This window comes from Canis lupus, chromosome X (genome assembly GCF_048164855.1).
Source record: "Canis lupus baileyi chromosome X, mCanLup2.hap1, whole genome shotgun sequence".
Lineage (NCBI taxonomy): Eukaryota > Metazoa > Chordata > Mammalia > Carnivora > Canidae > Canis > Canis lupus.
Genome location: NC_132876.1, coordinates 64,876,446 through 64,948,534, shown reverse-complemented (window position 1 = coordinate 64,948,534; position 72,089 = coordinate 64,876,446). Strand labels below are relative to the sequence as shown.

Here is a 72,089-nt window from a genome sequence, read left to right as displayed (position 1 = left end):
CCATCAAAACAGGGTATTCACTATCAATCTGCCTTATCACTATGTTTTTTGCCATAATAGCTTTGATTTTTTTCATATTTTTTAGCTTCACATTTTACTTTAAATTTTCTAACCAAAGAGGTAAAGGATCTATATCCTAAAAACTACAGAACACTTCTGAAAGAAATTGATGAAGACTCAAAAAGATGGAAAAAGATTCCATGATCATGGATTGGAAGAATTAATATTGTGAAAATGTCTATGCTACCCAGGGCAATTTACACATTCAATGCAATCCCTATCAAAATACCATGGACTTGCCTCAGAGAGTTGGAACAAATCATCTTAAGATTTGTGTGGAATCAGAAAAGACCCCGAATAGCCAGGGGAATATTGGAAAACAAAACCAAGCCAGGGGCATCACAATGTTGGATTTTACGTTGCACTACAAAGCTGTGATCATCAAGACAATGTGTTACTGGCACAAAAACAGACACACAGTTCAATGGAACAGAATACAGAACCCAGAAATGGGCCTCAACTCTATGGTCAACTAATATTCGACAAAGCAGGAAAGACTATCCACTGGAAAAAGGACAGTCTCTTCAATAAATGGTGCTGGGATAATTGGACATCCACCTGCAGAAGAATGAAACTAGACCATTCTCTTACACCAGACACAAAGATAAACTCAAAATGGATGAAAGATCTAAATGTGAGACAAGCATCCACCAAAATCCTAGAGGAGAACACAGGCAAAACCCTTTTTGAACTCGGCCACAGCAACTTCTTGCAAGATTCATCTATGAAGGCAAGGGAAACAAAAGCAAAAATGAACTATTGGGACTTCATCAAGATAAGAAGCTTCTGCAAGGCAAAAAAACAGTCAACAAAACTCAAAGACAAATTACAGAATGGGAGAAGATATTTGCAAATGACCTATCAGATAAAGGGCTAGTATCCAAAATCTATAAAAAACTCATTAAACTCAACGGCAAAGAAACAAACAATCCAATCATGAAATGGGCAAAAGACATGAACAGAAATTTCACAGTGGAAGACATAGACATGGCCAACAAACACATGAGAAAATGCTCCGCATCACTGGCCATCAGGGAAATACAAATCAAAACCACAATGAGATACCACCTCACACCAGTGAGAATGGGGAAAATTAACAAGGCAGGAAACAACAAATGTTGGAGAGGATGTGGAGAAAGGGGAACCCTCTTGCACTGTTGGTGGGAATGTGAACTGGTGCAGCCACTCTCGAAAAGTGTGTGGAGGCTCCTCAAAGAGTTAAAAATAGATCTGCCCTATGACCCAGCAATTGCACTGCTGGGGATTTACCCCAAAGATACAGATGCAGGGGGAGGAGCAAGATGGCGGAAGAGTAGGGTCTCCAAATCACCTGTCTCCACCAAATTACCTAGAAAACCTTCCAATCATCCTGAAAATCTATGAATTCGGCCTGAGAATTAAAGAGAGACCAGCTGGAATGCAACAGTGAGAAGAGTTCGCGCTTCTATCAAGGTAGGAAGATGGGGAAAAAGAAGTAAAGAAACAAAGGCCTCCAAGGGGGAGGGGCCCCGCGAGGAGCCGGGCTGAGGCCGGGGCGAGCCGGGCTGAGGCTGAGGAGAGCCCCGTCCTGGAGGAGCAGGAGCTGCACTGACCTTCCCGGGCGGAAAGGGGCTCGCGGGGAGTTGGAGCAGGACCCAGGAGGGCAAGGATGCCCTCGGGTTCCCTGAGACAGTAACAGCAACTGCGCGCCCAGGAGAGTGCGCCGAGCTCCCAAAGGGCTGCAGCGCGCACGGCGGGACCCAGAGCAGCTCGGAGGGGCTCCGGGGCGGCTCCGCGAAGGGGGCTGCGCGGCCCCGGGAGCAGCTCGGGGGGGCTCGGGCAGAGGAAGAGGCTCCGTGCAGAGGGGGCTGCGCGGTTCCAGGAGCAGCTCGGAGGGGCTCGGGCGGCGGCTCCGCGGAGGGGGTTGGGCAGCCCGGGAGCGCGAATCCGCCAGCGCAGGACCGGAGCACAGGGCGCCGGGACACAGCCCAGGATCCCGCCTCCCCCGGGACAGGCAGAGGCCGGGAGGGCCCAGGACAGCAAGGACGCTCCTGCCCCAGCTGAGCAGATCAGCGGCCCCGCCCCGGAGCCTCCAGGCCCTGCAGACGGAGTTCCTGCCGGAGCTGAATCCAGGTTTCCAGAGCTGGCCCCGCCACTGGGGCTGTTCCTCCTGCGGCCTCACGGGGTAAACAACCCCCACTGAGCCCTGCACCAGGCAGGGGCACAGCAGCTCCCCCAACTGCTAACACCTGAAAATCAGCACAACAGGCCCCTCCCCCAGAACACCAGCTAGACTGACAACTTCCAGGAGAAGCCAAGGGACTTAAAGTACACAGAATCAGAAGATACTCCCCCGTGGTTCTTTTTTTTTTTTTTTTTTTTGTTTGTTTTGTTTTATTTTGCTTTTTGATTTGTTTCCTTCCCCACCCCCTTTTTTTCTCCTTTCTTTTTCTTTCTCTTTTTCTTCTCTCTTTTTTTTTCGTTTTTTTTCTTCCCTTTTTTTTCTCTTTCTCTTTTCTTTCCTTCTTTCTTTCCTCTCTTTTTCTCTTATTCCCAATACAACTTGCTTTTGGCCACTCTGCACTGAGCAAAATGACTAGAAGGAAAACCTCACCTCAAAAGAAAGAATCAGAAACAGTCCTCTCTCCCACAGAGTTACAAAATCTGGATTACAATTCAATGTCAGAAAGCCAATTCAGAAGCACTATTATACAGCTACTGGTGGCTCTAGAAAAAAGTATAAAGGACTCAAGAGACTTCATGACTGCAGAATTTAGAGCTAATCAGGCAGAAATTAAAAATCAATTGAATGAGATGCAATCCAAACTAGAAGTCCTAACGACGAGGGTTAACGAGGTGGAAGAACGAGTGAGTGACATAGAAGACAAGTTGATAGCAAAGAGGGAAACTGAGGAAAAAAGAGACAAACAATTAAAAGACCATGAGGATAGATTAAGGGAAATAAACGACAGCCTGAGAAAGAAAAACCTACGTTTAATTGGGGTTCCCGAGGGCGCCGAAAGGGACAGAGGGCCAGAATATGTATTTGAACAAATTCTAGCTGAAAACTTTCCTAATCTGGGAAGGGAAACAGGCATTCAGATCCAGGAAATAGAGAGATCCCCCCCTAAAATCAATAAAAACCGTTCAACACCTCGACATTTAATAGTGAAGCTTGCAAATTCCAAAGATAAAAAGAAGATCCTTAAAGCAGCAAGAGACAAGAAATCCCTGACTTTTATGGGGAGGAGTATTAGGGTAACAGCAGACCTCTCCACAGAGACCTGGCAGGCCAGAAAGGGATGGCAGGATATATTCAGGGTCCTAAATGAGAAGAACATGCAACCAAGAATACTTTATCCAGCAAGGCTCTCATTCAAAATGGAAGGAGAGATAAAGAGCTTCCAAGACAGGCAGCAACTAAAAGAATATGTGACCTCCAAACCAGCTCTGCAAGAAATTTTAAGGGGGACTCTTAAAATTCCCCTTTAAGAAGAAGTTCAGTGGAACAGTCCACAGAAACAAGGACTGAATAGATATCATGATGACACTAAACTCATATCTCTCAATAGTAACTCTGAATGTGAACGGGCTTAATGACCCCATCAAAAGGCGCAGGGTTTCAGACTGGATAAAAAAGCAGGACCCATCTATTTGCTGTCTACAAGAGACTCATTTTAGACAGAAGGACACCTACAGCCTGAAAATAAAAGGTTGGAGAACCATTTACCATTCGAATGGTCCTCAAAAGAAAGCAGGGGTAGCCATCCTTATATCAGATAAACTAAAATTTACCCCAAAGACTGTAGTGAGAGATGAAGAGGGACACTATATCATACTTAAAGGATCTATTCAACAGGAGGACTTAACAATCCTCAATATATATGCCCCGAATGTGGGAGCTGCCAAATATATCAATCAATTAATAACCAAAATTAAGACATACTTAGATAATAATACACTTATACTTGGTGACTTCAATCTAGCGCTTTCTATACTCGATAGGTCTTCTAAACACAACATCTCCAAAGAAACAAGAGCTTTAAATGATACACTGGACCAGATAGATTTCACAGATATCTACAGGACTTTACATCCAAACTCAACTGAATACACATTCTTCTCAAGTGCACATGGAACTTTCTCCAGAATAGACCACATACTGGGTCACAAATCGGGTCTGAACCGATACCAAAAGATTGGGATCGTCCCCTGCATATTCTCAGACCATAATGCCTTGAAATTAGAACTAAATCACAAGAAGTTTGGAAGGACGTGAAACACGTGGAGGTAAAGGACGATCCTGCTAAAAGATGAAAGGGTCAACCAGGAAGTTAAGGAAGAATTAAAAAGATTCATGGAAACTAATGAGAATGAAGATACAACCATTCAAAATCTTTGGGATACAGCAAAAGCAGTCCTGAGGGGGAAATACATCACAATAAAAGCATCCATCCAAAAACTGGAAAGAACTCAAATACAAAAGCTAACCTTACACATAAAGGAGCTAGAGAAAAAACAGCAAATAGATCCTACACCCAGCAGAAGAGAGTTAATAAAGATTTGAGCAGAACTCAATGAAATAGAGACCAGAAGAATTGTGGAAGAGATCAACAAAACCAGGAGTTGGTTCTTTGAAAGACTTAATAAGATAGATAAACCATTAGCCAGCCTTATTAAAAGAATAGAGAGAAGACTCAAATTATTAAAATCATAAATGGGAAGGAGAGATCATCACCAATATGAAGGAAATACAAACGATTTAAAAACATATAATGAGCAGCTATAGGCCAATAAATTAGGCAATCTAGAAGAAATGGATGCATTTCTGAAAAAACACGAACTACCAAAACTGGAACAGGAAGAAATAGAAAACCTGAACAGGCCAATAACCAGGGAGGAAATTGAAGCAGTCATCAAAAGCCTCCCAAGACACAAAAGTCCAAGGCCAGATGGCTTCCCTGGGGAATTCTATCAAACGTTTAAAGAAGAAACCATACCTATTCTACTAAAGTTGTTTGGAAAGATAGAAAGAGATGGAGTACTTCCAAATTCGTTCTATGAGGCCAGCATCACCTTAATTCCAAAACCAGACAAATACCCCACCAAAAAGGAGAATTATAGACCAATATCCCTGATGAACGTGGATGCAAAAATTCTCAACAAGATACTGGCCAATAGGATCCAACAGTACATTAAGAAAATTATTCACCATGACCAAGTAGGATTTATTCCCGGGTAACAAGGCTGGTTCAACACTTTTAAAACAATCAATATGATTCATCATATCAGCAAGAGAAAAACCAAGAATCATATGATCCTCTCAATAGATGCAGAGAAAGCATTTGACAAAATACAGCATCCATTCCTGATCAAAACTCTTCGGAGTGTAGGGATAGAGGGAACATTCCTCAGCATCTTAAAAGACATCTATGAAAAGCCCACAGCAAATATCATTCTCAATGGGGAAGCACTGGGAGCATTTCCCCTAAGATCAGGAACAAGACAGGGATGTCCACTCTCACCACTGCTATTCAACATAGTACTGGAAGTCCTACCCTCAGCAATCAGACAACAAAAAGATATTAAAGGCATTCCAATTGGCAAAGAAGAAGTCAAACTCTCCCTCTTCGCCAATGACATGATACTCTACATAGAAAACCCAAAGCCTCCACCCCAAGATTGCTAGAACTCATACAGCAATTTGGTAGCATGGCAGGATACAAAGTCAATGCCCAGAAATCAGTGGCATTTCTATACACTACCAATGAGACTGAAGAAAGAGAAATTAAGGAGTCAATCCCATTTACAATTGCACCCAAAAGCATAAGACACCTAGGAATAAACCTAACCAAAGAAAACCAAAGTAAAACCAAAGTTTTTAATTTTATACCCTAAAAACTATAGAACACTTCTGAATGAAATTGAGGAAGACACCAAGAGATGGAAAAATATTCCATGCTCATGGATTGGAAGAATTAATATTGTGAAAATGTCAATGTTACCCAGGGCAATTTACACGTTTAATGCAATCCCTATCAAAATACCATGGACTTTCTTCAGAGCGTTAGAACAAATTATTTTAAGATTTGTGTGAATCAGAAAAGACCCCGAAAAGCCAGGGGAATTTTAAAAAAGAAAACCGTAGCTGGGGGCATCACAATGCCAGATTTCAGGTTGTACTACAAAGCTGTGGTCATCAAGACAGTGTGGCACTGGCACAAAAACAGACACATAGATCAATGGAACAGAATAGAGAATCCAGAAGTGGACCCTCCACTTTATGGTCAACTAATATTCGATAAAGCAGGAAAGACTATCCCCTGGAAAAAAGACAGTCTCTTCAATAAATGGTGCTGGGAAAATTGGACATCCACATGCAGAAGAATGAAACTAGACCACTCTCTTGCACCATACACAAAGATAAACTCAAAATGGATGAAAGATGTAAATGTGAGACAAGCATCCATCAAAATCCTAGAGGAGAACACAGGCAACACCCTTTTTGAACTCGGCCATAGTAACTTCTTGCAAGATACATCCACGAAATCTCACAGAGGAAGACATAGACATGGCCAACATGCATATGAGAAAATGCTCTGCATCACTGGCCATCAGGGAAATACAAATCAAAACCACGATGAGATACCACCTCACACCAGTGAGAATGGGGAAAATTAACAAGGCAGGAAACAACAAATGTTGGAGAGGATGGGGAGAAAAGGGAACCCTCTTACACTGTTGGTGGGAATGTGAACTGGTGCAGCCACTCTGGAAAACTGTGTGGAGGTTCCTCAAAGAGTTAAAAATAGACCTGCCTTACGACCCAGCAATTGCACTGTTGGGGATTTACCCCAAAGATACAGATGCAATGAAACGCGGGACACCTGCACCCCGATGTTTATAGCAGCAATGTCCACAATAGCTAAACTGTGGAAGGAGCCTCGGTGTTCATCGAAAGATTAATGGATAAAGAAGATGTGGTTTATGTATACAATGGAGTATTACTCAGCCTTTAGAATTGACAAATTCCCACCATTTGCTTCAACGTGGATGGAACTGGAGGGTATTACACTGAGTGAAATAAGTCAACTGGAGAAGGACAAACATTGTATGTTCTCATTCATTTGGGAAATATAAATAATAGTGAAAGGGAATAGAAGGGAAGGGAGAAGAAATTTTTCAGAAATATCAGAAAGGAGACAGAACATGAAGACTCCTAACTCTGGGAAATGAACTAGGGGTGGTGGAAACAGAGGAGGGTGGGGTGTGGGGGTGAATGGGTTTTGGGCACTGATGGGGGCACTTGACGGGATGAGCACTGGGTGTTATTCTGTGTGTTGGCAAATTGAACACCAATAAAAAATAAATTTATTATTAAGAAAAAGAAATGAGATATTCATGTAGATAGACGGTCTCAGGACGACACTGAAAGCTACACAACTCAAGACCAAGAACAGATGTAGTTTAGTTGAAGGCCCCATTCTGTCTTCATGCTTTCATCTTAACTGTTTCCTCTGTTTAGATTCTGAGCCTAACCCCATGTGTAGCCAAATTGTCAGATAAAGCTGGACCCCCAAATTCCTTTGTTTTGTTGTTCTCCAGTTTCTCTGGGTCGAAATGGAAATAACAATCCGCCATTCCTTACAAGTCCTGACAAGTTCAGCAGTTAAGAGCTTATTTAAGGTATAATCCTGCATGGTAGCTAGGAGAATAATGAGGTGATAAATGACCTTTGAGTCTCCTTCTAATGATGTAACTCAGTCATCTGAAGGCTTTTGTAGTTCCTGTCAATTGAGGGTGACAACAGGAGTCAAGCAGACTCTGTAAGCTAGGGTAAAGCTTGATCACTTTTGGAGATAGGAAGAGGAGAGAAGATCATTATAGATCCTACCAGAGCCTTCTACTGTTCCCTTTCATCATCATGCCTTTTGTTCAGAAGAGAAGCCAGAGACAATTTCATTAAAAATCATGTCATATCTTTCCAAGAAGGGATTTCTTCCAACCCAGCCTGATTTGGAATGATGTTCCCAGTCTAGGGCCCTCACCTGGAGAAGCTTGCTGACTAGTAGACATCCATTCCACGGTGTCAGAGAGCTGCTCTTCCTTTCTTTTGCTTTCACTATGTATCAGTCAAGGTCTGTTATTGGCTTTGGGACTTGAGACCATGTGACTTTATCTTCCTTAAATATGGTATTAATTTTCCCCAGGAAAAAAAAGAAAGTGGCTAATAAAATGCACTTAAGGTAACAAGAAGAACAGTTTTATGTTAGGGTAAAGCATAGGGTTTGGTTTTCCCATAATTCCCAACCTGTTTCTGAGGTCAGCAGAAACTAGTTTGGGGGCAATACAAACACATGAGGTGAACCCTTTAACTCAGGCCCTGGAACCAGAAGAATCCACTAGTTCAACAACATAGTGGCTTTAAGTGATATGTATGTTGAAGGCCTTTTCAACAATGTAGCTATATCTACATAGTGACTAGATTGAGCAAATCAGCTCTGGGTGGCAACTTCAAGAAAGCAAAAGTAATGTTGGGGTGTGGGGGGGGGAGGCACAGAGGTATCAAGGGAAGCTCCAGAATAATGATGGACTTTCTGTTTTGTTGGTTCTTTACTTGCCTACAGCTGGTAAAGAATAACCATTTATGAGAGCAATGGTGATATTAGAAAGGGTTCTACCCAAACATCAGCCTCTTTAGGACCAGATATTTCACTATTAACAATTTATAATTAAACAATGTGAATTCCCAGAGATGCCTCTGAGAAAAATAAGTACCTTCAATCTCTGACACCATAAATACTAAGAAAGGTGGAAAAGGGATCCATGAGGGAGGATTGTCCTTTGGAATGTGAAATACTTGCTTTAAGTGAACCAAAGACTTAGAGTGGATGTGACCTTAGAGATAATTTAATTCACCTTGAAACTGAACTATAATAAACAGCTCCTTCAGGCTAACAATTAAAATGGGTTGAGGGTCTGGACTGGAAATAGAGAGAAGCTCTATGTTGTATAGGAAGGGTTGAACAAGAAAAGCATTTTCATTTTTTAGTGGGTTTGGTATACGACCTTGAAGAGAAGAGACAAGATATCACCAAGAAAAATGAAGAGGCACAGGCAAAACTAGGCCAGTGTATATGGGGCAACAGTATGTTGAGGTCTAATACATTTTTTAAAGATTTTATTTATTTATTCATGAGAGAGAGAGGCAGAGACACAGGCAGAGGGAGAAGCAGGCTCCATGCAGGGCGCCTGATGTGGGACTCCATCCCCAGACTCTAGGATCATGCCCTGGGCTGAAGGCAGGCACTAAACCGCAGAGCCACCCAGGGAACTCAGAGGTCTAATACTTAAAAAGACTCTGTAATGAATTTCAAGGATGCAGAGAATTCTTTTGAATGGCCAGACAGCTACATGATGGTTTTCTTTGGTTTACGTCTCTCAGGCTAATTGACATAGAATGTTTCTATTAAAGAAAACACTCAAGAGACCTCAGACCTAGTTATAACCCCGTTCAACTAAAGGTACAGGTCAGAATGGTGGCAAATTTCTACATTTTTCTCTATTTGGAATATAAAATATAGAATGTATATTTTTGAAATTTGTTATAGAACTATTTTGAATGTTATAAGATACAAGAAGTCCTCTCAGGAAGAGAAATGGGGAAAATTGTGGCAGCAAGCTCTACTCCTGTTAAATTTACTTCCACTACCCTAAGTTCTGTCATGGAGTGTTAGAGTGTTATTTAGGAAGAAATGGAAAAGTAGAAATAGAATTTTGTAAAGAGTATTTGGAAAGTTATTCTCATTTATCATCTGCATTTTTGTTTTAGTTTTAATTTTTTAAAGATTTTATTTATTTATTCATGAGCGACACAGAGAGAGAGAACGGCAGAGACACAGGCAGAGGGAGAAGAAGGCTCCATGCAGGGAGCCTGACATGGGACTCAATCCCGGGTCTCCAGGATCACACTCTGGGCTACAGGCGGCGCTAAACTGCTGCACCACCGGGGCTGCCCTAGTTTTAACTTTTAAAAGATAATCCATGCACATGATAAACATGTACACAGTTATAGGTGCACACAGTTAACCTCACTAGAGGGAAACACTATTAAAAGTTCCTGTGTTGCTTTCCAGAAATAATCTATATATTTATAAGGATACATATGCATATTATTAAAATTTTAGATGTAATAAAAACCTCTGTGAAGGCTTCTGTCAGCTTTGCTTCAGAGCAACATCTGATTTCCACAGCATGGTCTAAACTATATTGCCAACTATCTCCAAAGATTCAGCCACACAACAATCTCTACCTTAATGTACATACCCAGGACCCACAGTAGGGGTAGAGTGAAAATAAATCCTGGGAAAACAATGTGTATCCCCTTCTTCTGTCCTAAGGAAAAGGACATTAGTACCTATCTCACAGGATTGTTGTAATTCTCGAAAAAAATAATATACACAAAGTGCTTAAAACAGTGCCTGGTATAGAGTAAGTGCTATCTAAGTGTTAGCTGCTGTCATCATTTGTATTGTTTGCCATTGTTACTTGGAGAGGATAGCTTGGAGTTTCTTGAAGCTATTTCCTATTTTCTCTGTTTTCCTCTCAGGTGCCTCCAAAGTTGGGAGCCTCTATATTTGTTACTACTCTTCCCCTGGGATACCTCTCCCTCCAGGATCTAAACTCTGGAGCCAACTGATAACCAAAACAATACCTCAAAAGCTGTCCTGGACATAAGTAAAATTTAGCCTCACTACCTGATGTTCCCTTCATGGCATCACAAGATAAACTTTTATATGTTATAATTTACTGCTGTTCTTATAAAGACCCTTGAAATGCATGGACAGACTGGCAGCCCACCACACTTTCTGGAAAATTACTCAGCCCAGAACATATTGTTTCCATATCCTTTGCGTAATTCAGTTCCTCCTCATCCCTACACCTCTCACTGCTTCTGAGGAGTTGCATGTTTCTGGCTAGCCACTACACTGGTTTACCCTGCAGACTAGACCTTTAGGAAGCTGGTGCTGCTGTGACAGGTTAGACTTCACAGTCATAGGTCAAACATCTGAGTCTACCATCTCAATCCCTTAGAAGCTCTTGGAGGAAGGGAAACCAAGCTTATATATGCTTAGCACATCTTTTCTCACTTATCTCCTTATCCGGAAGGGTAAGTGAATGACAACTGAAACACTAACTTTTTCCTACTAATTAGTCTCATCAGTGGCATCTGTCTACTTCCTGGTTTCTTCTAAACATAAATTGAATGTTTGGCTTGTGATGAAAGTCTTTGTATCTTCATGGAGGGACTTTAACATCCATGAAGATAAATCCATGAGTACCACTTTCTTGATTCAATTCCAGTGACCTTCCCCTGCATTTCAGTTGTCCATAATCATGGCCACACCCAGGATTCTATTACCACTCAGAACTGCTCCATCTCTAAAATCTTTTTTTTTATTTTATTTTTATTTTTTATTTTATTTTATTTATGATAGGCACACAGTGAGAGAGAGAGAGGCAGAGGCACAGGCAGAGGGAGAAGCAGGCTCCATGCACCGGAAGCCCGACGTGGGATTCGATCCCGGGTCTCCAGGATCACGCCCTGGGCCAAAGGCAGGCGCTAAACCGCTACACCACCCAGGGATCCCTAAAATCTTAAATTCATATATCCCACTCTCTAGCTACATTTTTCTCATTAAAGATTTTTTACTTTCTCATTCCTACAACTTCAATTCTTTGGTCTCTTGTTTCCTCCCAACTTATTGGTCCCCTGAAGCCTAATTTTCTTCCCTGGCTAGCCTGGGTCCAAAAACCATTATTTCATCCACTATCTTTTATATATTCTTAACCTACCGTATTTTGACCCAAAACCTCATGGTCTTCTGTTTCAGGAAATTCTCAGTACCACACAACAACTTTTCCAAGAATTCCTGGTCAGCTTTATCACTTACTAGTGATCTCTTTTCATCAATTACTGCCCTTATTTCTGAACCTTTACACTTTCGCTCTCTGCTGTTTCTTTCTTCTCTATACAACAATATCTTCAAACCTCTCATTATTTAAGAATATTCCCTGAACACTCCTTGTTTACTGCCCTCTCTCTCCTTTTCTTCTTAGCCAAGTTTCTCAAAAGAACAGTCTACATTCACTGTCTTCACTTTCTTTATCCATTTCTATTCCTCAACATGCTGCAATCTGCTTCTGTTTGTGGAGTAGATCACCTACCCTTGTTTGTACCTCTGTCATAAAACTCATCACTTTATTGTAACCACCACTAAACCTAAGCACCTCAAAAAGCAAGACTTTGCCTAACTTATCTATGTGGTCCCAGAGCCTAGCACAGTGCTTGATTGATAGGAGGTGCTCAATAAACGAATTATGTCACAAACACTTACTGAACACCTACTAGGAACCAAGCACTGTAGCGGTTCTGTTAGAATCCACACCACCACATGAATTATATTCAAACATCCCTATTCTTACAGAAACTTTCCTCCTTTAATGATTATCAAGCCAGTACATTTAATTAAGCCACCCAACCCTTGCTATATGTTGTGCCTTATTCACAGTAATCACTTAACATTTGATGAAGAAATACCTGACAGATCTCAGCAGACCCAAGAGCTGCTATTGTAAATGGCCTCAGAGGGGCCTTTCTGGGATTTTGTTCCTTATAGAGAGCTTTTTTTTAAAGAGCCATTTCTAAACAGTTCTCTAGAAACACACTAATTTGCAACTCTATCTCAATATTGCTGATAGCTTGAGTAAGCTAATAGCCTGTTTACAAACCCTCCCTTTCCTGTATCTTCAACTTCTCTCCCTTCTCTCCAAATTTCTTCCCCTCCACCTATAAACAGGTACTAGAGTCACTCCTAGCCGCAAATAAAGAAATATCTAAATTAGAAATGCTCTCTTAACCCCAAAGTCCCACTTCATCTAATACCCTTCCTTTCTCCTCTAACCTTTTACAGAAGTAGTCAATACTTACTAGCTCAAATTTCCTTTTCTCACTAACTTCCATATCAAGTGAGCAGAAAGGATAGGATATGGGTTTGGCAGAGAAAAGCTTCATGGACAAGTAAGACCATAGGACAACAGAGTAAACTCTGGGATTAAAGTGCAGGAGATGTAAATGTATTGGGGCAGTATGACATTTTTTTATTTTGTCTTTAATCTGTTTTATAATTTTCCTTTTTAAAAAATTTTCCTTTTTTAAGTAGATAGCACATGCATATGATACACAGTTCAAAAGGTACAAAGGCATTAAGAAGGGTACATGATCAGATGAGCACTGTGTCTTATACTATATGTTGGGAAATTGAATGCAAATAAAATTTTTTAAAAATTTTAAAAATACAAAATAAAACTGAGAAACAAAAAAAATATTACAAAGGATACAGAGTGAAAAGTGTTTTTCCCACTCCTGCCTAGGTCCCCAGTTTGTGGGCAATCACTGTCAAAAGTTTCTTGCATATCATTCCAGAAATAATCTATTCATTTACATATATTTACATAGATGGAGTCTCTATACACAATGGTAAAAAAAAAAAAAAAACAATAGGAATTGCCATGAGAAAGGTGAACTGACAAGTACAGGAAGAGATGTTGAAGAATTAGCAAATATCATCTTCCCTCCAAAATACTCTTCCTCCTCAGTCCCCACCTCCATTAATAGCCTTTCCATCTCCCAAGTTGCCAAAGCTCAAAGCTTCTGAGCATCTCCCATTGGTACAATGATCTGAAGTTTACAGATCATTGTGACAGCCCTTATTTCATCTAACTTTGGCACAATCCTATGAAGTAAGCAGAGCCTTAATGGTTATCTGCACATTACAGTTAAGCTGATTAATAACTCCTCTACCCTTGCTACTACTACATTCAATTTTATTTCCAAAATGTAAATTACACACATCCATTTCTCACCACCTCCACTATCTTACCCTTTTTTAGGTTCTCATTACTTGTCATTTGTGAAATTGGAATAATTGCCTACTTTATGGGGTTGAGTACAATCATTAAAATTAAAGAACTGTAACACCACAACAAATTTTTATTCTAAAAAAATATCTGTTCCTTTCTCCTTTCTCCAATATATCTTCCTATCCTTTATCCATTCTTCACATTACATACCTGATTCATCAAAATGATGTAGAATTCTTGATTTTTTTCTGTGTCCATCCTCTATTGATCCCAACATCAGGGCATCAGAATATGACAACTCACCTGGAATCTGAGGAAAAGTACTAGAAAATTCTGAGTGCAGTTATACCAAAGGAAAATCAATAAAAAAGTGACTCTCAAAGGCACTACTTTTACAATATATGGTAGTATCATTGACATTTAGAAGCTAAGAAGGTCAAGATCTTCCCTGCATTTTCTATCTAGAAAAATCATACATATCCTTTATTACTCAGTTCAAATGTCACCTTCTTCTTGAAGCTTCCAAGATATTGCCCACATTACCTCTTTACCCAAATCTGAATGAATCTTTCTTTTCTCTGCATTACCAAAAGTGGAGGAAGGGAAATAAGAAGGGAAGGAGAGAAAGGGAGAGAAGTAGAAGGAGGGAGAGGAGAGAGAGGGAGAGAAAAAGAGGGAGTTGGGGAGAGAAGGAGCCCAACTTCTGTCCTTCCCTGGTCTAGTACAGTACAATGGTTCCCAGTTCCTTTCTAACAAAAAAACATTGTCTCATCTCCTAAAATATGCCCAAATGAATAAGGTTAAAATAATGGTTACCAGGCAGCAGGTATGGCAATCCCCTCCACCCCTAGTTTGTAGTTAAATATTAAAGACACATACAATAAAATATGCTCTACTATTAAATAATCTTAATTATTTCCAGGTTGATTTAGTTTTTGTATATATAATTTCAGCATAATTTAATTTTATCATATATTTAATAATATACATATATCAATTAAATCATGAACATTTTCCCATTTCATTAGATTTTCTTTAAAATAAAAAATATTTTTAATAGTTTTGTAAGTTTTCTATCCTGTTTCTATCCACAATATATTGATTCCCCTATTCTTGCACATTTCAATTCTCATTCCCATTCTTATTTTTACAAATGTTATATTGAAGGTAAATAAATCTTTATCTGAATGTCTATTTCCTCAGGAAAATTCTTAAAACTTTAATTTCTGAGTTGTAAGATATTAAGATTTTTAGAGCTGTTTATATGTATCATCAAACTACTTTCCCAAATGACATACCAATTTATTCCATTGGCAATATACAAAAATCGCTATATCACTACACTCTCACCAGCCAGCATAGAGTATTACCTTTCATATTTCTTTCTAATTTGATAGGCAACAAAAAAATGACATGACATCATTGCTTCAATTTGATTTCCTTGGTTACTACTAGTAAAATGGAAGGGTTTATTTTTCAATAATGTTATTATACATGTTTTCCCTGGTCTGCAAATTCCCTATATATTTCCTTTTCCATTTTTTCGACTGGAATCTTGCTCTTTTTATCAATTTACATTCATTATTATATATAGCATGCTACATAGTAATCATAATCATGTGCAGTTGTTTCTCATTATTCACAGTAGTTATGTTTTATAAAATCACTGTAAACACTAAATCAGTAAATCCTGAACCATTGTTCCTGGGGAAATACAGAGTTAGGCTCCTATGAGACCCAATCACAACATTTTTGTCAATAAATCAATACATTCATTGTTTATGTGTGTTTATGTTTAGAGACACTTTATTTAACATGCATTGTTGATTCATTAACATTGAACTCACAGCCAATAGCACTGTAACTCTTGCCTGAAGTAAACTAATCTAACATATGTATTTTCTCTGTAAGGCACATCACAGCTGTCTTGTGCTCAAGAGCACTATACAGCACTTTAGCACCACACTTGGGGGGCATTTTAAACAGCAAAACCATCAAGAAAAAGCACAAAAATGTGAAAAACATGGCACTAAATAGACTGTGAAAATTACAATTATTTAAAGTATGAGAGCTAAGACAAAAAGAAAGAGAATCACCTTGTTGGACCTCATTTGGGACTGGGCACATCAGGCAATTCAAATGTTATCACTGTGTATATCCACAAATGACCACAAAAGCACCACAGGTATTGATTTCAGGATTACAAATAAATTTTAGTGAGTAGATGAATTCAAAATATAGAATCCACAAATGAGTATCAACTGCAATGGTTATATTTGTTGCAGTTTTCCAATTTATCATTTGTATTTCAATGTTTTTCATGTTTTATATTTAGAGATTTTCCTTTTTATATATGAAAATATATAACCCCTTCCTTCATGACCTCATATATTATTTTAAGCATATGCAAAAAGGAAATAATTTATTCACCTACATTATCTTCTATTTTTAAGTGTTTAATATTATGTATAAAACTGTTTAGAATACCTGAAATCTAGTTTGGTGGGTAGTGTATTAAATTGGGGAGGAAGGCTGGTAAGAAGCCACTACTCACCCATCAATGAACCTTACCTTTTGAGCCCTGTCATTTTGGCTCCTAATGAAGTACCCTTCTAAATACAGGTAAGCCAGTTCCAGAGTATCTAAGAAGTTTCAAAAAAATGAAAAAGCAAGGAAAAAATGTTTTATCTTTTCCACTAAATCCAAGTGTTGTATATAAAGAAATGAGATGGGGCTGGTGAATTCCACACTTCAAGCCTGCATTCTGCAGTGAAGCAAGACCAGGCAGGGAGCTAGAAGCCAAATCAATGCCAAGGACTAGAATGGTTCAAACGAAGTTCTTTCTATGCCATAGGACAGTATTTCTCAGGATACTGTCAAGCACAACCTGCATCAGAGTCACCAAAAAAGTATAGTGCGTAGAATGAAGAAGTTAAGGGTCTTGCTCTTACTCCACATACCAGTAGCACTGTTTAGTTATAGAACACCATACCTCAAGACTGATAAAACCAAACTATGGTATGTCCTTAAAAGAACAGTTTGGCTGATAAAGAGGCTGGAGTTAAAGACATTTAGAAATATTTTTGATCTAGGGTCATCAAGCCTAGAGAATTGAATAATTAGGATAACACGATTGTCAACCTCAAATAGCTAGAGTCATCCTATAGAATAAATCCCTCTGCTAGGCAATGCCATCCATGCATGTGGCTTTATGTATCTTCTCTTTGGCTGTTGATTCTCAAATCTGTATCTCAGGATCCTGTCATTCTCCTGAGCTTCAGCCCTTCCTTAATCTCTCCACCTGGATTTTTCACAAGCACCTCAAACTCCACATGGTTAAAATCAAGCTATTATTATTTCCATTCTCATAGATAATGAATCTGAGGCTCAAAGAAACTAAAGAATTTCCCATGGATTCCAGTAAAGGAATTAAATCCAACTTGTCTGATTCTAAAGCTTATGCTCTTTCAACTTCTATGATGCTGATTTCTATATTAGGGGGAGGGCAGATAGAAACCAGAACATTACATATCTATCTTGTAGCTCTGAAGCAGAGTAGCACATTTCACAGGGGGGTTGGTCCTTTCTGAAAACCAAATCTGCTCTAAGAAGCTCTAATCCTAAATTTGCTAAAATACAATTTAAAAAAAATAAATTAAATATTTAAAAATAAGTTCCTTGGCAATATCAGGAGCAAAATCACTAAGTGGAACAGGTTTGAAAAGTCCTTCCTCTCCCTGGATCAGTTTTCTCTTCTTCAAAATAGATAGGCTTGTCTGGACTTTGAAGATCTTTATGTCCTTTGATAGCTATGCCATTCAGTTCCTTATAAGGTATGGACATTATGACTAAACAGTCATGCCATTTAGCCTGTGTAATAGCTCAGCTGCATTCCAACACCATCCTCCAGGACCTGCTGGACTAGAGGCTGATCGTATATCTTTATGATATTCTCATCTACTCCAGGCACCCAGCCCAGCATGACGCACTTGTCCACACAGTTCTGACTTGCCTCTGGCAATACCAACTCTTTACTCAACTGGAGAAGTGATCAGGTAACAAGCAGAAATTCTGTCACAGCTTTCCCTGTACAGGGTTCTAACATGCTCCCCCAAAGCCACTTACTAGCTGCATGAATTTGGGTAAGTCACTTAGCCTTTCTAAGCCTCCTTTTTCTCATCTGTAAAAGAAATGTTAATGATATATAATTCACCTGATTGTTGTGAAAATTAATAAATAATGTGTGAAAAAGCACCAGGTGCTTTTATTTCTTCAGTATCATCCTTGGCTGAGCCACACCAGCTAATGCCAGGGTTTCCTCAGATTAACTGGATATTATCAGGGTTACCCTATACCTTTCTGATCACCACCCTCTCCATTAACCAGACAATATTCAAAAAATGCTCATGGCAATTCTCTCAATACACTGAACTGTAGCAATTAAGGCTGCATTTGAGGTTTTGTAATAAAACTTAAATCCCTAGCAAGTAGTCAGCTAGTTTCTGCCTAAATGTTCCCTATGATAGGGAACTTATTCCCTTCCAACACAGCCCATTTCATCTTTAGTCAGCTCTGCCATAACTTCCGCCTAACAATCCTAATTCTGTCCCTTAGGATCACATTGTACAGATAAAATCCTCTTTCTTATGACAGCTTGGCAGATACTGGAAGACAGCAATCAGGTCCCACTTGCACCCTTCAGGCTTCTCTTCTTAACTTCTATTTTGTCTTTGTCCCTCTTTAAAAAGATAGCCACCATTACTAAGCACAGTACTTGAGGTGTAGTTCATACAAACCTAGAAAAGCTCCCTCATTGTAGACTTTCTACTATACTATTAATGTAGATTGAGTTTGCATTAACTTTTCTGGCAGCCATATTAAACATATATCCATCCTATAGAATTACTATACTTTTTAATTTTATCAAATTTATGCAAGATATCACATTTATTCTTATCAAATTAATTCTGTTGTTTTTGAACCATCTTACAATCTCATAATTTTTTCTTGGATTCCTGGTTCTGGTATCCAGTATATGTACTTCCCCACCCACTGCAGTTCTTTCTTAAAATTTGATGAGTGCACTTTTCTACATCTCCATCCAATCACTAATTAAAATGTCTTGAACCAAGACATAACCAGGTACAGAACCCTACACCTTACCAACAAGGATCTCCCTTTGAAATTCTGAAGCTCAACATTTTTCCTGCTTTCAACACACCATAGGGCCCTTCCTACCACCCATTCACATTAATTCCAGTAACTCACAAAACATCGAAAATATCCAAGGAGGGGCAGGCCTACTAAGGGAAGTACTATAATGGGGGAAAGGCCTATGTGGTTTGGAAAAACTTTCATCCAGGTGATTCTGCTAAACCTCTCAGAAAATGTGCCTTCATCTTCCCTTTCACTCCACACACACTTCTCAAGAATTTCTGCTCCAGAGAAACATAGAATTAATTATTAGTGCCCTTTGTAAATAGTTTCCCCATCTGTATGATGGAGCTAATTACACATAGATCATACGTGTATGATCTATGTTGTCAGGATTAAATGATTAATGCATAAAGTACTTAGCACAATGCTTGGTATATAGTAAGTGCTCAATAAATAGTATACTTTAAAAAAAAAACTTTCAGATTCCAACTAAAGGAACAATGTTAGAGCTCATCTTTTCTTTATCTTGTTAACCAGGATATCATAAAAATAAAAATCTTTGTCATGCACCTTTGCTGTAATACAGAGACACTGTAGCTATCACATACTTGCATCTACTAGTCAAACAACCTTATCCAAAAGGCCACATTCAGGGACACCGGGGTGGCTCAGCGGTTGAGCGTCTGCCTTCCGTTCAGGGTGTGATCCTGGAATTATGGATTGAGTCCCGCATCAGGCTCCTGCAGGGAGCCTGCCTGCTTTTGCCTCTCTCTCTATGTCTCTCATGAATAAATAAATAAACCTTTGGGGAAAAAAAGCCATATTTTCAAGCCCACGAATCTGAACACAAGACACAGCTCCCTAATGGAGCCAGTAGGGCCAAAAGTATATTGAAATTTAATGTTTTTTCCAGCTCAACTCTACTGCCTGACCTGGCTCCCATTCCCCTCAACTATGAATGGCAGGATATCCATATTCATGAAAGTTCACATTATTGCCCTTCCTGTTGCCCCTTTACCTAATCCTGCTGTTTTCAGGGAAAGTGACAGAATCCAGGTGAAGTAATCCAGGCTTGCCTTGCAATAAATAATTTCAAGATGTTTGTGGCTAAAGGACAGTTTGTTTACACCCCATCCTGTTTACAAGGGGCCACACCTATCTCCTATATTTCTGACATGATTCCTCCATCTCTTATTCCAATGTGTGTCACCACAGTTTATGATGGTGCATACCACATCTCAGGGCTTCTAGTGGCCATAGTCAAGGATGAAGTGGGAACTTAATCTAGAACCAGAGGTATCTATGAGTCTGAAACACTGGAAGCCATTTTATGCTGTGGCTTTTCTGAATGTCACTTTAATGATCATCAGTATATTAGTATAAAAAATAACAATTTCTAACATCTATATTGCACTTTATAAAGTACTTCAAGGAATAATTTCTCTTTTGCTCCTCATTATAGTTCAATAGCTTCATTTGGGTGTGACATTGCTGAAAACCTTTTTAAAACTGTCTTTATCAAGCTAAAATATGTATTATTTCCCGATGTACACACAAAAATAACCTATGTCACATAATTTAGTTCACTCATACAAAAATGCTGAATGGCAGTTACTTTGTTCCAAAAGGCATTAAACAATAAGGTTCTTTTTTTTAGGGCAGATGATATTAACTTTAGTCCACAAATGAGGAAAGTCTTTGGAAGTTTAAATAATTTGCTCAAGAGCCATATAGTAAATAGCAGAAACAGGATTTAAAGCCTGGGTTATCTGACTCCAGATCTTCCAATTTTTTTTCTACCTTGACATTTGGAAGTGCCATTCAACTACCTTAACTAAAATGGTCGCCTTTCTTCCATGTCAAAAAATAGGCAGTGGCTAGTTGAATCTATCTTCTTAAAAGACATCTTTCAAATTACAGGATCCTAAGTCAAATTCTTTCACAAAAGGATCAATTTCCCTCCCTGGCAGCTAAATTCCGATGCCATTCTAAGAAACCTTTCTTTTTTTTTTTTTTTTTTACCTTATAAGTAAATAACCATAAAGCCTCATCCATCTCCAAAGATGTTAAGATATCCTGCAACAAACCAGAGCCCCACCCTCAATCTTGCAGCATTCTGTCACTCATCATCAAAGCATCTGGCCTCTGCTCACTGTCCCACTGCAGGAATTTTGCACAAACTGGAAATGTTACAATCTATAAAATTTTCATTTTGCTCAATACCTACTTTAGTCCTCGCAAAGGACAGGACAACCACCTGGGAGAAATTCAGACAACACAGGCCAATTTTTACTTCAGTCAACAATAAGGAGATAGATAACCAGTTCCACAGGTGAAAGATTAGATACTATTTTCAACCTATCACCTTCTCTTACACATTCCTTTAAAAAATTTCAAGGTATAGTCCTCAACTCAATTCTAATTAACTGAGTTATTCACTTCATGAGTTACCTACTGTAATTAGCTTTTTTCTTCAAGGCTTACCAATCCCTTCTTCTAACCTAAATAGCACCCCTAAACTGCTAAAAATCATCATCATCATCCACAGCTATAGTGGTGAGAAGGCTGTCATTTGTGGTTTGGGACTCTAATAATTTCAACTTGAGATGAAGCCAAACAAAAAGAATAGCAGAACCAGGTTTTACTGGGGCCACATACAACCTAGTCTCAGCTCCAGCTGGATGGGGCTGCTAGATTGTATCAGCTTCCAGACTGCTTCCCAGACATACAAAGGAAGAATCCAAAATCCTGCATTACCTCCTCAAAATGGCCTCTCACCTTTCAAAAAAAAATAGGTTTGGGAGCAACTAATCTTTTTTGAGCCTTCCTCAACCAACCCTGACTCCTGTATTTTCCTCTCTCATTTGATCTATTTTCTTTCCTAGCTCTCAGCCCAATTTCAACTTTTGTAAGTACCTGATTCCTTGCTTTGGCTCGGATCAGCATCGTCTTCAGCCATCTTTCTGAGTTTACCGACCTCAGGCTCCAGTTCTGCAGAATTAGTTTAAACTAGTCAAAATAGATTTGAACTGGTCAGAACTGATTTTTCTTTGTGAGAAAAGATTTTAACTGGTCATGAGCAAGTTCTAACCACTTTAAACCCATTTGGGCCAGTTCTATGTTGCTAATTCAAGAACGAACCACTGAAGGGATCAATTAGAATCAGGAATGAGATGAAGCAGCTTCAATCTGCTTCCAAGACCAGTGTGAGATACGAAAGGGACCTGATGCTAAGGACCATACCATTTGTGGTGGCGATGCTAGAGGGGGAATCAGAGAGGACTTAATAGTCTGCGAGGTAGGATCAAACCACTGTAGACCCCGGGGGAGGAGCTAAAAGAAATTGATGCTCAATGACGTAGGATCAAATTATTGGTGTGAGACAGAAGGGGAAAAGATGCTGATGTTCTCCAGACAGGATCAAACCACTGAGATCTATAGGAAGCAAAACAGGGATGTTATCCTATAAGGTGTCATCAAACCACTCCGGGGTAGGGTTAGAAAGAAGGAGAAAGCAAAGTAAGAACATAAAGGGCCTAGTAGAATTTGAGACAGGATCAGACTACTGTGAAGTGGCAGAAAGGAGATGCTAGTCTAAGAAGCAGGATCAAACCACTGTGGAAGGGAGGGGAGCAAAAAAGAAGCTGAAATTTCTTGAAGCAAATTTAGATTCCTTTTAGTAAAGTAAAAAAAGGGATATTATATTCTTTAAAATGGAATCAGACTCCGTTTACATAATAAATAAAGTACATTTGCATTTATTATCTCTTTTGCTCTTTACTCTGCCCTGAAGGTTGGGTCAAACCATCTTCCCCAAAAGGCCTCTGCAGTAATTTGCAGCTGCCCCTGATGGTTTCTAGGCAACAGTATATCTGCTGCCTGAAGAACCTTGCCCTTTTGACATTAACCCCTGGGTTTCTGGAAGGGAAACAATATGCACACATATGAAAACGATGGGGAGCAAATTGAAACAGTATCATCAAATGCTTGGTGGGGAAAACTGGGAGACAACCACACAGAGGTTCAAAACTTAAAGACAGCAAGTAGTTGGGAAATGCTGGTTATGTGGAGGAAGAAAAACTCACAAAAGCACAGTTCTGCGGACTTAAAAAAACATCAAGTCCAAGTGCCTACAAAATCTTTCAGTCCTCCTATGACATCCCTAACCAGTGGTGCTTTAATATCTTCCGTGAAAAAAATAGTAGTTTTAACTTCTTAGGGAATTTATAACATTTTGCTATAATTCTGATCCTTTTTAAAATTTTTGGGCCAAACTCACTCCCCCATAATTTCCACCCAGTATTCTAAGTTTTGTCTTCTAGAGTGGAGGTTATCAAAGTAGTGCTTGTTGGGCAGCCCTGGTGGCTCAGTGGTTTAGTGCTGCCTTCAGCCCAGGGTGTGATCCTGGAGACCCCAGATCGAGTCCCACGTCAGGCTCCCTGCATGGGGCCTGCTTCTCACTCTGCTTCTATCTCTGCCTCTCTCTCTCTATCTCTCTCTCTCTCTTTCTCTCTGTATCTCTCATGAATAAATAAATAAAATCTTTACAAACAAACAAAAAACAAAGTAGGGCTTGCAAGCTATATCCAACCATCACCTATTTTGTGAAGAGTGTGAGCTAAGAATGGTTTTTACAGTTTAAAATGGTTGAAAAAAATCAAAAGAAAAATATTTTGTGACATGAAAAATTATATGAAATTCAAATTTCAGACCATAAATAAAGTTTTATTGGAACACAGCCATATTCATTTATGTACATATTATCCATGGCTGCTTTCCTTACCATGGCAGAGTTGAGTAGCTGCATCCAAGACACTGTGGCTCTCAGAGCCTAAAACATTTACTATCTGGCCCTTTACAGAATAAGCGTGCTGACTCCTGATCTATAGAAACAAAGAATCAGTTTTTAATAGGACTCTGCTTAAGTAAGAATGTAATGATAATGTTAGATATGAGAGAGAATGAAAAGACCTCACAAAGAATCCCAAATTCTCAAAGAGATGAAGGGGACTGGTACCAAAGTCTTCTGAGTCTATAAATAACTTTAAGCCACTTCTCATGGGCTTCAGGAGATAAGGAGATTTAGCCGATAAGAAATTGCTGGGAGTCTCCAAAAAGAATGGGAGAACAGTTTGAAGGGAAGGTTAAGATCAGACTGTGAAAGGCCTTTGAATGCCAAATACAGTTGCTTGACCATCCTGAAAGCAATGGAGGAGCCAGTATTCAGTTTCAGGTCAGGATACAGTTGAGCAACAGGGTAAAGGAAGAACTTGAGAAATATTATTCATGCTTCCAGACATCACTCTAGTTCTATTCCAGCTCTAGACAAGTTGTAGTGTCTGAGAAGTTCACAACCTTTTGGTCACTCAGGTTCAGAACCATCTCAATGCTGGTATCCTAAAAGGAATATAATCTGATTTGAGACTAGGATACTACAGTAAATCAAAGATGTATTTTGAGTCAGTTTCAAAGGATTTCTCCCTTAGGAACATAAGAAAACTCCCATAACATCTTTATCTCATTCTTACTTTTCAGGACCCAACTAAACCCATATCTCTCCTAGCACTCTTGCCCTCCTCTGAACTCCTTTAGCACTTCTTTGTGCTACTCACATGAGCCTCACTCTACCCTGTCTAGTACTAAAAGTAACTCTTCATGAAAATGGTTTGTTTCTCCAGAAAGACCTCAGAAAAAAATGGATCCTAATTGATACCTCTCTATGTTCCCGTGGTATATGGTTGGTTGGTAAGGATATTGATCTAGTGGTCTAGTGGTCCCACAGTGTGTGGAGGACCCCATTTAAGGGAGCTCAGGTACTTTGGGAGCTATGTCAGCTCTTGCTACACATCCACCTTCCTAGACTCGATGACCTAAGAAGGGATGAGGCCTAGTGATATATTATAGTCAATCTTGGGCTTCAATGACCATACAAAGAGCTCTTTTTGGCCCTGATACCACAAGGACCCCAGGTTCCCATCATTCCTACCTTCATAGGCTCACAGCAAAAAGCCCTGGTCAGGAAGACAAAGCCCACAGTTCTGGCTGCCAGGCATCCAGTCCCATTTTCCATGGCCTCTGTTGATCCTGGACCCAGACTTCAGACTGGACTCAACCGATTCAAGATGAAAATAGGCCCTTGGCTGGGAAGGCTGGCTTTCCACAAAGTGCTCTTTCCCCCAAGGGCCAAAGCAAACGCCGCAGGCTGGCTGGGGCTAAAAGCCAGCCAGCCACTCCAGACCTCTGCTGGCCAGCACCAAAGAGGCCCAGAGTCAACAGTTCATGGACAGGTCTGCTATTCCATTCCTTCTTATACCTCCAACATCAGATTCCCTTCAATGAATCTAAACAACCAAATAGAACTAAAGTCAGCTGTAGCCTCTAAGAAAATGTCAAAGATCCCTCATGGGCCTCAATTGCCAAGAATTGGAAATTCAGTACAGCCTTTACCTTTACACCTCTCAGCCTCTCAAGAGTGTCCAAGCCCACAGGCCACCTTCTGGACCCTCTCTGTTTAAATTACTTTCCTATGCTCCCTCAGGGGAAAGGAAAAAAGTATATAGGAATAAACTATCAGTACCCACTATTCTTACTGGCTCACAGGTCAAACTGAGATTCAAAACAATTCAACCAATCATTTTTTCCTGAATTAAGTATCCAGACTCCTCTCATCATGATGGGGATGGGGCCAAGTCTCAGACACTGGCTAAAAGGGATATGAAGAGAGGTAGAGGAGTAAGGAGAAGGAAAAGGAGGGTAGGAGAGCCCAGCAATAACATAGGAAAGTATTTTTTTAATCTAACATACAGCACTATCTTCTGAAAGAGTGATTTTTGACTAGAAACCACTACAAGCTGGAAAATGGCACTTGCTTTGAGAATGAAGTTTTCTTCTCTATGCACATAGAAATTACTCTCCTTTCTCAAGCTAGGGTAAGTAGATGCTGACTTTAAAAAACCCTGAGACCAGAAGAGATTACCAAAAAGGGAAGCATACCTCCTCAGGGAAATTCAACATCTTACTCAAACTATTAGGTCAACATCCTCTTTGGTACCCAGGCCCCTTCTAGTAATAATTGCAGACATTTTATAATATAAATAAATACCATGTACACACACCAACTGTGTGTCTGGCAGTGTTCTATTCCCAAACTGTGTGCCAAGGCACACCAGGGTATCATAGCCAACTCAAAGGGGTACTATATTTTACTTTTTGAGAGAAACACAGTGACATCTGTCAGGCAGAGCATGAACTACTACTGTACTTAATTACTTAATGAACAGAATTTTAAATACTTCTTTTGGCTTGGGGATGCTGTGAAAACAATTACTGACCCAGGAAAGGCACAGTGAACCAAGAAACTTGGGGAGCTTCTGCTATATACATTACATGGATTATCTCATGCAATCCTCAAACTGTATGAAGTAGGTCTTGATATTATTTCCACTTTATGGATAAAGAAACTAAAGCTCCAACAGATGAATTAATTTGCCCAAGGCACCAGCTAAGTGATGACAAAGCAGAGTTGAGAACCTAGATGTGGCAGACTTCAGAGATTGCTTGTAAACCATTTGAAACACTTCCTTCCCATAATTAACTTTGCCTACTACTTTTATTGCTTATGCAGGCTGTGAAAAATGCCTTGATAGTACAAATGATCTTTGTGTCATAGAAATAGTATTACTATTCTGAAGTCCAAAATGTAGTCTGTAAACAATACACATAAGAGGCATAAGAAAAGGGACATCATTGATTTTTTTAAGGTTTTTCTTTTTTTTTTGAGAGAGAGAGAGAGAGAATATGTGTGCAAGTGAGTGGGCACAGAGGGAGAGGGAGAAAGCGAATCTTAAGCAGACTCCACACCCAGAGTGGAGCCCAATGCAGAGCTTGATTTTATGACCCTGAGATCATGACCTGAGCCAAAATCAAGTCAGATGCTCAATCCACTGAGCTACACAGGCACCCCAAGGGATATCATTTAGAAAACAAGAATTAAATTTTTTTTATTATTTATTCATGATAGTCATAGAGAGAGGAGAGACAGGCAGAGACACAGGCAGAGGGAGAAGCGGGCTCCATGCCAGGAGCCCGACGCGGGACTCGATCCCGGGACTCCAGGATCGTGCCCTGGGCCAAAGGCAGGCGCTAAACCGCTGAGCCACCCAGGGATCCCCAGAAAGCAAGAATTAAACAAAAAAGAAATATAACCTGAAAATGGGATGCCCTCAAGCTATTGAAGTGTTCAGTTGCTTATAAACTAATTTTTGGGAGACCTCCCATGCTTACTATAATCTTACTCTAAGTTTTACCTGTCCTGAACCACTAAGGTTCACTTTTGTATTACAGTGTGAGAAACAATGTTCACTACCTCACTGGGTATAAAAGAAGAGGCATCAGCCCTGGTTGCCACTTGTTTCCCTTTTGTAACTATAAGGGAAACCAGCCTAAGGATAAAGCCAACATACAGAAGAGGGCAGAGTCAAGAGAATCATAAAGAAAAGAAGCAAAATCATGACTAAACTATGCTTAAAGCCTGTCCTACCTCTATACTTTCCTGTTACATAAGCCAATAAGTCTCTGGTTTATTTCAGCCAGTTTAAGTTAGGTTTTCTGTACTTTGCAACCAAAATCATCTTGAGTAATAATTTTTCTCCCAGAGCACCTAGTACAGTGCTTAGTATATTCATCCATAAGAGCTCAGTGCAATGTCAGTTCTTCAATGAAGCTTGTTCTGAACCTCCAAACAGAATTTATTGTTCAATCTTTTGTGTACTCATAGCTCACTATACAGAACTTTACTGTGTAACACACCATATTGAATTATTTATTTACAGTTCTTCTTTACCTATTATCTCTTCTACTGTAAGATGAATCTGTGGTGGCTTACAAAATGCCAAACACATAGGAGACACTTGATAGGCATGTTTTGAGCTGAACTGAAACGCAGTCCTAAGCATTCAATCAAGGTTAGTTAAATCATCCTTTCTCTGGTAGGCAGAATGATGCCTGATAGGCCCTATTCTTATTGTAAACTGAGAGCTCATGCATCTGACTCACCCCAGCCCCAGACACATGCAGAAAAACTACAAATGGCAATACTTAGTCTGATGTCCAGCATCCAACACTTTGCACCAGACCTGGCAGAAGTCAATCAAGTGGTGGCTGGGACAAGCCATGGGCCCACTGAACCCAGCCCAGACATTAGCAGCACAGTAATGGCCGCCACAAATGCAACCAACTTTTCAAGCTGGGCAGCACAAAGGCATTTTCAGGAAGGAGTCAAAAATATGCTCATTTAGTTCTCTCCTCTCTGTCCCCTCTCCAAGTCTGCAATTACATAGGAAGTTAATTGTGTAGACTGGGGGCTTTGGTTCTTTCAACTGCCAATTCTTCTCTCTGTACAGTAGTTCACCCTTTTCTGAACTCCCAGAGTGCTTTACATATTCTTCCAGTATCACTTCACTTATTATCTTGATTATCTATATATGGATCTGTCTTTCCCACTACTCTGTGAGCTCTTTGAGGTAAGAACTATGTTTTCTCTGCATCCCATGGACCTAGCATAGTGCCTAAAACAGAGTAGGTACTCAGAAAGTATTGGTTGAAATGAATTATTGCTGATTCTCTCTCTCAAAAGAATGGATTTGATTAATGGGTTAGATTTGATGCTATTTTGGTCCTAGATACCTCCTTGTGCAGTGGGAAAGTTTAGGAATTAAAGATGGTGACAGAAGACATGGATCGGAGCCTGTTGTGGCCAATTACTAGCCCTATATCTTTATATCCTATGTCCCTATATCCTTGTTCAAGTCCTGTAACCTCTCTGAACCTTAGTTTCTTTACCTTCACAATTAGGGCAAGCTTAGACATGCCTTACAATGTTGTAATAAAGAGAAAATATACTGTCTGAGACAGCACTTTGTGAATGTGATATGCTGTGAAAAAGTTGTTATTATATGATATAATTTAATCAAAAGAGGATATTTTTCATAATTATTTTTGCCTCGGGATACATGGCAGTTCCTTCAGAGAGCTTCAGAGATTGCTACTACATGTGTGCTGGATGTGCCCTGAGAGCTTTTTATGGCTATAGGCATCTTCTCCAAGCTCCCTATTAGATAATAAGCAGCTTTCAGCCTTCCTTAGCCATTCTTTCTCAGTGGTGTTCAAGGCTAGCAAACGTCAGTGGGGACAACCCAGATCTGGCTCTTACAATCAGCATTAGAATGGTATTCTTGAAGGTGAGAGGCCTTCCACATTCAATCACACTTTAGTTAATAATAACACCAATATCAATATATGTTTTCTGAGCACCTGCGGGCTGGATGGTAAGAAGAGCCATCTAAGAACAGGGATGGGGATGGGGAAAATGTCACCTCTGAACGCCAAACTAAAGCCTGCCAAATTGAACTACATGCTGCTCCTCATACATGTCTTGTGATTTTTCTACCTTTACATCTTTGCTCTTGTGCTACAAAGATCTGAAATGGCTTATTTCCACCCCTTCCTCAATGTCAAGTGATAACTATCCTTCAAGGCCTGGCTCAAATCCCATCTTTATGAATCTTTCCCCATATACCACCTCCCCCGCTTCACCTGCAAATTGTTTCTCCCTCTTTGCTATTCCTCCATAGCACCTGGGTTCTGGCACTTAGTACTTTTCTATTATCTGTCTCAGTTAGTATCTCTCCAATTTATCTTCTCCTCCTAGGCACTGCATTCATCATCTCTTACCTGAAATATTACAGTTGCATAGTAAGCAGTCTCCTTGCCACTGGTTTTTCCTTCAGTCTATATGCTATTACCAAATGCAGCTTTCTGAAATGCAGACCATTTCTCTGATTTAAAATTTCTTTTCTTTTCTGATTTAAAATATCTGATAGCAGGAGAAAAATCCAAATTCAGTAACATAATAGCTACTAAATACAGATCCATGAACTCATCAGAGTCATGGCAGGGAGAGGGAAAAGGAGAATAGATTGTTAAAAGTTTAGATTCCCAATGAGATACTGTTTCCTGAAAATCTGTAACTTTAAAGGCATTGAATTCAGCCAAGAATGGCAAATATGTTTCATCTCATAAATCAATTTAAATTGACTGTAAGTGGCCATTTGGAATACTGTGTTCAGAAAGATTCTAAGCCTTACTCAGGATTGCTGGGAAAGAACGTTATGTCTGATTAAAAATTTCTGCTATGGGGACGCCTGGTTGGCTCAGCAGTTGAGCTTCTACCTTTGGCTCAGGACGTAATACTGGAGTCCAGGATCAAGTCCCACATTGGGCTCCCTGCATGGAGCCTGCTTCTCCCTCTGCCTGTGTCCCTCATGTGTCTCTGTGTGTGTCTCTCATGAATAAGTAAATAAAATATTTTAAAAAAATTTATGCCACGGGCATGGGAGGAGCTGATAGGATGATCATGCCAGACACCATACTTGCTGTAGACACACAGAGCAACAAGCCAGGCAACGTCCACCTCTGTGTAATGTTCCATTTGTCTAGAATGTGTACCCCTGCCCCTACCTCCCATTCCTGATTCCCTAGAAAACTAATCATTGTCTGAGTTCAATTCAAATATCACCTAGTCTGGAAAACTCTGGCTGACTCACTTTTACATCATTTCTTCTCTCATCTGAGCTCTCATTACAATTTGGTCATAAGCAGAACTTACGATGTTTGCGACCTCAAACCTTTTTTTTTTTAATGAAGGAGAATATAAATAAACTAGTTTTTTCAATATTGAATTACTTTGTAAACCTTTGTGCATATCTATTAGACCTATTGGACTTTGGCCTACTACAAGTAAATGACCATAGATGATTTATCTTTTTATTCCAAGCCTCTGCCTCAGTACCTGGTGTCCACAGGGTACTCAGTAAATATGTGTTGAACTAAGCAGATTCTATTTGGGAAAAGTGAGAAGAGGAGGAAGCAAGAGACCTGGTAACTACATCAAACATATCATCCTTCCTTGGAGAGCCATGGAGACAGGGTCAGGTCCATGGGTGAAAGTAAACACTTCTAAATGAAGGAATACAAAGCACTGACAGGAATGCAAAATGAAATAGGTGCAAAGATGTCTCCTTTCCTCCATGATGCATTCTTGGACTAATTTAGCCCTCAGTGGTCTCCTGCTAGTCCCAACAGTGTTTATTGTCATATCTCACAATTTGGTATCTGCTTGTCTCAGATAGGTGAGTCTTGCCTTTAGTGCTAGACTGCTCCTAGAAAGCAGGAATTCGGGCTGAATGTTTTCATATCTCCAGTACAAGTCTAAGTACATGTTAGTATTCAAAATAGGCTTGCTTTATTGAATGATACTTGATTTATTGAATGATTTATTGAATGTTATTTGTGGTTTAATTGGTCAGGTATTCATGTAATACTCGGCCCAGTTGTTATTGCCCTCCAAAACCAGAGAGGAAAATGTTCAGGAAAACTCCTGTTCATTTAAAAGCCAAATTCTTCTACCTCCATATTAATCTGCCCAGAGCTTACTTCTCCAGACTGACAATGTCTTACTTTTTCCCTGTAGTTGGAGAGTAAGACTAATTTATATGTGTAGCATGGTGTATAGCAGGAAAAGTTGTGGATTTAGGCTTAGATGACTTGAACTTTTCCTCAGACTGTCAACAACTTGCTGTATGGCCTTGGGCAAGATTCCTCTCCTCAGTCTTACCAACTATTAAATGAGGGAGAAAGACAAGCAGGTCTCTAAATGCCTTTTCTGCTCTAACTTCAATTGCTCTATTAAGACAAGTGTGTTTACAATGAGGAACATGAATGGGGGAATTAAAAAGTTTCTGCCCCTAGGCTTTTTAGATTTTATTTATTTCTTAATCCAGCAGAATTTTAAAAATATCTACTATGTGCCAAGGACAGTTCTAGAGACTGAAAATATAGCATGGGACAGAAGAAAAATCCTTGTTCTCAAGCAACTAATATTCTAGGAGAGATAGATCATTATCAAGTAAGCAAAATCATAATATGTCAATGAATGCAATAAGAAATAAAGTAAAGCAAGAAGGAGAGTGCAAGTGTATATCATTAATAGTTTACATAGAAAACTAAAGAAAGGCCTCTTTTTACATAGTAACATTTGTTTAGAGACATGAAGGAAGTGAAGGGGCCAGCCATATATCTGGGCAAAGATAATCCGGGCATAGGGAACAGAAAATATAGAATAGAAAAATCCATTTTTCTCTGAGAAATAACTCTACTGGATGCATGCAAGAAACTGCAAGGAAGCTCTTTGGCTAGAGCAGAGCAAACAAAGGGAGAATAATAAGAGAGGAAGTCAGAGAAGTAACAGGCAGTATGAGGGCATGAAAGGATCATGTGGCCATTGTTAAGACTTTGGATTTTACTCTGGGTGAGATTGGGAACCACTGCAAGTTTTTTTTTTTTTTATTGGTGTTCAATTTACTAACATACAGAATAACCCCCAGTGCCCGTCACCCATTCACTCCCACCCCCCGCCCTCCTCCCCTTCCAACACCCCTAGTTCGTTTCCCAGAGTTAGCAGTCTTTACGTTCTGTCTCCCTTTCTGATATTTCCCACACATTTCTTCCCCCTTCCCTTATATTCCCTTTCACTATTATTTATATTCCCCAAATGAATGAGAACATATAATGTTTGTCCTTCTCCGACTGGCTTACTTCACTCAGCATAATACCCTCCAGTTCCATCCACGTTGAAGCAAATGGTGGGTATTTGTCATTTCTAATAGCTGAGTAATATTCCATTGTATACATAAACCACATCTTCTTTATCCATTCATCTTTCGTTGGACACCGAGGTTCCTTCCACAGTTTGGCTATCGTGGCCATTGCTGCTATAAACATCGGGGTGCAGGTGTCCCGGCGTTTCATTGCATCTGTATCTTTGGTGTAAATCCCCAGCAGTGCAATTGCTGGGTCGTAGGGCAGGTATATTTTTAACTGTTTGAGGAACCTCCACACAATTTTCCAGAGTGGCTGCACCAGTTCACATTCCCACCAACAGTGTATGAGGGTTCCCTTTTCTCCACATCCTCTCCAACATTTGTTGTTTCCTGCCTTGTTAATTTTCCCCATTCTCACTGGTGTGAGGTGGTATCTCATTGTGGTTTTGATTTGTATTTCCCTGATGGCAAGTGATGCAGAGCATTTTCTCATATGCATGTTGGCCATGTCTATGTCTTCCTCTGTGAGATTTCTGTTCATGTCTTTTGCCCATTTCATGATTGGATTGTTTGTTTCTTTGGTGTTGAGTTTAAGAAGTTCTTTATAGATCTTGGAAACTAGCCCTTTATCTGATATGTCATTTGCAAATATCTTCTCCCATTCTATAGGTTGTCTTTGAGTTTTGTTGACTGTATCCTTTGCTGTGCAAAAGCTTCTTATCTTGATGAAGTCCCAATAGTTCATTTTTGCTTTTGTTTCTTTTGCCTTCGTGGATGTATCTTGCAAGAAGTTACTATGGCCGAGTTCAAAAAGGGTGTTGCCTGTGTTCTTCTCTAGGATTTTGATGGAATCTTGTCTCACATTTAGATCTTTCATCCATTTTGAGTTTATCTTTGTGTATGGTGAAAGAGAGTGGTCTAGTTTCATTCTTCTGCATGTGGATGTCCAATTTTCCCAGCACCATTTATTGAAGAGACTGTCTTTCTTCCAATGGATAGTCTTTCCTCCTTTATCGAATATTAGTTGCCCATAAAGTTCAGGGTCCACTTCTGGATTCTCTATTCTGTTCCACTGATCTATGTGTCTGTTTTTGTGCCAGTACCACACTGTCTTGATGACCACAGCTTTGTAGTACAACCTGAAATCTGGCATTGTGATGCCCCCAGATATGGTTTTCTTTTATAAAATTCCCCTGGCTATTCGGGGTCTTTTCTGATTCCACACAAATCTTAAAATAATTTGTTCTAACTCTCTGAAGAAAGTCCATGGTATTTTGATAGGGATTGCATTAAACGTGTATATTGCCCTGGGTAACATTGACATTTTCACAATATTAATTCTGCCAATCCATGAGCATGGAATATTTTTCCATCTCTTTGTGTCTTCCTCAATTTCTTTCAGAAGTGTTCTATAGTTTTGAGGGTATAGATCCTTTACATCTTTGGTTAGGTTTATTCCTAGGTATCTTATGCTTTTGGGTGCAATTGTAAATGGGATTGACTCCTTAATTTCTCTTTCTTCAGTCTCATTGTTAGTGTATAGAAATGCCACTGACTTCTGGGCATTGATTTTGTATCCTGCCACGCTACCGAATTGCTGTATGAGTTCTAGCAATCTTGGGGTGGAGGCTTTTGGGTTTTCTATGTAGAGTATCATGTCATCGGCGAAGAGGGAGAGTTTGACTTCTTCTTTGCCAATTTGAATGCCTTTAATGTCTTTTTGTTGTCTGATTGCTGAGGCTAGGACTTCCAGTACTATGTTGAATAGCAGTGGTGAGAGTGGACATCCCTGTCTTGTTCCTGATCTTAGGGGAAAGGCTCCCAGTGCTTCCCCATTGAGAATGATATTTGCTGTGGGCTTTTCATAGATGGCTTTTAAGATGTCGAGGAATGTTCCCTCTATCCCTACACTCTGAAGAGTTTTGATCAGGAATGGATGCTGTATTTTGTCAAATGCTTTTTCTGCATCTAATGAGAGGATCATATGGTTCTTGGTTTTTCTCTTGCTGATATGATGAATCACATTGATTGTTTTACGGGTGTTGAACCAGCCTTGTGTCCCAGGGATAAATCCTACTTGGTCATGGTGAATAATTTTTTTAATGTACTGTTGGATCCTGTTGGCCAGTATCTTGTTGAGAATTTTTGCATCCATGTTCATCAGGGATATTGGTCTGTAATTCTCCTTTTTGGTGGGGTCTTTGTCTGGTTTTGGAATTAAGGTGATGCTGGCCTCATAGAACGAATTTGGAAGTACTCCATCTCTTTCTATCTTTCCAAACAGCTTTAGGAGAATAGGTATGATTTCTTCTTTAAATGTTTGATAGAATTCCCCTGGGAAGCCATCTGGCCCTGCACTCTTGTGTCTTGGGAGGTTTTTGATGACTGCTTCAATTTCCTCCCTGGTTATTGGCCTGTTCAGGTTTTCTATTTCTTCCTGTTCCAGTTTTGGTAGTTTGTGGCTTTCCAGGAATGCGTCCATTTCTTCTAGATTGCCTAATTTATTGGCGTATAGCTGTTCATAATATGTTTTTAAAATCGTTTGTATTTCCTTGGTGTTGGTAGTGATCTCTCCTTTCTCATTCATGATTTTATTAATTTGAGTCTTCTCTCTCTTCTTTTTAATAAGGCTGGCTAATGGTTTATCTATCTTATTAATTCTTTCAAAGAACCAACTCCTGGTTCTGTTGATCTGTTCCACAGTTCTTCTGGTCTCGATTTCGTTGAGTTCTGCTCGAATCTTTATTAACTCCCTTCTTCTCTTGGGTGTAGGATCTATTTGCTGTTTTTTCTCTAGCTCCTTTATGTGTAAGGTTAGCTTTTGTATTTGAGTTCTTTCCAGTTTTGGAATGGATGCTTGTATTGCGAGGTATTTCCCCCTTAGGACTGCTTTTGCTGCATCCCAAAGATTTTGAACGGTTGTATCTTCATTCTTATTAGTTTCCATGAATCTTTTAAATTCTTCCTTAATTTCCTGGTTGACCCTTTTATCTTTTAGCAGGATGGTCCTTAACCTCCACGTGTTTGAGGTCCTTCCAAACTTCTTGTTGTGATTTAGTTCTAATTTCAAGGCATTATGGTCTGAGAATATGCAGGGGACAATCCCAATCTTTTGGTATCGGTTCAGACCCGATTTGTGACCCAATATGTGGTCTATTCTGGAGAAAGTTCCATGTGCGCTTGAGAAGAATGTGTATTCAGTTGAGTTTGGATGTAAAGTTCTGTAGATATCTGTGAAATCCATCTGGTCCAGTGTATCATTTAAAGCTCTCGTTTCTTTGGAGATGTTGTGCTTAGAAGACCTATCGAGTATAGAAAGAGCTAGATTGAAGTCACCAAGTATAAGTGTATTATTATCTAAGTATTTCTTCACTTTGGTTAATAATTGATTTATATATTTGGCAGCTCCCACATTCGGGGCATATATATTGAGGATTGTTAAGTCCTCTTGTTGAATAGATCCTTTAAGTATGATATAGTGTCCCTCTTCAACTCTCACTACAGTCTTTGGGGTAAATTTTAGTTTATCTGATATAAGGATGGCTACCCCTGCTTTCTTTTGAGGACCATTCGAATGGTAAATGGTTCTCCAACCTTTTATTTTCAGGCTGTAGGTGTCCTTCTGTCTAAAATGAGTCTCTTGTAGACAGCAAATAGATGGGTCCTGCTTTTTTATCCAGTCTGAAACCCTGCGCCTTTTGATGGGGTCATTAAGCCCGTTCACATTCAGAGTTACTATTGAGAGATATGAGTTTAGTGCCATCATGTTATCTATTCAGTCCTTGTTTTTGTGGACTGTTCCACTGAACTTCTTCTTAAAGGGAATTTTAAGAGTCCCCCTTAAAATTTCTTGCAGAGCTGGTTTGGAGGTCACATAATCTTTTAGTTGCTGCCTGTCTTGGAAGCTCTTTATCTCTCCTTCCATTTTGAATGAGAGCCTTGCTGGATAAAGTATTCTTGGTTGCATGTTCTTTTCATTTAGGACCCTGAATATATCCTGCCAGCCCTTTCTGGCCTGCCAGGTCTCTGTGGAGAGGTCTGCTGTTACTCTAATACTCCTCCCCATAAAAGTCAGGGATTTCTTGTCTCTTGCTGCTTTAAGGATCATCTCTTTATCTTTGGAATTTGCAAGCTTCACTATTAAATGTCGAGGTGTTGAACGGTTTTTATTGATTTTAGGGGGGGATCTCTCTATTTCCTGGATCTGAATGCCTGTTTCCCTTCCCAGATTAGGAAAGTTTTCAGCTAGAATTTGTTCAAATACATATTCTGGCCCTCTGGCCCTTTCGGCGCCCTCGGGAACCCCAATTAAACGTAGGTTTTTCTTTCTCAGGCTGTCGTTTATTTCCCTTAATCTATCCTCATGGTCTTTTAATTGTTTGTCTCTTTTTTCCTCAGTTTCCCTCTTTGCTATCAACTTGTCTTCTATGTCACTCGTTCTTCCACCTCGTTAACCCTCGTCGTTAGGACTTCTAGTTTGGATTGCATCTCATTCAATTGATTTTTAATTTCTGCCTGATTAGATCTAAATTCTGCAGTCATGAAGTCTCTTGAGTCCTTTATACTTTTTTCTAGAGCCACCAGTAGCTGTATAATAGTGCTTCTGAATTGGCTTTCTGACATTGAATTGTAATCCAGATTTTGTAACTCTGTGGGAGAGAGGACTGTTTCTGATTCTTTCTTTTGAGGTGAGGTTTTCCTTCTAGTCATTTTGCTCAGTGCAGAGTGCACTGCAAGGTTTTGAACACAGGAAGTGTTATGATCTGACTCGTATCTTAAAAGAACATTCTAGCTTCTATATTGAGAATAGACTATAGGAGGGGTAGTAAAAGTTGAAGCAGGGACAAGTCAGAAGGCTTTTTATAAGTGATAATGGCTTATTGGAGGAACAAAAACATCTATACATCAAACAATCAGAGATTTAAACAAGAACAATAAAATGACTACACAGAAATTAATATACAGTTTAAGTACTATGGTGAATGGGCAGTGGAGGGACTGCATGAAAATGGAATTACTATAGAGGAAGTTAAAGTTCAAGCTAGGTCTTACAAGATGAAAAGGTGAGATCTATCAAATGAGAATAAGAAGCCAAGCACTACCAACTCCACAGGATTCATGTGAAACTCATCCAAAAGCTTCAACTGAAGAGAATTACATAAAACAGGATGTAGCCTACAGAGGTGAGGAATTGTCACCTCTGCTCCTTGACCTGACTATCCCCTACTTCTCATGAGTAACCAAGAGAGGAGACCGGTAACTCTGTAATTTTATACAGCCAGGAATACACAAATTCCACTGAGAAATTAACCATCAACTAAAAAGATATGCATATATGGTAGTCTTTATGAGTTGCTCTATTCCCATGGGTAGGGAAGCCCTGTGTTGTTAACTAAAGCCCAGCAGTTCTGTAGCATTTGGGTCTGAGAGCCAAAGCTATACTAGTGGAAAATATTATCTACAGTCAGGTTTGGCCCTGTTGGAAAGGACCAATGTTTGATGACCAGCACCACAGAAGCTACTCCAATCCCCAAGCTAAAGGATTCCTCTTTCTTGTTCAGAATATCATCAATGCCATACACTACATACGGGTCTTTCCCTTTGTTCCTTCCACATCCCTGTAATACTCATATGACTCAGGAAACCTCTACAAATTCTTAAATAAGCTGTGAGGAGGGGTTTCCAATGCTGTTACCAAGCAATCAGTCACAGAGTATTTGATCTAGCAGGTACCTCAGATACCATGTAGTCTAGAGACTGACTCTGTTGAAGCACAAAGGTGACCAATAAACCTGACTGCTTTTATCCACTCATCTCCACTTCAATAGGCTCTGACAGGACTCTCCACACCCATAGTGTAACATAGCACAGAGTTTAAAAGCCACTCATCTACCCCACCATATATCCTCATTCATAGATGGTACTAGGGTCCAGAGAGAGGAAAAATGTCCAGTCACAAACCGAGTTCACAGTAGAGGTAGCTTAAACCCAGTTTTCCTAACTCTCTGCCCCAGGCCATTTCTGCTATAATGAAGCTACCTTGTTTCATCTAGGTTTGCATATTCACTTTTCTCAGATGACCATCATTTATACCTATGAGTCCTGGATGTGCCCACAACTCAGACATCATTTGAATTCTCTCATCACGTTTCAACTTGGATACCTTTTAAGGAACATTTCCATGCTGGGAAACCTCACCTGAGACATCAAGTTACTCTTTCTTTTTTTATGACTCACTATATCACCAGGCTCAAAACTCTGGAGTTTTTCTGCCTCCCCCTTATCCTTTATTCCTTCAGTTTTTCCTACTCTTATCATGTCATTCTGATTCTCAAACCCTATCTTAAATTATAATCCTCACACACATAATCTATCCCTCCTTCCTGTTTTACTTTTCGCCTTAGCATTTAATACCATCTAATATATGTTTTACTTACTTAATCATGTTTGTCAATCCCTCCTTCCAAATGATAAATGAATGAATGCATGCATTGATTATAGATCATTTAGCAGTGTGTTTGGCACATAGCATATGCCAAGCCCCTTCCTCCAATATTAAGGTCTTATGACTAGTAAACAGTGTTCTGAAGGTTAAATGACCACCTTATTAAAATATGTTGTTTCCAAGTATAAAGAACACTGTATTGCAGGGTGGGTTACCTGGGATCCATCATTCATTTATTCTTCCCTTCATTCATTCAATCAGTCAAGAAATATCTATAAGCATTCATTATGTGCCATGCCTTGTGCTACGTGCTAGGGACATAGTGGAGGTTAAAATTGGCATAGTTCTTGATCTTATGGCACTCATAATCTACCAAATGAGATAGACAAGTAAACAGATAATTACAATATAATATAATAACAGCTATATTAATAAGCAAGCCTGGAGTGCCATAGGAATTCAGTGAAGAAGTATCCTGAGTGTGGAAAGAGGTGAGGGGAAGGCTCCTAGAGAAAGAAATATCAGAATTAGGGGTTGAAAAATAAGCAGGGGTTTACCAAGTGAAGAGGAGTGGGGTAATAGAGTATGGCAGGCGGAGGAAATAGCATGTGCACAGACTGGAGACAGAATCTTCAAAGACCTGAAAAATTTCAAAGCTATTAAAGGATAGAATGCAAGGAATGCATTTCTTCCAAGAATGGGTAGAAAGAAAGAGATAATGGACAGCTAAATGATAAAGAGTATACAGCACTATGTAGGCCAGATTCAAGAGCTTGTTCTTTATCTTAAGAGCAATTAGAAAGGGTTTTATAGAAAATGGTTTTAGAAAGACCATTCTGATTCCTATCTGGAAAATGAACTGAAGGGCTTGAGCTGTAGTGGTGACAAAGACAATGGAGAGAAAATGGACTGATCAAGGATGAGGTAAAGAAGAAAATAATTCAGGCTTGGCAGTTGACTGGAAATAGAAAGGAGTCAAGGATGCTACCCAAGATTTTTCAATTCTCAGCCTGGCACTATCACTTAATAACTATTGGCTCTCGGTTATCACTTCAGTTTTCTGAGCCTCAGTCTCTTTGTGTGTTAGATGAATATAGTAAGTCCTGCTGTACTTGCCTCCACCTTATTAAGGAGACTCGAATGAAGTAATGGCTGTGAATACTCTTTCCAGGCTACAAAGAGCTTTGAAACAGGAGGCCTGAGGATAACTTATGGGTTTAGGCTCACTGCAAATGCAAGTATATGATCAACAGGTAGTAAAATTCCTAGTCCAATTACTTTCCCAGATTTTCTTTCTTTTTGTTTTGTTTTATTTAAAATGCCTCATACAAGAGCTCTTATTTTAAAAAAGTTATTTTACTCTACTCTCAGGAGGATATGAGCCCTGAGGTCTCACAGCATTGCTGGGCTGCTGCCAAAGCAACCATACTATTATGCAGGCCTTCTCATGAGCAATACAGTGTTGTTCATCTGGCTAGTGGCTACCATACTAGACAGCACATGTCTAGGTCTCAATAAGCCAGTATGTCAAATATAAGAGTGCCAGAGCACAGGTAGAACCAAAGTGACTTCTGATGCCAGGGCAGAGACTGTTTTCTGTATTCTCTGATACCTCCTTCCAGGTATGCAGCCCAAGTACGACTCTCACCCAAAGGGAAAAAGAGGATTGGAGAAACCAAAGCTAGGCCAAGGCCCTGACAATCCATGCAGCCAATGAAGGCAGTTTTTGGATAGAATTAGCACCAGTCCAAGACATAATGGTAAGAGGCAATAAAATTTGTCTTGGGCACCCTCCTTCTTCTTGGCACCTTATGTGTCACTCCTAACCCCAACATCTTATATCCCATTATCACAAGACTTTGCTTCCAGTTGGCTGTCAACATCTTGAGAAGGTTTTAGGGTATACCCACTTGCATATTAGGTTATGCTACTGCTTATACCACCATTTTTCCTTTTGTCCCATCACTGTCTAAAGTCTTGGGGACTTTCCCATACCTTGCCATTTTACCAACATCATAGGACAAGGGGAAAGGAAATAAGAGCAGTTAGTTTAGTTCCCTCAGTCCGAGGGAGGTAATACTCTTACCATCCCTTCATTTCCCCTCACACATTCATCAATGTCCCCTACACCTTGTTCTTACTCCATATATGTGAGCAGCAGGTATTCATAGTTCCACTTTAAATGGAAGAAGTTGAGGTCTCTTGCCTCCCAGCCCACTACATTCTCTATCCAGGGGAATATGCTTCCTCATCAGGAGATGAATTCTTCCTGTTGGAAGCCAGTCAAAGAAATGCAACAAGTTGCAAGCAGGGATCCACCCAACAGGGACCTGTTCCATGAACCCTTCTACCTCACCCCCAACCCCAACCCCAGAGACCCAATTTCAGGCCTGAAAAATGCAAGCACTGGCCATGTACTGGTTATGTACTGGGGGGAAGGGGTACATAACCCTGGTCCCCTCTTTCTCTTCCCCTCCAGATCCCTGGAGCTTGAGCCTTGGAAAAGCCATGCATTACAGGGAGGGGGCCACCCCATGACAGCTGCAAGCTGACTATTCCAGAGAACATTGAGATGGCAGGAATATTTTCCAGTTGAAATCAACACAATTCCCTTTGCATTTGAGTCTCCGGAACATTCATGATGAAAATCTGGACAGCATGACATGGTATGAACTCTGAAAGTAAGGCTAATGCTACTCTGGTTGGTGTTGCCTTTGGCTCATACTGAAGACCCAGTCAGAGTCCTGGAAAGGTCTATCCAAAGCAGCTTCAGCTGAAGACCCTGTGCCATCTATATTTTAAAGGCTCTGTCACTATGTGTAGTGGTGATTTGATCTCTCAATGATTGGCTTTTTGTAGTGTCTAAGGAAGATCTGGATTTATGAGCCTCACCACTTGAGTTAGCCCACAGAAGGGCAGTCCCTAGTTTGCATCTTTGTTCCAGCTGCCAGGGCTAAAAGAGAGAATGGCAAAAAGGAAACATGGCAGGTTTCAGGCAAAGGTGATGTATTTTCATGCAGAGTATCACTAGCATCAGACAGACAGGGGGTACAGGGCTATGAGTCTACTGAGGCCTGTCAATACATTCAAGGGAAGCAGTATGGTTTTGAGGGAGGGGCCCTGGACAAGAAATGAAGAGAAATTTGGTTTCTTGGTCTTCTGTTCCTTCTCTGCCCCATGCTGGGCCTTGTCTGAGATCTGAGAGAGCTTTTAGTACACTCATAAAAATGACCACCACAGCCCCAACAATGCAAGTGAGAGCATAGAATGTTGCCTATAAGGCAGAATAAGTAAGCTATACTACTCATTGGCTGAATGACAAGCTACTTTCCCCTCTCTGGTCTTCAACTTCATCCCATTAAATTATAATAAGACTGCCCACCTTACAAGGCCTAATAAGAATGAACTGAGATAATGGGTATGAATGAACTTTAGAGGCTACACACTATGAAGCTTGTAGCCAGGGTCTCTGGAAGGGATTGTGTGATGCAACTGGCATAGTAACATGTATAAGTAATTTCCCTGAGCCTGGGACTTTGTGAAAGGAACAGTTAAATACCCCCTAAACTCTGGGCCCCTGGCTCATAATACATAGAAATCTGGGTGCAAAATGAAACCAGAGAGCAGAGAGCAGCACTGAGCTTTAGCAAGGGCTGGTCTTAGTGCAGTCCAGGAAAGAGATCTCCACAGTGTTATGTTCCAGGGCCAGGAATCCTGAGGCTTCCAAATATCCCTGTCACTAGTGGTTGAAATCCCAGGAGAAAAACTATGGTCTTGTAGTTATATTGTTTCTTCTGTTAAAAATACAAATGTACTCATGGCATGGAAGAGGGGGTAGGTCTATGGCATTTCCAACCTACATTTCGGTCTACTTCTTAGTTGTTTTGCTCCCTCCAAATGCTCTCCCACTCCAATCCACCAGTTAGACCTAGATTAAACCATTTAGGAGTAACCTTCCTAAATTGCAAATGATGCTATACCACGGTTCCAGAAGGTTTAGCAGTGTCCCATTACCTACAAGAGAAAATTCAAAAGCTTCAGCTTGGCATTCCAAGTTCTTGATAGTTGTATCTTAGCGTCCTTCTAGCTGTACTTCAAACACATGCTTTTTAAACTTTATTTTGGTCAAACTTCTCCATTCCAGAAGCCCCTGAGCAAATACAGAATACAGAGGAAACACCCCAAACTAGAAGTCAGGAACACTGCGTTCCAGTCCCATTAACTTTTTGGATGACCTTGTAGAAGTCATCTGTTCAATCAGGATGTATGGAATATTGAGATCACCTGAAAGTGTGTTAAAATAAGTTTATCACTAAAGTATAAATGTTTGTGAATGACTTAATTTTTATATTCTAGAACAGAGTCTAGGTCCCTCCATATACTGTGATTCATATTCACATTTTTCCAATATGTTTTCCAGAATGGGAAGAAAATGACTGGTGTTACAGCTAACACCCAGGAAATCACCCAGAACCCTGGACAAATATAAGGATCTTTCTAGTCTTTTTTTTTTTTAAAGATTTTATTTATTTATTCATGATAGTCACAGAGAGAGAGAGAGAGAGAGGCAGAGACACAGGCAGAGGGAGAAGCAGGCTCCATGCACCGGGAGCCCGACGTGGGATTCGATCCCGGGGCCCCCAGGATCGCGCCCTGGGCCAAAGGCAGGCGCTAAACCGCTGCGCCACCCAGGGATCCCGGATCTTTCTAGTCTTAATGCTATAACAAGCTGAAGTCATATGCTTTTTAAATTTGTGCCTCTCCTTTACATTCATACCTTATAATGTCCTCCCACCTTTCTGGAAAGTGTTTAAATCTTCTCCATCCTTCAAGACCTTACTACCACTAATACGACGAGTTGTTTCCAAAGCCACAACCCCCCAGCCCGCAGTGAGCTCACTCTCTCTCTCTCTCTCCCTCCCTCTCTCTCTCTCTCTCTCTCTCTCTCACACACACACACACACACACACACACACACGCACATGCACACATATACACACATACCAATCTTTAATAGTAGCTATGCCTATTCTTTGGATCTTCAAAATAGTTGTCCTAGGATTTCTTCTCTATTAACCATCTGGAACAGATTACCTTACCTAATTTACCTACTCTTGTAAGTATATACGCCCTGGAGGGCATATCTCTGTCTTATAGGCCTTGAGAGAAACTCCAGAGGGGTGGGGTAGCAAGTTCCTGACTTAGAGAATGAACCTGGCTGCCAAAGTATGGCTTAAAGTCAGCAGGAGTATCATTGTTATCACCATCATTATCATTGTCATTATCATCATTCCTGTGTAAGGCACAGTTTAAAATGTATTTTTACATCCATTATCTCATGTAATCAGAGGATCAAAGCTGGAAAGGCCATAGATTATTCTAGTCCAATGGTTCTCTTGCCTGGAAGTCTTGTTATTTTTTTTTAAATAAATTTATTTTTTATTGGTGTTCAATTTGCCAACATATAGAATAACACCCAGTGCTCATCCCACCAAGTGCCCCCCTCAGTGCCCGTCACCCAGTCACCTCTACCCCCTGCCCACCTCCCCTTCCACCACCCCTAGTTCGTTTCCCAGAGTTAGGAGTCTTTATGTTCTGTCTCCCTTTCTGATATTTCCCACTCATTTTTCTCCTTTCCCCTTTATTCCCTTTCACTATTTTTTATATTCCCCAAATGAATGAGACCATATAATGTTTGTCCTTCTCCGATTGACTTATTTCACTCAGCATAATACCCTCCAGTTCCATCCACGTCGAAGCAAATGGTGGGTATTTGTCGTTTCTAATGGCTGAGTAATATTCCATTGTATACATAAACCACATCTTCTTTATCCATTCATCTTTTGATGGACACTGAGGCTCCTTCCACAGTTTGGCTATTGTGGCCATTGCTGCTATAAACATCGGGGTGCAGGTGTCCTGGAAGTGTTGTTAAAACATGCATTTCTGAGCCCCAATTCCAGAGTATCTGATTAACTATGTCTGGGATGAAGCTTTAAAAATGGAATTTCTAAAAAAAAAAAAAATGGAATTTCTAAAAAATTTCCCAAGTGATATTCCTGCTCTAGTCTGGGGATAATCACTGATCTGATCCAATGCTACCACTTTACAAATGATAGCAGAAGAGACTTATCCAAGGTTACCTCACAAGTCAGTAACCAAGCTGTGGCTCCTGACTCCTAAGCCATAACTCCTTACAACCACAGCTATACCTTCTATCCTTCTTTTCTCATTCCCAAGGGAGCAGTGAAGATGAATTAAATGCTGTCTGGAAAAGCCCTTTGGATTCTGCAAAGCTAAGATTCTCATAACCAGGTAGCAATGTAATTGCTCTGCAGAGACATCTGATTCCAATTAGGTCTCTCCTCCTCTCTGCCTGGACTCATGTTTGAATGATCCCCTTTGCCCCCCACCCCAGCTGTGTCTGCAACAAATAGCCACACTTTCTAGGCCAGAGCCTCCTTGGGCTACTGTTACTAGCTGTGCCTTCTCTGAGGCTGTGTGCACACAGAATGGGCCAGCTGAGCCATGGGGACTGTGAAAGAGGGGAGCTGGTTTGCTTCAAGCAGCGTTCTGAATAAGCTTAAGGCTCACGTTCCACCATGATTTATACCTTCTACCACCCTCCCTAGGCCCAGTTAAGGGCATTCTGTATATTGCAGGCTGTACATAGGTCCTAGGAGGAGGGGGAGGAAGAGAAGGAGGAGCAGGAAGGAAGAGGACAGAGGGACAAGGAGGGAGAGGGAGGAAGAAGAGAAGGCAGAGACCATAGTGACCACAACACCTAAAATACTATCTGACCCTTTACAGAAAAACGTTGCTGACCTCTGAACTTTATATGATACTAAGGGAAACTCAAACTACAGGATGTCAGAATTGAAAGGGCCTTGATAGCTCAGTTAGTTGAGGATCAGTCTGTATTTCTTGTTATTCCTGGATCCTAGAAGTAGCTCAAGGTATGTTCTGAGATGACTAGAGCCTCTAGCCCCTATCCAACCTGCTTTTTCAATCAGAGAAGCTAAAATATCATTTTTTTCCATTTTTTAGAGAAACAGAGTACATACAAGTGGGGAGGGAGGGGCAGAGGGAGAGGGAGAAAGAGAATCTCAAGCAGACTCCATGCTGAGCATGGAGCCCAAGGCAGGGGGTGGAGTGGGGGGGGGGCCTCAATCCCACAACACTGAGATCATGACCTGAGCTAAAATCAAGAGTTGAATGCATAACCAACTGAGCCATCCAGGCATCCCTACACTGATTTCATTTTTAAAATGAGATTCTCTTCTTTTAAAAATATTGAAAATCACTGGCATAAACCAAAGTCCCTCATTTTACACATGTGAAAACAGAACCAGAGAAGGAAAGGGTCATATTCAAAGGGACATATTCACATAACAACTCAGAGCCAGAGCCAGAAGAGAAACCTAGGTGTGCTTGATTCCCCAGGTCAATAATCTTTACACATCAACATCCCACAAATAAAGCAGAACATAACTATAACCTTGGCAATTATCATTTACATAGGATTTGTCACTTTACAAAATGCCTTCACATGCTTGTCACTCCAACAGATAACATTTTAGCAGGACTTTGTTGATTCCATTAGTAGAAGTGATAAACCATTCTAGAATATCACATCATCCCTTTCAACTCTCTCATTATACAGGTGAGAAAACCGAGGTCCAGAACATGTGGATGACTTACCTCAGGCATACAATGAATGAGTGGACTCACTTTTTCTACTGCAACACACTTAGCAACCCAATTATACCAATCTGGGTAAAAGAACAAAGCTGCCTCCTCCCAGGAGATGAGTTTCCACAGCTTCCCAGCTCATTAATAAACTGTGGCCTGAGAACTTTCATGGAACCTCTTTTCTCCTTGCACCTAGTCCCTAAATCATCTCAATTCTGATGTCTTAAAATGGTATCTGTTTGCTGACAACTCTCAAATTATATCTCCAGCCAAAAGTGTTTCTCAAATTCCAGACTTAGATATCCAATTGCCTATTCAACATATCCACTTCAGAATAAACCTCTGAGAATCAACTTGTCCAGAACTAAACTCATCTCCCCCATCTTCCAAAAAGAGCACCTGCCCCACCCACAGTGAAGAAGTACCAATGGCTTAGAGACCACTTGAACCAACCCAAAGAATAAAAGGCATTAGAAAGTATAGTTATGAATGAGACACTGACTGTATGGTATAAGCCATGTTTGTGAAGAGGAAGAAGCTGGACTTTAACTCTTTTTTTCCCACAAGAGCATTCTGGGAGTACACAAAAACAATCTCAAACAGCATGAAATTCAAAGCAAAAGCAAATGCAAAAGTGGTTTGTGAGATGTTTTGCTCCTTTGAAAGTTACTATGAGAGGTAGTGGGAAAATGGAGGTAAGGTAACTCAGAGATTGATTATCTCTGTTTATGACTAGAAGAGGGTGGGCTAGTCATATGGAGGTAAAAGGAAAGACAGTGTGAACAAGAAGCAATTAGAAGGAAGTAAAGTGGGAGATAACTATACCCTGAACCCCTCTACCTCTTGAGGCTCAGGCCCAAAGAAATCTCCAAAATTCCCAAATGTGGTCTAAGGAGACAACTGTATCTTCCCCTGCTCTCAAAGCTCTGAACTTCCTGTCTTCATACTGGCCAGCTGCAAATACCCTTGCTCATGATGCAACTGAACTCTATTTGTAACAGACTCCTGCTGAACTCTTAGACTTTTTAGCACTGCCCTGTACAGGACATAACTAGCTCAATTAGGCAGTAAGTACTGGACTTTAAGTCAGAAGATGTGGGTTTGAGGCCCAGATCCTCACTAACCATCTATGAGAACTTACCCAACTCCAAACTTGGGCTTTGGTTATATCATTAAAAATAAAAGGACTACACTCAAAGAAATAGATTTTTATCCAAGCCTGTAGAAAGCCTCCAGGGTATTAGTTCCCACTATATTTTTATACTACTTTTAGTTAACCCCGTTCAGATCTCTGTATTCCACTCCAGCAAATATACAAAAAAGTGAAGCTCCTGTACAAACTACTAGCTGTGTGCCCCCTCTCAATAAGGTTTAGATATAGAAACTTATTAGTTAACCCTCACCCATTTCTAGATGGGGATACAAGAAACTAAGGGCCAACAAAGAAATGTAATTTTTCTAAAGTCACATAGGGAGTTAGTGGCAACCAACAGTGCTGCCCAGACTTGAAAGGGAACCTCTGTGAGTGAAGGGTGGTTGATGGGAGCTCTCATAAGAAAAGATCAAAGGGGCAACTGGGACATGATAAGGCCATGAAGTAACCTGGAATTAGCCCTGCAATGGCACTTCAGGAATCCTTCTACCTCCAGTTCTACCTCTGCCACTAACTAGCTGTGTGCTTGTGGGTGGGTCCTTTCAACCTTTTAGATTTCAGATTCCTTATCAGTAAAATAAATGAGTTGGAGTAGACATTCTCTAAAGATCTATGTCCCACTGTTGATACTCTGAGATATTCTGAGCTGAACTCCTTTCTTTGATTTTGAGCTCCTGATGTGATTATTCCCAAGGAAACTTATAGCAGGATATGAAGATAATAAGGCCCTGATATATAGCCACCTGGAGGTGTCTCTAGGTATCATCTTCTCCTTATCACATATTTTCCTGGTGGTCTTATTCTGAACCTTAAAGATTCAGCTTTAAGCATCAGCTCATCTGCAAGGTCTTCTCTGACCCCCCCCCAAAGCAAAACTAATAAAAGCTCCTTTGGGGCCATTACTATGCTTTGTATAAATGCCTCCATTAGAGCATTGATCTTTCTAAGGTAACCTTTCATTTATGAAATTAATGAAATGGCTATAAATATGGTAAAGAATAAATTTGAGGGAATAGGAGGTCAAAGCTGGAGTTGTGTTAGAGGATTTAAAAGCTAAGCAGAGGCCTGAGCCAGATGAGGGTACAATGGTGAGCCAGTAGTGAGAGTAATTTTGTGCAAGGCACATGATGAAATAGGTATCCATTAAGGTGAGAATAAAAGTTTAGAAGTGGGAATGATCCTGGAGTCCAAGTGTCTGCCTGTATGCTGAGGGGGTTGGAAAATAATGAGAATCCAAGCCTGACTTTTTGTGGCCCACACTAAACTACTGGCCAATTTCATGATGCAAAGATCTCTTTCTTTTATGCTAGATGGACCCAAGTAAAGTCCTCTAAACCATGGCAAGTGGCTTTTAAAAAGGATTTTATTTATTTATTCATGAGAGGCACAGAAAGAGAGAGAGAGAGAGAGAGAGAGAAACACAGGCAGAGGGAGAAGCAGGCTTCCTGCAGGGAGCCTGATGCAGGACTTGATCCTGGGACCCTGGATCACACCCTGAGCTGAAGGCAGACGTTCAACCACTGAACCACCCAGGCATCCCTTGTGACAAGTGGTTTTTAAAGGGTCTCAAAACATCTTCATATAGGAGCATGAAGACCAGGCTGGACAAGGAAATTGGGGGTAGGGATAGGACTAGTATCATATGACAGTGGGGTCTATATCCCATTTTGCTTTGGGACCTTTTAGGAGGTAAGAAGGAATGAGAGCAGATGGGTCCAAGCCTCAACCCACATTATGCTGTGATCTACCTTAGGAGTCAGATGGCCCTTACATATACACATACCCCTGGCAGCCCATATAGCTTTCACACAGCAGGGGAAAACCAACCTTACCAGCAGCCTGTGCAAGGTCAAGCAGCTGAGAAGCCCCTGAAGAGAAGATTCAGAAAGTACAAGAGGATTCAGGGAATGCCCAGGCACAGTGACCAGAAAAAGTTTTGGACTCCTGCTTCAGGTGGGCTTGACCTAGTACTGCCAAACAAGGCAGAAAAAGGCCTAGTTTGGTTTTGGCCTGACTTCAGAGGGGGCAATAAGTGCCCACAAACAGCCTGCTATGGAAAAAAACTTTTCCCTCTGGAAAACCATGGCCTTTAGCACATTCCCCAGAATGACATCAACCAGGAAACAGTGCCAAAAATGTGACTTTCACGTTTCTGAAGCAACAGACAATTTCCTCTCCCTACTTGCCTTTTTTTCTTATATGTATAAATAAGGGAACCAGTCAATCGTTCAAAAAATATGAACATCTTAAGCACTTCCAGGCTTTGCAAGTAGTAATTATTATTAGAAGCAAGTGACCATGCTGCTTAGAAATGTTATTTCACGTATCCCTTTTCTAGTTCCTTACAGGAGATTTATATATGCAGCCATGCTGAACTGAAATAATAAAAGTTGACACAATGACCACACCAAAATGGATTTTTTCCCTATTTGATTTATTTCACCAACCTTGCACATGAATGTTCCATTTGGTCTGCCCAAAGACTCTTAAGCCTGAGGGCAAGGGACTGGAGGTCATCCAGCCCATGGTGGCTGAGAACAGAATCAACCAAGGCAAGGGAAGGAGGACAGAAACATCAGGGAAGCCCAGTTTTCTGATAGCCCACTTTTGTTCAGACTTACCCAGAGGTCGTCCTAAAGTCTAACAATGAGAGAAAAGCAATCAATATTCATTGTTCAGTATTTTCCACAACCTCTATTCCCTCATTCTCTTTACTCAATCTGCCTTTCTTTTTGAGCCATAGCACTTATCTGAACTCTGGAAATGATGTATGACTTACTCCTTCAATAACTGGACTGTTCTCTTTGTTTCCTCTCCACCAACCACTTGCCTCAACAGCCTTCCTAGTATAATGGGGCCTTAGAGACCCCACTCAGCTGCATAGCTCATGGGCAACAGCCCTTCACTGTGAGCTTTATAGCTGGAGCAATAAAGAGAACTAAAGTCCAAAAATGTTTCTACCCACTCAGGTGAGGAGGGTTTTCTGATTTACCTAGAATAGAATAGGCTACTTATTGGTCCATACCTTATGTGAATAGCCTTCTATGCTGCTAAAATGATTTTGCCCTCCAGCTGCTAGTTATGTTTAGTTATCTAGCTGAGGGACAGCTTCCTCATTCCAGGAGGTGGCAACATAGATGCCAAAATAGAAGTCTCTATGGTAGAAGATTGAAGTGAACAGTCAGAAAGCCAAGAAATGCCAGCTAAGTGCTTACTTAAATGATTTATTCAAAGCCAAAAACGTGAAATTAAGCTGGGGCCAGTTCTTCAGAGTCCTGGGATTCAAGAGACAACCTACAAGACAATATATTTTCTACAGAACTTTGATGAGGATATTATCCATGTTAAAGAAGTATAAGGTGATCTTTCCAAAATTATATGAGAAATGTTGCAAGTCCTTGGGCCTTACTGGCATACTATCTCTAATATGTGTTGACTTTGTCTGGAGCCCATCAAAATAACCCATGGGGAAATAGCAGGTACAAAACCCTCAAATATGCCCTGATCCAATTTGCATTTTACAGATTTAGTTAAGGGTTGGAATTGTCATGAGTGTTCTGGGCTTAGTTCCTTAGAATAAATCAAGCAGTATATATCAAAGATTAAGTGCATGAATTTCATAGTCACAAACCTGGGCACAAGCTTCTTCAATGTATGACACAGTATAAGGTGCTTAACCTCTCTCTATACCCAAGTTTCCTAATTTGTATTATGGAAATAATGGTTTACCAACTTAATAAATTTGTTGTAAGGGTTAATAAAACTACACACACACACACACACACACATACACACACACACACATTTCATGCAGTGTTTGGCACATGGTAAGCAACCAGTAAATGGTAACTATAATTATCATCTAGATGATTATCTCTTTATTAGATCATAAAATATATAGTTTAAGTCACAGACACATATGTAGAACATTATAGATACCAGATGTCATGAATCTATGTCCACAGTGGCTGTATCTGATTTAGCATGCTATCTTACAAGCCTGCAAACAACACTGCTACCCCCAAAGAACCAGGTTTGTAAAACTAGAAGTAGTAAAAAATGGGTCAAGCAAGTCAAAGACACAGATTACACTGCACATCTAGTAGTCATTATAGAGCAGAACTTCCCTATTCTTAGGATGAAAATTGCAGTTGCCTAGGTAATGGAAGTAGAAGAATAAAAGGAAACTTAGCAAAGGATAAATGCAAAGAAGTGCTAACAGATTTGGCCATGGTCTCTCTTTTTTTCCATCCTATGTTGTGCCTTTTATTCCTATGGTTTATTCATTCCATACTGAAAGCCGGTATCTCCCACTTTCTTTCACCCATTTTCCCCAGGCACCCACCAGCCTCCCTTCTGGCATCCATCAATTTTTCTCTTTCATAGATCTGATTCCGCTTCCTGTTTATTCATTTGTGTGGGTTTTTTTAGATTCCACTTATGAGTAAAATCATATGGTATTTGTCTTTCTCAGTCTGACTTATTTCACTTAGCATAATACCTTCTAGGTCCATCTACGTGTGTCAGATAGCATGATCTCAACCTGTTTTGTTGCTGACTACCATATCTTCTTTATCCATTCATCTATTTTTAAATGAGTGCTTTTGCTTTCTTTGAGTGAATATCCAATAGTGGAATTATCAGATCATATGGTAGTTTTATTTTAATTTTTTGAGGAACCTTCATATTGTTTTCCACAGTCATTGTATCAATGGACATTTCCACCAACCGTATATGAGGGTTCCTTTTTCTCCACTTCCTCACCAACACCTGTTATTTCTTCTTCTTTTTACTTTAGCCATTCTAACAGTTGTAAAGTAATATTTCCTTATGGTTTTGATTTGCATTTCCCTGATGATTAGTGATCTTGAACATCTTTTCATGTCTGTTGGTTATCTGTATATCTTCTTGGGGAAAATATTCAGGTACTCTGCCCATTTTCTAATCAAATTGTTTTGTTGAGTTGTATAAGTTCTTTATATATTTTTATAATAATTCCTTTTTAGATATACCATTTGAAAATATCTTCACTCATTTGGTAGGTTTCCTTTTTGTTTTGTTGATGGTTCCTTTGCTGCACAGAACTTTTGTATTTTGATGTATTCCCAGTAGTTTATTTTTGCTTTTGTTCCCCTTGTCTGAGAAGATATATCTAGAATTTTTTTATTTTTTTACTTTAAATTCAATTTGCCAACATATAGTATAATACCCAGTGTTCATCCCATCAAGTGCCCTCCTCCATGCCTATCACTCAGTTACCCCACCCCCCAACCACCTCCCCTTCCACAACCCTTTGTTTGTTTCCCAGAGTTAGTAGTTTTTCATGGTTTTTCTCCCTCCTTAATTTTTCCCACTCAGTTCCCCTCCTTTTCCTTATAATCCCTTTTACTATTTCTTATATTCCATGTATGAGTGAAACCATATGATGATTGCCCTTCTCTGATTGATTTATCTCACTCAGCATAATACCCTCCAGTTCCATTCATGTCAAAACAAATGGTGGGTATTCGTCTCTTCTAATAGCTGAGTAATATTCCATTGTATGTATATACCACATCTTCTTCATCCATTCATCTGTTGAAGGGCATCGTGGCTTCTTCCACAGTTTGGTTATTGTGGACATTGCTGCTATGAACATTGGGGTGCAGGTGTCCCAGTGTTTAACTACATCAGTATCTTTGAGGTAAGAAAAATTTTACTACTGCTGATGTCAGAGAAATTACTGCTTATGTTCTCTTCCAGGACTTTTATGTTTTCAAGTCTCACATTGAGGTTTTTAATCCATTTTGAGTTTATGTTTGTATATAGTGTTAGAAAGTGGTCCAGTTTCATTCTTTTGCATGTAGATGACCAGTTTTCCCAACACCATTTGTTAAAGAAACTACCTTTTGGGGATCCCTGGGTGGCGCAGCGGTTTGGCGCCTGCCTTTGGCCCAGGGCGCGATCCTGGAGACCCGGGATCGAATCCCACGTCGGGCTCCCGGTGCATGGAGCCTGTTTCTCTCTCTACCTGTGTCTCTGCCTCTCTCTCTCTGTGTGTGACTATCATAAGTAAATAAAAAATAAAAAAAAAAAGAAACTACCTTTTCCCATTGCATATGCTTGCCTCCTTTTTTGGAGATTAACCATATAATTGTGCATTTATTTCTAGGCTTTCTGCTCTGTTTCACTGTTATATGTGTCTATTTTTGTGCTAGTATCATACTGTTTTGATTATTACAGATTTGGAGTATATCTTAAAATATAGAATTGTGATACCTCCACATATTTGTTTTTCTTCTTCAAGATTGATTTGGCTATTTGAGGTCTTTTAGTTCCATCAAATTTTAATATTTGTTCTAGTTTTGTGAAAAATGCTGTTGGCATTTTGGCGGGGATTTCTTTTTCTATTTTTTTTTCATCCAACAAGAAGCCATAACTTTATTAATGATAGAAATAGTACAAATTTCAAACCAAGCTTCAGTTATTCTTTTGAAACATGAGAAGACAGTTCTCATTTTCATATGGTTACATTGTTAATTCCATAATAGCATTTCTAATATCATTACTGCTGTTCTTCAGGGCTTGGGCTGCCTTTGCTCTTGACACATTTGCTTGTGACATGACCAATTCTATGTCCTTAACCTCTTCATCTGTTTCATCAACCTCTTCTTCTTAATTTTCCTCTTGTACAGTTGGAGTCTGTGTGTTTATTGAATGTTTGAGACAGCTTCACATTGAACTTTGAATTTCTCAGCAGCCGCTAGTTGTGTCTGCTGAGATGAATCCTCCATCTTGGCTTCTCAAAAAAAAAAAAAAAAACTATGTAGGTATCAGAAGCAGGGCTATTGTAGACATCTGGTTTTGTGATGACAAAGAGAATGTTCTTATATTTCTAGATAGTGACTCTCATAACCTGTTGAAGACTGAGTTTGAACATAGCTTTCCATGCCTTCTTTTCATTCCGGCTCTGTTTTGCTTTTCTGACTGGTTCTTCATCAATTTCAGCTGCTGCTGCCACCTGGGCTTGTTGTGTGGTCGTCTGTGTGGAATCCTGTTCCTTGAGCTCTGGTACTGATTTATACCTGTCATATTCTGTTCCAGACCCTGTCTCAGCCTGGAGCTGTGGTAACTCTTACTCTGTAGCAGGGATGGTTTTTATGGCTTCACCATACATTTTGTGCAAGGAAGGAAGAATGAAGATGGCAGAGAAAGAGAGTAAGCCAATAGGGATTTCATTGAATGTGTAGATTGCTTTGGGTATATTTTAACAATATTAATTCTTCTAATCCATAAACATGGAATATCTTTCCATTTGTTTGTGTCATCTTCAATTTGTTTCATTAGTGTTTTATAGATTTCAGAGTACAGGTCTTTCACATTTTTAGTTGCTTATTTCTAGGTATTTTATTCTTTTGGAGGCAATTGTAAACAAAGTTGTTTTCTTAATTTTTCTTTCTGCTACTTTGTTATTAGTGTATAGAAACACTGTGTATTTTGGGGTATTCATTTTGTATCTTGCAACTTTACTGAATTCATTTATTACTTCTAGTAATTTTTTGGTGGAGTCCAGGATTTTCTGTATATAATATGTCATCTGCAAATAGTGACAATTTAGCTTCTTCTTTAACAATATAGGTGCCTCTTATTTCTTTTTCTTGTATGATTTCTGTGGCTAAGACTTTCAGTACTATGTTGAGTAAAACCTACTGGAGTGGACATCTTTGTCTTGTTCCTGATATTAGAGGGAATACTCTCAGTTTTTCATCATTAAGTACTAATCTTAGGGCTGAAAATATCCCTAATCTGGGAAAAGGAACAGACATCCAAATACGGAACACACAGAGTCCACAACAAGATTAGACCAAAGCAGTCTACACCAAGACATAAAAATAAAATGGCAAAAAAGTAGTGATAGAGAATTCTGAAAGCAGGAAGAAAAAGTAAACAGTTACATACAAGGGAAACCACATAACACAATTGGCTGACTTTTTTAGCAGAAACTTTGCAGGCCACAATAGAATGACATGATATATTTAAAGTGCTGAAAGAAAGAAGTCAGCAACCAAGAATACTCTATCCAGCAAGGCTATCTCATTCAGAATAGAAGGAGAAGTAAAGAGTTACCCTGACAAACAAAAGTTACAGGAGTTTGTCAGCACTAAACCAGCCTTTCAAGAAATGGTAAAGAAAATTCTTTGAGTGGAAAAAAAGGCCAAAATCAGAAGTAAGAAAATTAGGAAAGGAAAAAATTTCAGTTAAATAGAAACATAATAAAAGTAGTCGATTAATTACTTATGAAATCATACAGAGGTTAATGCACAAAAGCAGTAAAAGCTATATTATCTATAATAATCAGTCAAGGGATTCACAAAATAAAAGGATGTAAATATGACATCATATACATAAAATGTGAGAGAAAGAGTAAAAATTTAATGTTTTCATAATGTGTTCAAACATAAACAACCAACAACATAGACAATTGTATGCATAGGATGTTGTACACCAACCTAATGACAACAACAAATAAAAAGCCTATAATGTATATGGAAAAATAGAAAGAGAGGAATTCAACCATATCACTAAAGAATATGATAACACCACAGGAGAAAGAGCAAGAAAAAAAGGAACAGAGAACTACAAAACAACCAAAAAACAAGTAACAAATGTCAATAACTAGATATCTATCAAGAATTACTTTGATTAGGGATCGCTGGGTGGTTCAATGGTTTAGAGCCTGCCTTTGGCCCAGGGCGTGATCCTGGAGTCCCGGGATCGAGTCCCACGTTGGGCTTCATGCATGGAGCCGGCTTCTCCCTCTGCCTGTGTCTCTGCCTCTCTCTCTGTGTGTGTCTCTTGTGAATAAATAAATAAAATCTTTAAAAAAATAATTACTTTGAATGTAAATGAACTGAATGCTCCAATCAAAAGATATGGGATGACTGACTGCACAAAAATAACACATGCCATATGATCTCACTCATATGTGGAATGTAAGAAACAAAATAAACAAGCATAGGGGAAAAAAGAGAAAGGAAAACAAAGAAACAGAGGTTTAATTATAGAAAACAAATGGATTGATGGCTACCAGAGGAGAGGTCAGTGGGGACATGGGTTAATAGGTGATTGACATTAAGGAATACACTTGTGATGAGCACAGGGTGATGTATGAAATTGTTGAATCACTATATAATATATATGAAACTAACATTATACTGTATGTTAACTAACTGGAATTTAAATAAAAAACATTGTTAAATAAATAATACACATTTATATGCTATGTACAAAAGACTCAGTTTAGACCTAAAGAAAAATGCAGATTGAAAGTGAAGGGGTAGAAAAACATTTATCATACAAATGGAAGTGAAAGAAAGCTAGGATAGCAATACTGATATCAAACAAAATGAACATTAAAACAAAGACTGTGGGCAGCCCCGGTGGCCCAGCAGTTTGGCACCACCTTTGGCCCAGGGTGTGATCCTGGAGACCTGGGATCAAGTCCCATGTCAGGCTCCCTGCATGAAGCCTGCTTCTCCCTCTGCCTGTGTCTCTTCCTCCCTCTCTCTGTCTCTCATGAATAAATAAATAAAATATTATAAATAAATAAATAAATAAATAAATCAAAGACTGTAACAAGAGACAAGAAGGACACTATATAATCATAAAGGGAACAATCCAATAATACATACCAACAATAAGTATTTATGTACCCAATATGGGAGTATCCAAATATATAAAATAGTTTATAACAAACATAAAGCAATTAAGTGATAATAATACAATAATAGTAGGTGACTTTAACACTCAACTTACAACAACTGACAGATAATCTAAACAGAACATCATTAAAGCAACAATGGCTTTGAATAACATGTTGGAAGATAGATTTAACAGATATATTCAGAACATTCTATCCAAAAACAACAGAATATACATTCTTTTCAAGTGCACATGAAGCATTCTCCAAAATAGATCATATGGTAGGCAAAAAAAATGAAACCCATCAAATTCAAAGAGATTGAAATAATATTCATCTTTTTAAACCACAACAATATGAAACTAGAAATCAACCACAAAAAAAAATCTAAAAGGTCACAAATACATGGTGACTAAATAACACGTGACTAAACAATGAATGGGTCAGTCAAGAAATTAAGAGGAAACAAAAAATATATGAAGAGAGAGGTAAGATGGTGGAGGAGTAGGGCACCCCTAAGCTTGCCTCCTCCTTTGAACACAGCTAGATAAATATGAACTCATTCTGAACATCCAAAAAACTGAACATAAGTCTTATAGAACAAAGCTTCACATCTACAAACTGGAAAAAAGACCCAAGGAAGCAGGCCAAAACACCTTCCTTTATTTATCTTACTTTATTTTTAATTTATTTTATTTTTATTTTTATTTTGCACCAAAATGAAAACATGTAAGAAATCAGCAGAAAATAAAGAACAGGAAGAAATGTTGGGCAGAAGATTTAATACATACAGATATAAGTAAGATATCAGGACTAGAATTTAAAACAATAATTATAAGGATACTAACGGGGCCTGAAAAAGGTATAGAAGACAGTAGAGAATACCTTACTGCAGAGATAGAGAAATTAAAATCTAGTCAGACCAGAATTTAAAATGCTGTAACACAGATGCAAACCCAAATGGAGCCATAAATACAGGGATGGAAAAAGACAAAGGATGAATCAGTGATGTACAAGATAAAATTATGGAAAATAATGAAGCTAAAAAGAAGAGGGAAACAAAGCTAATGAATAATGAAGGTAGACTTAGGGAAACTAGTGACTTATTAAAGTGGAGTAACACTTGCATCATAGGAGTCCCAGAAGAGGAAGACAAAGTAAAGGGACCAAAAGTTTTATTTGAGCAGATTATAACTGAAAATTTCCCCAGTCTAGGGAAGGAAACAGATATCAAAATCTAAGATGCATAGAGAATTCCCATTAAATTCAACAAAAGCCAATCATCACCAAGACATACCACAGTCAAATTAATAAAATACACAGAAAAGGAAAGAATCCTGAAAGCAACAACAACAAAAAAAGTCCTTAACCTAGAAGAGAAGACAGATGAGGTTCATAGCACACCTGTCCACAGAAACATAGCAGGTCAGAAGAAAGTAACAGGATATATTCAATGTGCTGAATGGGACAAAAATATTCACCCAAGAATACTTCATCCAGCAAGGCTGTCATTCAGAATAGAGGGAGAGATAGTTTCCCAAACAAAAACTAAAGAAATTCATGACCACTAAACCAGTCCTGAAAGGAATATTAAAGGAGACTCTATGAAAGGTCAAATGTAGCCATACTTATAAGAGACAAACTAGATTTTAAACCAAAGACTGTACAAGAGATGAAGAAGGGCATTATAGCATAATTAAGGGGTTTATCCATCAAGAAGATCTAACAATTGTACATATTTATGCCTCCAACAAGAGATCACCAAAATATATAAAACAATAAATAACAAACATAAAGAAAATCATTAATAACAATACAATAATAGTAAGATACTTTAACACCCCACTTACAGCAGTGAGCAGATCACCTAAGCAGAAAATCAACAAAGAAACAATGGCTTTGAAGGACACGCTGGACCAGATGAACTTAACAGATATATTCAGAACACTTCATCCTCAAGCAGCAGAATACATATTCTTTTCCAGAGTACATTTAACATTATCCACAATAGATAACATTCTGGGTCACAAATCAGCCCTCAAGGAGACAAACCATGAGAGACTCCTAACTCTGGGAAACAAACAAACGGTTGCAGAAGAGGAGGTGGGTGGGGGGTTGGGATAACTGGGTGACAGGCACTGAGGAGGGCACTTGATGGGATGAGCACTGAGTGTTATACTGTATGTTGGAAAATCGAACTTCAAGAAAAACAAATTAAAAAAAAATAAATCAGCCCTCAAAAAGTACAAAAAGATTGAGATCATATGATGTATATTTTCAGACTTTAACCCCCCGCACACACACACAGCAATGGAAAGAGATCATCTAAGCAGAAGATCAACAAGGACAAAAGGGCTTTGAATGACACACTGGACCACATGGACTTAAAAGATATATTCAGAAGATTTCATCCTCAAAGCAGCAAAATACACATTCTTTTCAAGTGCACATGGAACATTCTCCAGAATAGATCACGTACTGGGTCACAAATCAGGGCTCAAGAAGTACAAAAAGATCAAGATCATACCATACATATTTTCAGACCACAACACTATGAAAATTGAATTCAACCACAAGAAAAAAAATGTGGAAGCTTAAAGGAGTTTAAAGAACATGCTATTGAGAGGAATCTCACAGAGGAAGACATAGACATGGCCAACAAGCACATGAGAAAATGCTCCGCATCACTGGCCATCAGGGAAATACAAATCAAAACCACACCAGTGAGAATGGGGAAAATTAACAAGGCAGGAAACAACAAATGTTGGAGAGGATGTGGAGAAAGGGGAACCCTCTTGCACTGTTGGTGGGAATGTGAAGTGGTGCAGCCACTCTGGAAAACTCTTTAGAGGTTCCTCAAAGAGTTAAAAATAGACCTGCCCTATGACCCAGCAATTGCACTGCTGGGGATTTACCCCAAAGATACAGGTGCAGTGAAACATCAGGACATCTGCACCCCAATGTTTATTGCAGCAATGTCCACAGTAGCCAACCTGTGGAAGGAGCCTCGGTGTCCATCGAAAAATGAATGGATAAAGAAGATGTGGTATATGTATACAATGGAATATTACTCAGCCATTAGAAATGACAAATACCCACCATTTGCTTTGACGTGGATGGAACTGGAGGGTATTAGGCTGAGTGAAGTAAGTCAATCGGAGAAGGACAAACATTATATGGTCTCATTCATTTGGGGAATATAAAAAAATAGTGAAAGGGGGTAAAGGGGAAAGGTGAGAAAATGAGTGGGAAATGTCAGAAAGGGACACAAAACATGAGAACTCCTAACTCTGGGAAACGAACAAGGGGTGGTGGAAAGGGAGGTGGGCGGGGGTTTGGGTGACTGGGTGATGGGCACTAAGGGGGGCACTTGGCGGGATGAGCACTAGGTATTATGCTATATGTTGGCAAGTTGAACTCCAGTAAAAAAATTAATTAATTAATTAATTAATTAATTAAAATACCCTCATAATATCCTTATCCTTGTAAGTTTCTAGGAATTTGTCCATTTCTTCCAGATTGACCAGTTTGTTGGCATATAATTTTCATAATATTTTCTTAAAATCATTTGTTTCTCTGTGGTGTTGGTTTTGATCTTTCCTCTTTCATTCATGATTGCATTTATTTTGTTCAATTCTCTACTCTTTTTGATAAGTCTGACTAAGGCTTTATTAATTTTATTAATTCTTTGGGAGAACCCAGCTCTTAGTTTCCTTGATTTGCTCTACTGGGGTTTTTGTTTCCATATCATTTATTTCTACTTTTATGTTTATTATTTCCCTTCTTCTGCTGGCTTTAGGCTTTATTAGATGTTCCTTTTCTAGCTTCTTTAAGTGTAAGGTTAGTTTGTATATATGAGACTTTTCTTTCTTCTTGAGGTAGGCCTGTGGTTCCCTGTTAGAACTGCCTTTGCTGCATCCCAACAGTTTTAGACTATCATGTTTTCTTTTTCATTTGCTTCAATGTGCTTTTTAATTTCTTCTTTAATTTCCTGGTTGGCCCATTCATTCTTTACTAGCATGTTCTTTTTTAAATTTAATTAATAAAAATGTACATAAATCTTTTGCATTTATATACACCAATAATGAAGCATCAGAAAGAGAGATCAAAGAATCAATCACATTTACAATTGCACCAAAGCCCATAAGATATGTAGGAATGCACCTAACCTAAGAGGTAAAAGATCTGTACTCTGAAAACTAGAACACTTAGGAAAGAAATTGAAGAGGACACAAAGAAATGGAAAGGCATTCCATGCTCATGGATTGGAAGAACAAACTTTGTTAAAATGTCTATACTACCCAAAACAATCTATACGTTCAGTGCAATCCTTATCAAAATATGACCAGCATTTTTCACAGAGCCAGAACAAACAATCCTAAAATATGTATGGAATTAGAGAAGATCCTGAAGATCCAAAGCAATCCTGAAAAAAGAGAAACAAAACTGTAGGCAATATGATACCAGATTTCAACTATATGACAAAACTGTAGTCATCAAGATGGTATGATAATCGCACAAAAACAGACACATAGATCAATGGAACAGAATAATGGACCCACAACTATATGGTCAACTAATCTTCAACAAAGCAATAAGGAATATCCAATGAGGGGAAAAAGTCTCTTTAATAAATGGTGCTAGGGAAATTGAACAACCATATGTAGAAGAATGAAACTAGACCATTCTCTTACATCATACACAAAGATAAACTCAAAATGGATGAAATATCTAAATGTGAGACAAGAATCCATCAAAATCCTAGAGGAAAACACAGGCAGCAACCTCTTTGACATCAGCCATAACAATTTCTTACTAGATTCTTTGCCAGAAGTAAGGGAAACAAATGCAAAAATGAACTACTAGGACTTCATCAAGATAAAAAGCTTCCGCACAGTGAAGGAAACAATCAACAAAACTAAAAAGCAACCTCCAGAATGAGAGAAGATATTTGTAAATGACATATCTGACAAAGGGTTAGTATTCAAAATCTACAAGGAACTTATCAAATTCAATGCCCAAAAATCAAATAATCCAGTTAAGAAATGGGCAGAAGATATGAATAGACATTTTTCCAAAGAAGATATCCAGATGGCTAACAGAAATGTGAAAAGCTCCTCAACATCACTCATCATCAGGGAAATAGAAATAAAAAACATGATGAGACACCACCTCACACCTGTCATAATGGCTAACATTCTGGAAACAACAGATGTTGGTGAGGATTCAGATAAAGGTGAAACTCTTGCACTTTTGGCGGGAATGCAAACTGGTGCAGCCACTCTGAAGAACAGTTTGGAGATTCCGCAAAAAGTGGAAAATATAACTACCTATGATCCAGCAATTGCACTGCTAGATTTTTACCCCAAGGATACAGAAATACAGATTCTAAGGGGCATGTGCACGTCAATATTGATAGCAGCATTGTCAGCAATAGCCAAACTATGGAAAGAGCCCATGTGTCCCTCGAATGATGAATGGATAAAGAAAAGGTTATATAGGAGGAGCGGCAAGATGGCGGAAGAGTAGGGTTCCCTAATCACCGGTCCCCACCAAATTACCCAGATAACCTTCAAATCATCCTGAAAATCTACAAATTCGGCCTGAGATTTAAAGAGAGAACAGCTGGAATGATACAGTGAGAAGAGTTCGTGCTTCTATCAAGGTAGGAAGACGGGGAAAAAAGAAATAAAGAAACAAAAGGCATCCAAGGGGGAGGGGCCCCACGTGAGGAGCCAGGCTAAGGCCGGGGCGAGTGCCCCCAGGACAGGAAAGCACCGTCCCAGAGAAGCAGGAGCTTCACCAATCTTCCCGGGTGGAAAGGCGCTCGCAGGGAGTTGGAGCAGGACTCCAGGAGGGCGGGGATGCCCTCAGGCTCCCTGGGACACTAACAGAGCAACTGCGCCCCGGGGAGAGTGCGCCGAGCTCCCTAAGGGCTGCAGCGCGCGCACACGCACTGACTGGGAGCAGCTTGGCGGCGGCTCCGGCAGAGGAAGAGGCTCTGTGCGGAGGGGGCTGCGCGGCTCCGGGAGCAGCTCGGGGGGCTCGGGTGGAGGCTCAGCGGTGGGGGATGCGCGGCCGGGAGCGGGAATCCAACAGCGCAGGCCCGGGAGCACAGGGCGCCAAGACACAGCCCAGGATCTGGCCTCTCCCTGGGACAGGCAGAGGCCGCGAGGGACCAAGACAGCAAGGAGCTCCTGCCCCAAGCTGAGCAGATCAGCAACCCCGCCCCCGGAGGTTCCAGGCCCCTGCAGACCAAGAGCTCCGTAGCTACTGCGGGAGCTGAATCCGGGGCTCTAGAGCTGACCACCGCCACTGTGGTAACTCCTCCTGGGGCCTCACGGGGTAAACAACCCCCACTGAGCCCTGCACCAGGCAGGGGGCTGAGCAGCTCCCCCAAGTGCTAACACCTGAAAATCAGCACAACAGGCCCCTCCCCCAGAAGAACAACTAGACGGACAAGTTCCAGGGGAAGTCAAGGGACTTAAAGTATACAGAAACAGAAGAAACTCCCCGTGTTGTTTTTTTTTTCCCGTTTGATTTGTTTGCTTCCCCGACCCTTTTTATTCCCTTTCTTTCTTTTTCTTCTCTTTTTTCCTTTTTTCTTCCTTTTTTCTTTTTTCTTTTTCTCTTTTCTTTCCTTCTTTCTCTCCTCTCTTTTTCTCCTTTTCCCAATACAACTTGTTTTTGGCCACTCTTCACTGAGCAAAATGACTAGAAGGAAAACCTCACCTCAAAAGAAAGGATCAGAAACAGTCCTCTCTCCCACAGAGTTACAAAATCTGGATTACAATTCAATGTCAGAAAGCCAATTCAGAAGCACTATTATACAGCTACTGGTGGCTCTAGAAAAAAGCATAAAGGACTCAAGAGACTTCATGACTGCAGAATTTAGATCTAATCAGGCAGAAATTAAAAATCAATTGAATGAGATGCAATCCAAACTAGAAGTCCTAACGACAAGGGTTAACGAGGGGGGAAGAATGAGTGAGTAACATAGAAGACAAGTTGATGGCAAAGAGGGAAACTGAGGAAAAAAGAGACAAACAATTAAAAGACCACGAGGATAGATTAAGGGAAATAAATGACAGCCTGAGGAAGAAAAACCTACTTTTAATTGGAGTTCCCAAGCGCGCCGAAAGGGACAGAGGTCCAGAATATGTATTTGAACAAATCATAGCTGAAAACTTTCCAAATTGGGGAAGGGAAACAGGAATTCAGATGCAGGAAATAGAGAGATCCCACCCTAAATTCGATAAAAACCGTTCAACATTTAATAGTTAAGCTTGCAAATTTAAAAGATAAAGAGACGATGCTTAAAGCAGCAAGAGACAAGAAATCCCTGACTTTTATGGGGAGGAGTATTAGGGTAACAGCAGACCTCTCCACAGAGACCTGGCAGGCCAAAAAGGGCTGGCAGGATATATTCAGGGTCCTAAATGAGAAGAAGATGCAACCAACAATATTTTATCCAGCAAGGCTCTCATTCAAAATGGAAGGAGAGATAAAGAGCTTCCAAAACAGGCAAGAACTGAAAGAATATGTGACCTCCAAACCATCTCTGCAAGAAATTTTAAGGGGGACTCTTAAAATTCCACTTTAAGAAGAACTCCAGTGGAACAATTCACAAAAACAAGGACTGAATAGATATCATGATGACACTAAACTCATATCTGTCAATAGTAACACTGAACGTGAACGACCTTAATGACCCCATCAAAAGGCGCACGGTGGGATCCCTGGGTGGCGCAGCGGTTTGGCGCCTGCCTTTGGCCCAGGGCGCGATCCTGGAGACCCGGGATCGAATCCCATGTCGAGCTCCCGGTGCATGGGGCCTGCTTCTCCCTCTGCCTGTGTCTCTGCCTCTCTCTCTCTCTCTCTCTCTGTGACTATCATAAATAAATAAAAATTTAAAAAAAAACAAAAACAAAAGGCGCAGGGTTTCAGACTGGATAAAAAAGCAGGACCCATCTATTTGCTGTCTACAAGAGACTCATTTTAGACAGAAGGACACCTACAACCTGAAAATAAAAGGTTGGAGTACCACTTACCATTCAAATGGTCCTCAAAAGAAAGCAGGGGTAGCCATCCTTATATCAGATATACTAAAATTTACCCCGAAGACTGTAGTGAGAGATGAAGAGGGACACTATATCATACTTAAAGGATCTATCCAACAAGAGGACTTAACAATCCTCAATATATATGCCCCGAATGTGGGAGCTGCCGAATATTTAAATCAATTAATAACCAAAGTGAAGAAATACTTACATAATAATACACTTATACTTGGTGACTTCAATCTAGCTCTTTCTATACTCGATAGGTCTTCTAAGCACAACATCTCCAAAGAAACAAGAGCTTTAAATGATATACTAGACCAGATAGATTTCACAGATATCTACAGAACTTTACATCCAAACTCAACTGAACACACATTCTTCTCAAGTACACATGGAACTTTCTCCAGAATAGACCACATACTGGGTCACAAATCGGGTCTGAACCGATACCAAAAGATTGGGATCGTCCCCTGCATATTCTCAGACCATAATGCCTTGAAATTAGAACTAAATCACAAGAAGAAGTTTGGAAGGATTTCAAACACGTGGAGGTTAAGGACCATCGTGCTAAAAGATGAAAGGGTCAACCAGGAAATTAAGGAAGAATTAAAAAGATTCATGGAAAATAATGAGAATGAAGAAACAACCGTTCAAAATCTTTGGGATGCAGCAAAAGCAGTCCTAAGGGGGAAATACATCGCAATACAAGCATCCACTCAGAAACTGGAAAGAACTCAAAAACAAAAGCTAACCTTACACATAAAAGAGCTAGAGAAAAAACAGCAGGTAGATCCTACACCCAGCAGAAGAAGAGAGTTAATTAAGATTCGAGCAGAACTCAACGAAATCGAGACCAGAAGAACTGTGGAACAGATCAACAAAACCAGGAGTAGGTACTTTGAAAGAATTAGTAAGATAGATAAACCATTAGCCAACCTTATTAAACAGAAGAGAGAAGGCTCAAATTAATAAAATCATGAATGAGAAAGAAGAGATCACTACCAACACCAAGGAAATACAAACGATTTTAAAAACATATTATGAACAGCTATAGGCCAATAAATTAGGCAATCTAGAAGAAATGGATGCATTCCTAGAAAGCCACAAACTACCAAAACTGGAACAGGAAGAAATAGAAAACCTGAACAGGCCAATAACCAGGGAGGAAATTAAGGCAGTCATCAAAAACCTCCCAAGACACAAAAGTCCAGGGCCAGATGGCTTCCCAGGGGAATTCTATCAAACTTTAAAGAAGAAACCATATCTATTCTACTAAAGCTGTTTGGAAAGATAGAAACAGACGGAGTACTTCCAAACTCATTCTATGAAGCCAGCACCACCTTAATTCCAAAACCAGACAAAGACCCCACCAAAAAGGAGAATTACAGACCAATATCCCTGATGAACATGGATGAAAATTTCTCAACAAGATACTAGCCGATAGGATCCAACAGCACATTAAGAACATTATTCACAATGACCAAGTAGGATTTAACCCCGGGACACAAGGCTGGTTCAACACTAGTAAAACAATCAATGTGATTCATCATATCAGCAAGAGAAAAACCAAGAACCATATGATCCTCTCATTAGATGCAGAGAAAGCATTTGACAAAATATAGCATCCATTCCTGATCAAAACTCTTCAGAGTGTAGGGATAGAGGGAAGATTCCTCAACATCTTAAAAGCCATCTACGAAAAGCCCACAACAAATATCATTCTCAATGGGGAATCACTGGGAGCCTTTCCCCTAAGATCAGGAACAAGACAGGGATGTCCACTCTCACCACTGCTATTCAACATAGTACTGGAAGTCCTAGCCTCAGCAATCAGACAACAAAAAGACATTAAAGGCATTCAAATTGGCAAAGAAGAAGTCAAACTCTCCCTCTTCGCCGATGACATGATACTGTACATAGAAAACCCAAAAGCCTCCACCCCAAGATTGCTAGAACTCATACAGCAATTTGGTAGCATGGCAGGGTACAAAATCAATGCCCAGAAGTCAGTGGCATTTCTATACACTAACAATGAGACTGAAGAAAGAGAAATGAAGGAGTCAATCCCATTTCCAATTGCACCCAAAAGCATAAGATACCTAGAAATAAACCTCACCAAAGAGGTAAAGGATCTATACAGTAAAAACTATAGAACACTTCTGAAAGAAATTGAGGAAGACACAAAGAGATGGAAAAATATTCCATGCTCATGGATTGGCAGTTAATATAGTGAAAATGTCAATGTTACCCAGGGTAATTTATACATTTAATGCAATCCCTATCAAAATACCATGGACTTTCTTCAGAGAGTTAGAACAAATTATTTTAAGATTTGTGTGGGGTAGCCCTGGTGGCGCAGCGGTTTAGCGCCGCCTGCAGCCCAGGGCGTGATCCTGGAGACCCTGATCGAGTCCCATGTCGGGCTCTCTACATGGAGCCTGCTTCTCCCTCTGCCTGTGTCTCTGCCTCTCTCTCTCTGTCTCTATGAATAAATAAATAAAAATGTTTGAAATAAAAAGATTTGTGTGGAATCAGAAAAGACCCCGAATAGCCAGGGGAATTTTAAAAAAGAAAACCATATCTGGGGGCATCACAATGCCAGATTTCAGGTCGTACTACAAAGCTGTGGTCATCAAGACAGTGTGGTACTGGCACAAAAACGGACTCATAGATCAATGGAACAGAATAGAGAACCCAGAAGTGGACCCTGAACTTTATTCGATAAAGGAGGAAAGACTATCCATTGGAAGAAAGACTGTCTCTCAATAAATGGTGCAGGGAAAATTGGACATCCACATGCAGAAGAATGAAACTAGACCACTCTCTTTCACCATACACAAAGATAAACTCAAAATGGATGAAAGATCTAAATGTGAGACAAGATTCTATCAAAATCCTAGAGGAGAACACAGGCAGCACCCTTTTTGAACTCGGCCACAGTAACTTCTTGCAAGATACATCCACGAAGGCAAAAGCAACAAAAGCAAAAATAAACTATTGGGACTTCATGAAGATAAGAAACTTTTGCACAGCAAAGGATACAGTCAACAAAACTAAAAGACAACCTACAGAATGGGAGACGATATTTGCAAATGACGAATCAGATAATGGGCTAGTTTCCAAGATCTATAAAGAACTTCTTAAACTCAATACCAAAGAAACAAACAATCCAATCTTGAAATGGGCAAAAGACATGAACAGAAATCTCACAGAGGAAGACATAGACATGCCTTCATGCACATGAGAAAATGCTCCGCATCACTTGCCATTGGGGAAATACAAATCAAAACCACAATGAGATATCACCTCACACCAGTGAGAATGGGGAAAATTAACAAGGCAGGAAACCACAAATGTTGGAGAGGATGCGGAGAAAAGGGAACCCTCTTACACTGTTGGTGGGAATGTGAACTGGTGCAGCCACTCTGGAAAACTGTGTGGAGGTTCCTCAAAGTTTTAAAAATAGACCTGCCTCATGACCCAGCAATTGCACTGTTGGGGATTTACCCCAAAGATACAGATGCAATGAAACGCCAGGATACCTGCACCCTGATGTTTCTAGCAGCAATGTCCACAATAACCAAACTGTGGAAGGAGCCTCGGTGTCCATCGAAAGATGAATGGATAAAGATGTGGTTTATGTATACAATGAAATATTACTCAGCCATTAGAAATGACAAATACCCACTATTTGCTTCAACGTGGATGGAACTGGAGGGTATTATGCTGAGTGAAATAAGTCAATCGGAGAAGGACAAACATTATATGTTCTCATTTATTTGGGCAATATAAATAATAGTGAAAGGGAACATAAGGGAAGGGAGAAGAAATGTGTGGGAAATATCAGAAAGGGAGACAGAACATAAAGACTCCTAACTCTGCGTAACGAACTAAGGGTGGTGGAAGGGGAGGAGGGCGGGGGGTGGGGCTGATTGGGTGATGGGCACTGAGGGGGGCACTTGATGGGATGAGCACTGGGTGTTATTCTGTATGTTGGTAAATTGAACACCAATAAAAAATAAATTTATTATAAAAAAGAAAAGGATATATATATATATATATATATATATATATATATATATATATCCCACTCTACGCAAAATTTAAGAAACAAAACAAATGAGCAAAGGGGAGATATTGAGATAAAGAGAGAGACAGAGACAGAGAGAGAAAGCAGGAAACAGACTCTTACATATAGAGAACTACCTATTGATTGCCAGAGGGGGTGGGGGTGGGGAATGGGTGAAATAGGTGATGGGGATTGAGGAGGGCACTTGTCATGATAAGCACTGTGTGATGTGTGGAATTGTTGCATCACTATATTGTACACCTGAAACTATTATAACACTTTATGTTAACTGGAATCAAAATAAAATCTTTTAATAAATAAAAGAGAATATAATGTTTTCTTGGATTGTTGGTCTGCTTTTGATTAGAAATTGTAAACAAAGTTTTTTTCTTTACTTATCCAGAAAAAACAAAATTTCAATGTTTTGTCTTCATCAGGTCTTTAATTACTCAAAAAAACAAAGCTTTTTAATATTAAAGGAGGTAAGGTTTGCTAACAAACTATATATCCTATTGTAGAATCTCTTATGGCCACCTTGGTTAAGCAGATAATCAACTTTTGCATTTTGCAATGATCTGTGATCCTATTTAGTCATGTGCCTTGAAACTTTCTAATATTTTTAATAGTCATCCCAGAAAACAGACTTCCAGAAAGATTCAGAATAAAGTCTTTTTGACTAATTAGGATTATTTATTTGGTACATTAAATTATATGGGAGGCATGTCAAACAAATAATGATAAATCTTTTTAGGTTCTATTATGTGGTAAATGTTGTAACTGTTCCAGACACTATATAAAATTTCTAAAATGTTAATATATCTTGGTATAATATCATCACTTAAGGCCTAATTATTAAAACATTATGTGTAATAAAAATAACCAAATTTCCTTTTCACCTGCATTATAATGAATGAATCCTCATCAGATGTTAACCATGTCCATTTTTGAGTCTTTTGTCACTTACAGTTACTGTTCTGCTGCATGCACAAAATATGTTTCAGCCTCAAGAAGTTTTATGAAAAGTACTTTTGACAAAAACGGGCTCCTGATATCCTTAAGATCATAAAACTAAACTGAGAATTTCCAGAACTAATGGAAAAGCTGCATTCAAACAGAACAGTAATTAATAACATGGGGCTAAATGAATTAAGGAAGATGACTATAATTTTTTATAACGCTTGTTTGAAATATTGCTGATTCTCTAATGTATGCTCTTCTAGATTTAAGGAAACTTTTTCTCTTGGTAAAATAGTCCTTTAACACTTAAATTGAAGCATTTATCTTTTCTCCCTATCTGAACCCTCCAGAACTCAGAAACTGTCATCAAGTATTCTTCTTTTCATGGCAATTAAAATTATTTGTAAAAGCTCAAAAATAATTTGTTCTCCTTGCAACAGGATATCTTTGGAAACATTGGTTATATTATTAAGGCTTTCACTGGAATGTCATATTTGAGGGAGACATACATAAACTCAGCTATGACCAGACAGCTTTAAAGAACTAAAGTTGACTCTATGGAGCCAATAGAGTCCTTCAAAAATACTGGTCTGATTCTTTGCTTAGAGTTCCCTGTAGCCCTACCAGGTGAGTAACGAATGTCACTTCCTGGCTAGTGCAGGAGCCTCAAGATCTTTGGGGGACCTTGAAAGAAGAGGAATTCACTCAAATCTACAGGTACTGCAGGAAAGTCTACTGGCAAATATTTGTCTTGGCTTCTGGCCTTAAAAAACAGTTAAAGCTGTTAAATCTGAAATTCCTTATGAAAAATTCTAGCAATGTAGACCTTTAAAAATCTATATGGCCAATCACTATTCTTGCTGTACATAAGTAAATAATTAGGCCAAGATTATTAAAACTAGATATATTTAATAATCAATTTTATCTTAATTTGGCTATCTTTGACAGGAATGAAGGAGACTTTAGAGAGAAAGATTGTATTTTAATAACACACCTTTGTGGATGTTTGATTCTAGTTCTGATTAATTATCTTTGAGTATTTGTTGCTTGCCTATAAAATTGGACTGGATACTGAATTCTTCTGGTTTTCTCAAATATCTATAACTTTCAACTAAGGCTTCCAATCTTCTCCCATTATCTTACCTTAAAATCATTAAGAACTAAAACTGTCTTTTGTACTGAAGCCCTACAAAATGAAGCTAGACAACCTCAGAGAAATTGTCACAATAGCTCACATATAGAGAATCTTCATGC

The 72,089-nt window shown here is 39.5% G+C and overlaps 1 long non-coding RNA gene and 1 pseudogene across 2 annotated transcripts; one reads left to right on the top strand and one right to left on the bottom strand.

Annotated features, from left to right (window-relative positions):
* Window positions 1-17,837: 17,837 nt before the first annotated feature.
* On the top strand, window positions 17,838-47,538 carry LOC140627633 (uncharacterized). Of its 2 annotated transcripts, none has more exons than XR_012026287.1 (4): window positions 17,838-18,104; window positions 40,845-40,982; window positions 41,702-41,888; window positions 46,886-47,538. It is a non-coding gene; the product is annotated as an uncharacterized lncRNA (long non-coding RNA). The 2 variants fall into 2 exon arrangements; XR_012026286.1 differs by having other exon boundaries at window positions 17,838-18,017; window positions 46,886-47,534.
* A 7,036-nt stretch (window positions 47,539-54,574) lies between these two features.
* LOC140627873 (nascent polypeptide-associated complex subunit alpha pseudogene) lies at window positions 54,575-55,223 on the bottom strand (annotated as a pseudogene).
* Window positions 55,224-72,089: the final 16,866 nt, after the last annotated feature.